The sequence below is a fragment of the Jatropha curcas genome, chromosome 10 (genome assembly GCF_041381405.1).
Source record: "Jatropha curcas cultivar XTBG-Jc1 chromosome 10, XTBG_Jcur_1.0, whole genome shotgun sequence".
Classification (NCBI taxonomy): Eukaryota; Viridiplantae; Streptophyta; class Magnoliopsida; order Malpighiales; family Euphorbiaceae; genus Jatropha; species Jatropha curcas.
In genome coordinates this window covers 16,495,921-16,568,009 of record NC_143160.1, presented here as the reverse complement: position 1 = coordinate 16,568,009, position 72,089 = coordinate 16,495,921, and the positions used below count along the sequence as shown (strand labels likewise).

The window sequence follows — 72,089 nt, the reverse complement described above, 5'->3', positions numbered from 1 at the left end:
CAGTAAAGGAAAAAGACCTGGTCACCAACTTTCATATAACCGAGTATGTTTTGCACCCAACCAGTTCTGCCTCATTTAAGACATTCAAGCATACTATATTCGAAGGAGACAATGATCCCCGTTCTCACCTGTCCGAATTTCTCCGAGTCTCTCAAATGAACATATACAATGAGGAAGATGTTTTGCGAGCATTCCCGCAAACATTACACAAGGACTATCGGAGATGGTATGATGGTCTAGATGAGGAGGTTCAGAAGAATTGGATCAAACTACAGACCGCTTTTCTCAAGCATTTCAAGACCGATGAGAGCGACGAATTTGGCTTGCGTGATTTGGAGGGTTTGAGACAAGGGAAGGATGAAAGCTTTTCCGACTACTATAGGAGATGGAGAACCAAGTTGTATAGAGTTCAAACAAGGCCAAAAGACAAAGAGTTGATCAGAATCTTCAGTAGGAGCCTGTTGCCCTTCTTTAAGGAAAGGATGTTAACCCAGCCTCTCACTGATTTTGCTCTAGTTCAAAGCGCTGGCTTGAACATTGAGGAGCTGTACAAGGAGGAAAAGAAGAAGAATAGAGGTTTTGGCAATTACCGGACTTCTTATGGTGACAGAAATGCCGGAAGTAGTAACCAGAACCAATCGGGGAGCAGTAATATAGTGGGGGCAATTAATGAAAGAGCCAGAAGAGAGTTTACTGATTTAGGAAGACCCTTGAGCACAGTGCTAAGATTATGTATCAAGAATGGAGTGTTGTCGAAGCTGCCAGTCGACCCGACTAAGCCCGTGCGGGGGAGATATATGGACCGAAACTGTGATTACCATCAGTGCAAGGGACATTCAACTGACGATTGTTTCAAATTAAGGCACGATATCCAACATTTGATTGACAGTGGGAAAATTACCGAGCCTTCGGAGAGGAACAAGCCCAGCACTAAGAACAACCCGCTTCCCCAATATCAGTATAACTATCCGTCCCATAAGACTCAGTCGGGAGGATCAGTCAACGCGATCGGAAGTGGATTACCAGAAGAAGTGGTATTAGCGGAAGCTGAATGGGAAGAGCGGATGTGCGCAATGTTGAATATATGGGATGACTGTAGTAGCGATGAGGAAGAGAAGATGCCAGTGAAGATTGAAATCGAGAAAAGCATCACGGTGAAGGTGGGTGATGTGCCAGAAGATGAGGATGAGCAGCTCCAGCTTGCTATTCAAAAGAGCTTAGCCGACCAAGAAAAACAATGGTACTACAGTAGTGAAGAAGACATGAATGAGGTAGGCGTCCAGAGCTTAACCTGCAGTGGGCGAGTATACAATCTCGAGAGCAGTGTGTAGGCCAAGGGAAAAGAGATTGCTGTGGATGGAGCAAAGAAGAAAGTGACAGAAAAGGGCGGAGATGAGCCAAAAGAGAAAAAGAAATAGGAGGAGGTAATGAAAGGGCAGAAGAAGACTGTCGAGGTTGGAGAAAGCAGTCAGAATAAGGTACCTAGTAGGGTGACCGCCAGTTCGGTATTGAGTTAGTTGCAAAGAACAAGAGCAGACATTTCGATATGGGACTTGCTGATAGCATCTAAGGAGCATAGAGAAGCTTTACTTGAAGCCATGACTTTTGTTAGAGTGTCGGCTCGGATTCAAAGTGTTGATATGATCAACATGCTACAGCAAAGAATAGGCGAGGTCACTTTCTTTGACTCGGATCTCCCGCCGGAAGGAAGAAACCACTGTAAGTCATTGTACATTCAGATTGCCGTCAATGGACGCGATACCCGGAACGTGATGGTGGATAACGGATCAGCACTGTGTGTATGCCCGTTGAAGATGCTGTCTAAGTTTAAAATTGAAGAGTCTGAACTTGAGCCATCAAATATGGTGGTCAAAGCTTATGCAACACTATGCGGAATGCAAAAGGAACTTTTAAAGTGAAGATATCCACAGGGGCCGTGGAAAGCTGGGTAGACGTGGTTGTGCTTGACATCTTAGCCAACTATGCTCTTTTGTTGGGAAGACCCTGGCTCCATCCTTTGGGTGCAGTTCCGTCCACCTTGCACAGAAAAGTAAAAATTCCATGGGGTACGGATGTGGTGACTGTCAATGCGCAAGAAGATCTAAATGTGGCCACAGTGGAAGGCTTAGAATTGGCAGTACCATTATCGGGTTTTCAGGTGGCAGTAATTGATGCGCCCACCACCAAGAGTAAGAGTGCAGTGAACAGAATGAGTCCTTTCTCAAGGAAGATGATAAAGAAGATGAATTGGCAGTATGGCAAAGGTTTGGGTCGGGAGCTGCAAGGAATGTTTGAACCTCTCTCATCAGCATTGGGACAGCAAGATAAGTGCGGATTGGGTTATTCTGAGAACAGGAAGAAGGAGAGGTATGAGATTCGGTCTCCAGTCAGAGGGTCAAATACGAATCATATCTTTTTTGTTCCACAAGCCGAAGGAGAATTTCAGAGTAGGGGGAAGACCTACCCCGGCTTGGAGATATTCATGACCGACTATGAGGAGAAGCTGATCAAGTCACCCGAACCTTCCTTGGAACAGCTGGTGGATGGAACCGAGTTTATGGTGTGTATGACACAAACAAGCACTGAATTTGAGTGGTCAGAGAAGATATCCGAGTTTGAAGACTTTCTGGGGATTGGGGATGAAGCCTCCAAGATAGTGCAAGAGCAGAAGGCCAAGGCGCGGATCCTCCAGTCGGTTCTAGCTGCTGAAGATGCCGAAGGGGCAGAGATGAAGGTATTGAAGATGAAGCCGGTGGAAGAGAAAGTGGAAGCTACCCCAAAGGAAGAAGAGGGTGCAGATGCCGATGAAGTAATCCAGGCAATAAAAAACACTTGTAATGAATGTATTGAACAAGCAATTAATCCTGTATTTTGCTTTTCTAATGCTTGTTTTGAGAACAATATGGATGGTTTTCCTCTTTTATTTCAATCAATGGAAATGAACTTTGACTACTTGTTTTCTTGTTTTCCTGATTGTCATGTTCATGGCATTGATTACACCACACGCATATTTGACATAAATGCATTGCATCATTTTGCATTTAACTTAAGCACCACCGAAGATCCTAAAATAATCGAAATCGGATCAGACTTTAGACCTAAGCTTAGACAGGATCTTCAAGAATGCATTAGAAGAAATTCAGAGGTATTTGCCTGGAGCTACGCGGACATGCCAGGGATCGACAGATCAATAGCAGAGCACTTCATTCCTACTGATCCGAGTGTTAAACCAGTGAAACAGAAAAGGAGAAGGGTTAAACCAGAGTGGCAGGATAAGATCAAAGCTGAAGTCCAGAAGCAATTGGATGCAGGATTCTTGGAAGTAGTTCACTATCCGGAATGGTTGGCAAACATAGTCCTGGTGCTGAAGAAAGATGGGAGGATAAGGGCCTGTGTTGACTACAGGAACCTGAACAAAGCCTCGCCTAAGGATGACTTTCCACTTCCGCACATAGATGTTTTGATCGACAGTGCTGCCGGAATGGGATGTTATTCTATCATGGACGGATTCTCCGGATACAACCAAATACTGATGGCCTTAGTAGACAAGCACAAGACGGCTTTCACCACGAACTTTGGAACCTTTTGCTATAGGGTAATGCCATTTGGACTGAAGAACGCCGGGGCAACACACCAGACAATGGTTACAACATTATTTCATGATATGATCCATAAAGGGTTGGAAGTATATGTAGATGACATGGTGATCATGACAAAAACACAGGAAGAACACGCAGAGATGCTGGAGAAGTTCTTTGCACAGGTCAAGCAGTATAACTTGAGACTCAATCCCAAGAAGTGCGTATTCGGAGTAACGAAAGGGAAGTTGTTAGGTTTCGTCGTAGGACCTGACGGGATTGAGGTTGAGCCAGACAAAATAAAAGCCATTTAGGACATGGAACCGCCAAGAACAGAACGTCAGGTGAGAAGCTTTTTGGGTAAAATTCAGTACATCAGCAGGTTTATTTCTAGGTTATCCATCACCTGTGCTCCAATTTTCAAGCTACTAAAGAAGAATCAGCCAGTTAAGTGGAATGAGGATTGCCAGAAAGCCTTTGACCACATAAAGAAATATCTGATGAATCCACCGGTGCTTAGTTCACCTAAACCAGGAGAACCCTTGATCTTGTATTTGTCCGTAGAAGATACAGGAGTGGGGGCAATGTTGGTACAGTCGGACGCCGCTGGAGTAGAGAAGGCTATTTATTACATCAGTAAGAAACTACTGCCTATCGAAGAGAAGTACAATCTGATAGAGAAAACGTGCATGGCAGTTGTATGGTCAATAAAAAAGTTAAGGCCGTACTTTGATTCTTTTAAGGTCACTTTTGTCTCCAAAATTGATCCTCTGAAGTATTTGCACAGAACGCCTACTCTAGAGGGACGGTTGTCTAAATGGTTAATTTAGATGTCCAGCGTGGATGCAGAGTTTGTAACGAAGAAAATGGTCAAAGGTCGGGCTGTAGCAGAATTCCTGGCAGAAAATCCAATTACAAGTGATGAACCTTGGGAATTGGAGTTTCCAGATGAGCACTTACAATGTATCGAGACAGGGGCTTGGAAATTGTACTTTGATGGATCAGCCAACAGAAATGGAGCCGGAGCTGGTATTGTAATTGAAGCACCTAATGGCGAGGTTACCACGATGTGCAAGAGACTGTTGTTCCCGGTCACTAACAACATGGCTGAGTTCGAAGCATGTATCATGGGAATGGAAGCTCTTCTTGCATCTGGTGCTAAGGAAGTTGAGGTGATAGGAGATTCTTTATTGGTTATTGAACATGCCAACGAGAGATGGAAGGTAGAGGAAGAAAGACTGAAGCCCTATGTCGAGTACTTGTTGAAGAAAGCAGCACTATTCGACAAGATCACTTTCACTCACATAGGAAGAACCTATAACAGAATTCCAGATGCCTTGGCAAACTTAGCATCGGCTTGGCAGGATTTGAGTAAAGTTCCAAAAAAGTCATTTATCATTACCGCAGCCAATATCCCGTGCTATAAAGAACATTTTGTGAACCAGGTAGAGTCAGAGGAAGAACCATGGTTTACGGATATTCTGAGGTATATGAAAGACGGTACTTTTTCTGGTGATGCGACGAAAGAAGATCGTGCAGTTCTCAGAAAAATGGCTTTGAATTATGTTTTAGCCGATGGTGATCTCTATAGAAGAACTTGGGATGGGATGTTGCTGAGATGCGTGAGTAAGAAAGAGGGAGAAGACATAATGAGGAAGGTGCATAAAGGAGTTTGCGGTACTCATCTAAGCGGCATGAGCCTAGCAAGAAAAATCATGAGGCAAGGTTATTTCTGGATGCAGATGGATGGTGACTGTGTTCAGTATGTGCGTCATTGCAAAGCTTGCCAATATCATGACAATAAAAGCCATTTACCTACTGTCGAACTCCATCCAACAACTCCTTCTTGGCCTTTTTCTGCATGGGGTATAGACGTCATTGGCAAAATCTCGCCAGCAGCATCGAACGGTCATCAGTATATATTGGTTGCAGTTGACTACTTCTCTAGATGGATTGAGGCTCAATCTTACAAAACCTTAACCGCCAAACATGTTGCTAGATTCATTGAACAAAACATTTTCTGTCGCTATGGTGTTCCCCATCATATAGTTACAGATAATGGTTCTCATTTTCAAGCAGATGTTGGCCAATTGCTTTATAGATATAAGGTTGAGCATCACCATTCTTCTCCTTATCGCCCTCAGGCTAATGGCGCAGTAGAAGCTACGAATAAGGAGATTAAAAGAATCCTGTCGAAAATGTGTGAAAGGTACAGAAGTTGGGCTGAGAAACTTCCTTTCGCGCTCTGGGGGCATCGCACTACTTTCAAATCAGTAAATGGAGCCTCTCCTTTCGAACTTGTATATGGGATGGAGGCAGTGTTACCGATAGAGCTCGAAAAGAAGTCTCTCAGGGTGTTAGTAGAAGCTGGTATGACCGAAGAAGAATGGGTCAAAAAGAGGTATGAAGACCTAGCACTCTTAGACGGAAAAAGACTGAATGCTCGATTCCAGGATCAGATGAGAAAAAGGAGGATTGCTCGTTTCTACAACAAACGGGTACATCCAAGGGCTTTAAAGAATGGAGATTTGGTGTTGATCAGGTTATTGGACCATGAAGCCCAACATCATCCTGGTGGGAAATTCAAGCCCAACTGGCATGGACCATTTAGAATTCAGAAGTTACTAGCTAAAGGTGCCGCTGAGCTAATCACTATGGAAAGGAAGCCTGTCAACCGAATTGTCAATCAAGACCAAATGAAAAGATTCTATGTCTGAAATGATGATTTCAATTAAAAAAAATAAAAAAAATATAAAAAAAATGCTAAGTTGAAAACCCGAAAGGGCGGCTTAGGCAAGAATTAAGCTCGCTAGGTTGAAAACCCGAAAGGGCGGCCTAGGCAAAAGTTAGAGCATAAATAAAAATAAAATAAAATTTTTGGGATCAACGCATGGTGCTTAGTTTAAATTCAGAATCCATGCCATGCGTTCGTGACAAATGTGTGATTGGTCGCTCAATGCCATCAACTTGACTCGAAGGAGAATAGGAAATCAAATAGTTAGAGCGAATGACCATTGTATTAAAATAAACTTTCTTTACTTCTGTATAATGTTGAAAAGAAGTAAGATTAATAAAGGATTTGTGTTTTAAAATTTTTGTTTTTGTTCTGGAATTACGGTCAAAGAGTACAAGACCTTTCCTCTCTACTTAATTGAATGAAGGTCGACCCGCCTTGTTTGAAATGTCCTGGCTATTGGTCCTGCCTACACAATGAACTTTTTTAAGACATTGATCAGAGGAACGAACACCACTTTCTCAGTGATTTCCCTGAAAAGATCAATATCAAACCATGAATAAACCTTAATACTCATGTAGGTTCATGCATACATAAAGGAGTTACATTTGTTATTTTTTGTCTGATTTGTGCAGGTATTAAAGTAATCACTCCATTATTTGTTGTCTTCAAGCATAAGCCTTTGTTTTTGCATAATAATCTCTTTCTTATGAGCTTTTATTTATTAACCCAAGGGCAGGAGGCCCAAATAACTAACACAACAAATAATTTCGATAGAAAGGGTTTGTTGTTTGTTGTTGATTTATGTGTGCAGAAAGCAGGAATTAATAAAGACAGAATCATCGAGATCATTGACTAAAAGGAAGGCAGATACATTAATAAAAAGCTCATGGCTTGAGTACAAAGTAGCAAATAACAATTTATTCTAGTGGGGCCTATCAGTAGAGGCCAACCTTCATAAAGCATGACATCATTATGGGGTAAAGAACCAGTTGGCATACGCTGGTGTCACGGTGTCTTGCATCATTCCTTCATCTAAATACATGGTGTTTCGATTTCGCCAACGGTCAGCCAAATTGGTCAATAGATGCGACGTTATCAGACCACTCTCGAAGTTATGGATTCTGGGAACACGCTGTATCATCCCATACTGACGGTTGATCCTGTCGGGAAAATAGGCCATGGAACGGTCTAGGTTGGCGTACAATACATAGTTGAGGTTCATGCTTCCAATAGTGGCCAGCCTAATTCTCCACCAGGGACAAATCCATCTAACTGTCGGGTTATCCCCAAAATCGAAATGCCCTCGAGTTCGGGATCGAAAGTTGGCAGGACCATAGGTTGGAATCAAACGAGCAGGGATCGGAAGAAGTAGACTTAGCTTTTCTAGAGCCTAGGCCTGCAGCAACATTGGACAACCACGATGATGAACATTGAAGTTGGTAATGTGAAGGGCAATATCCCTTACCCAGCACAGCATTTCTCCCATGATCATCATGAAGACGGTACGATGATACAATTGCATGTCACGAACAACTGTCAGAAGTCGGAAATCTCCAATTCCGGGTTGACGGTTCTTCATGACGTACACATTCAGCAACAAGAAGCAACAAGCTTGAATCCAAGAAAGATCCAGATCCATGGACAGAACCTTGTTAAGAAAAGGCTCCAAAGGAAGACCCTGATCCGTGTTTATGCCATCAGGGAGATAAACCGGACACAAGGCTGCAATCTCAGCTAGATCATATCTAGGGCCTGGGGGCAAGGCCGGAATTTCATTTTGTTCGAGATGATGGTCCATCACAGCACATAGTTCCTCATAGGTCGGAGTTATTTCAGCGTTTTCAAACCGGAAAACCATGGTGTTGGGATTGAAGTGTGCAACGAGCCAAGATAAGAAGCCATGGTTAGGTTTTAGGTCTTTGAAATATTTCAACCAGGCGAGTTGGTCCATAGGGGGAATCTGCCATAAGTCATCAGAGATGGATTCGACGAAGGATGAAACTTGGTTTCTGAAAGCCATGAAAAGGATTACCTAAGGAATGGATTTGTTTTGAATACTGGGTGTGAAGAAAATGCAAAAGGAAGCCTCCATTTACAGGGGTGTAAAGGATCTGGCGAACGAACCACCGTCATTACTCGACATAATGTCATACTGTCCATAGTCGATGAGGAGCATTTACGCATGGATTGTGCTGGTTGCTGGATATTTAAGCTTGCATTAATAAAAGGGACAGTTTGTGCAATAAACAGGTTGAGTCTTTATGACCGCATTAATAGCCTTGTCAGGTAAGTACTACGATGCATTTCTGTTTGGAAAATGACTTATATCGCATTTCATTTTAAGTTCATTGTTTTATTCATTATTTATTTCAATTTCTTCCATTTTTTTTATTTATTCCTAATAAATCGATCTGTCGACTGCTAACAAGGTGTACCATGTTTATGAATAAATGTCACATTGCCATTTTGTGTTTTTTGTTGTTGTGTTTGTATTTTGTTTTTGCAGGGATAAGATCTCACAATTGTAAAATATAAACATGCGTGATAATAATAATAATAATACTATAAGAAATGTAAATGATATCATAAAATTAATATAAATGTACAATCATCCTAAAAATAATAACAATATAATAAAATATTACTAAATATTCTAAATGTTCAAAAAATGTCCAAAAAATGGCTGAGATGCGGAGCAGGACTACCGCTGCCTACGGCTCGGACCAGCAGCCGCCTGAGGGGGTGGAGACAGTGGTGCATCATCGGAAGAAGAGCCATCCTCATCCTCCTCAGAAGAGTCGAGCGGGATGCCCTCAACCTCTAGCCTCGTCCGAAGCCGCTCTACCTCCACCTGGAGTCGGCTCACAGTGCTAGACTGACGAGATTGATGCCTCCGCAGCCTACCGATCTCCAGGTCCTGCAAAACAAAGACGTGTAAGGAAAGATAGAAATAATAATATGGAAGAAGGATAAGACACAAGAAGGTTGTACTTACCCGCTCATGTACATCAGAGTAAAGCCGACCGATGTAGGATCGGGCAAACCCGAATCACTGGCAAATCTCCTGGTACCTCCGGGCCGGCACCTGCAAATAAGAAAATCCATTAAAAGGCTATTCAGGTAAAGTGTTCTTAACTTTGTAAATTCGGTTTGTAACTTACATGTGTAGTATGCTCAAGGTCCAGCTGCACCGGAGGAGGAGCCTGCCGAAGATCAGCAGGAATAACGATGCCAGATCCCAAGCCAAGACCAGGATCCAGCACCACCTCCATGCCCGGTGGGAACGGGACGTCACCCAATACCACACCGGCCGGTCCAGCTGGAGCAGCCGCAGCACCCGCCTCAGCCGCTGCCTCTGCCCTGTAGTGAGCCGTAGTCTTATGCGTCTTCCGCTCCTGCATTAAATTACAGAGAAAGCAATGGTATCAGTGATATGAAACAGTGAAAATAATAGTGAAAGTAAATAAGACCGAAGATCAAAAAAATCACCTGAGTGTACTCGAGAATCTCGGGAAGCCGCGCTTGCATCCGAGAGGCGAAGTAAGCAGGGAAATCACCGACGGACAAAAAATCGTTCGCCGAGAAGCCCCTATACTCCACCTCCAGATCCTCCCGGGTCAAGCCCTCCAGGAGACACATGTGCCGAGGAGGGGCATGAGGCACCCTCCACTGTGCCGGGGCTACCGAAGTGTCGAAAACTCTCTCTCCGAGGAAGTACCGATCAGCCCAGTACCCTCGCATCAGCAGCCTCGACATGGTGTGCAACTCAGCCACCTCCCGGCCCTGGTAGGTCCTCCAGGCCTCGCAATCCCACGGAATCAGGAACAACTGCAAAAGAATAAGAAATCAGTGATTATTGTGCATTAAAATAAAAGGGGACAAAGCTAAGCTAAGTGTTCAGAGGTTCTGTTTGTACTTACATCGGACAGCTCCCAGTCATTAAGGAAGCTCTGCCAGTACTCAGGATCCTCGCCACTGGCATAAGTGTGATGGCAATGGGCCAAGTAACGAGGAATCCTCCTAGACTCGGCAGGAGAGTCACCGCTCGGACCACCCGGATAGATACAGTACTCGTATGACCATACCTGCAACAGAAACAGAAATGATGTTAGTTGGTAGAACAGTTATAAATGGCAAAGGAGAAGCCGAAGAGTGAGAGAATGTTACCTCCAGAGGCCGGATGAACAGCCAGTTTGACTCACCACTACCACGAGTCCAGATATCCAGACCGTGGTAGAGATGAGCCAAACCTAGTGTGGCCCAGTCGAAGGACCCGACCTGGCTCAAATCCCTCAGACATGCCAGCACTGTCGAGTCTCCCTTATTCTGGGAGGTGCATAGCAGCTGGGATGAGATGATGTAAAACAAGAAGGACCGAGCAGCCTGGTCCCTCTCCTCCCGAGTATATGCAGGAGCAGCAAGTCGGGCCTCCACCGGTAACTCCCTCCAAGCCTCCAAACGGGTCCTGATCCTCTCGGCCCAGAACCGGAAGACCATCTCATAAGACACGCATCCCTGCACGGTGTACCGGGTTTGTGTGGTGACACCAAGCAGAGAGCGGACTAGCTGAGCTCCGAGAGTAGCCGTCTGGTACCGAGCATCCAGTGGGGGAACTGGACCAGTGAAGCGCAGACCGGTGATGGCAGTATAGTCTACGGGCGTGAGGGTCATCTCGCCGAACCCAAAGATGAAGGTGTGCGTACAATCGTTCCACTGCTCCATCAATGCATATCGCATAACGGGCGGGAAACAGGGCTGTGTGCTGCGCAATCCTGCAGCATAGTCCCCGAAGCTTGCAGCGACGACCCGAGCTTGCATAGGCGGGTCCAGCAAATCCCAGAAGGCGGAAGCATCAGTGGCCGATCCACCCGAGCTGGCCTTGCCCAGATTAACCTGTAAGAAAAAATTTTCCAATTTCAATAAATATAGTACTAACAATTATTCATTTTCTTCTATGGCAGGAAAAATAAAAACCCAAATTTCGGTTTGGACCGTAGCTGCATCACGCAACTGCACAGCCGCGTCACGCGTCCACACAGCTGCGTCACGCAACTTGACCCTAAGTGCACACCTTAAAGCACAGTTGCGTCGCGCACCTCAGCACCCGCGCCACGCCACTCCACAGCTGCGTCACGCAACTGTTCAAAGTTTGGCGTCCTAAGAACAGATGCGCCACGCAACTCAAAAGCTGCGCCACGCATCTCGACAGTTGCATCACGCAACTGTTCAAGACTTTGTCTCGCTGACGAACAGTCGCGTCACGCAACTGTTCTTCCAAAGAACAGCTGCGTGACACAATTGTCGAAGGTACGCAGCACTTTGATTTAAGCCTAACTTCACTATATTTGTGTTATTCTCATGCAATTTTCAGGGCAAAATCAAGTCGCCTAGAGATACCAACAAGTAAATATCAACAAATCAAGTTCAAACACACGAAAAGGGGTCAATCCTAAAGTTCAGGGCAAGCTAGGGTTTTCTGGCGCCCCGAACTGTTCGCACAAGAACAGCTGCGTCACGCAACTGTTCACGCAGGAACAGCCGCGCCACGCAACTCCTACCTGTGTGACGCGACTGTTGACGCAGGCACAAACTATAAAAAAATAGTCATACGCTACAATTATGGATCAAAAGCGGTAAAATTGAAAATTTTGTACTTACCTCGGACTGAAAGCCGCGCATCCGGCTCGTCTCATATCTCACTGGGAACTCCGTACCCGGTGACGGAAGAAGCTGCAGCGGTCGCGTCCCGGGGGTCAGCGGGTTCCGGCTCACCGACACCGGCTCACCATCAAACGTCAGAATATCCGGTGGGGCCCTGAGGGTCTCCATCTCCGGAGTATAGGCGGAAGCAGGGATTTCAGAGAGTTGAGACATCTTTTTCAGTTAAAAGTTCAGAGAATTCTCAATTGCTTAGGGTTTGTGATAAGTAAAAATGAATCGATTAAGAATGAAAGTTACTTATAGTAAGTATCTCGGCCCAAGCCCATTTCTCCAAGCAACGGGCCCAAACCCACTCTTCCAAGCCCAAAAAGAGCGACGGGCCCATTATCTTCTTTCAAAGCCCAATAGGTCCGTGCGGCCCATTTTAAAAGCCCACAATGGTCCACTTCGGCAATTTGACGTCAATGTGCGGCTCATACACTTCAGCAATTTTTGTCTACTTACCACACAGGGGGCAGAAATGCCAAATTGCCCAGATTATCCTCAGGTAAGTTTTCTTTCAACCACTATATCATAAAGGATATACTTGAAAATGCAGATAACAAATTTTTGTTAAATCTTTTATGCTGAAATAACAAATTTTTGTTAAATCTTTTATGCTGAAATTTTTGTTAAAATTTTTTGCCTTAATGTGAATCCTTTTTCAAGCATGGGAACATGTGATGTTCCAATATTTTTCTAACAGAAGGCAAGGTCTGTTTGTACACTGATATTGCTCTTTTTCTTGTGAACAATTTTTCAGGCCAACCGGTGATGGTTTTTCGAAGCCGATAGGTCTTACTGATTAGTGATGGTGCATTGCGAAGCTAATTAGAACAATTTCAAAATGGTGATGATATATTGCGAAGTTGTTTGAAATTTCTCCCCTAGTCAATGATGATGAATTGCGAAGTTGACCAGGGTAGAACCGACATCTTTCGGGCCGATCAAACCGAGTCTCGAGGATGCCTTTTCTAAACTGACTGGAGCCGACAGAGCCGATCAAACCGAGCTGAGTAGGTGGCTAGATCAAAACCCTTCAAGCCGATCAAACTGAGCTTTGAAGACATTTTCATCAAATCAACATCTTTCGGGCCGATCAAACCAAGCCTCGAGGATGTCTCTTCAAATTCAACGGGAGCTGACCAAGCCGATCAAATCGAGCTGAGGAGGTGACCAGATATTCAAATCCTTCAGGCCGATCAAACTGAGCCTCGGAGGTGTTTTCAAAGCCAATCAAACCGAGCTTTGAATTTATTCGCATATTTTATGGAAGCCAACAAAATCGATCAAACCGAGCTAAGAAGGTGTCCAGATGATTAATTCAGCATCTTTCCAAGCCGATCAAACCGAGTTTCGGGAGTGATTGCTTGATAGAAGGCGCGTCAATGGACCACTTTAACATTAATTGTTTATACAATTAATGATAAAGTGGGGGGGCAAACTATTGACGCGTAATTTTATGCCCCCGCCTAACCCGGTGATGATAATGAGGATAAGGGATAAGGCATCACGATCAACCAGAAGTGTTTAAACCAAAGAATTGAATCAAACCAGCCCAAAGGAGTCTGACCCGCGTTAGGGTTGCGCACGCAGCTATTACCTACGTGACGGCACTCTTAGTTGCGTCACGCAACTCTAACGAGGCTGACACCTCTGGCGCGCGCCCGTGCAACGATCTGCATTGTTTGTATGGATACGCGGCAACTGTACGAAAAGTAAGTTGCGTCACGCAGCTTACGGTTGCGTTACGCGGGTATAACCTGCGTAATGCGACTATGTTCTATTGCTCAACCCATATAAATACAACATTTTACACTAAAAACGGGACCTTTTCACTTTTCTCTCATTTTTCTCTAAAAATCCTAAGGTTTTAATCTAAGTTTTCATAAAACGGCTAGGGTTTCCTTCCGCAAGAACTCAAGTGAGTAAACTTGAGGAAGATCAAACCACTAACAACTCAGTTTTTTGAAATAAATAAAAAAGCATAAAAAATATAAGAAGAGAAAAAAAAAAGAGAAAGAGAGAAACACTTGGTTCTGTGAAAAAAACTCGATAATCACATTTCTGGAATTGTGAAACAACGTCTCTAAACTAATCTCAGTGCATGCAATACTCAAATCTGAGGGCTAGGTAACTATTCTAACCTTTCTTTTTCATTTCTAGTCTTTTGTTTCTTAAAAATCTCATTTTCATAAGTATTTAGTTGATTTGTGATTGTTAAAACGTAATTTCGCCCACTGTTGGACTTTTCTGAGTTATGTTTAATCACTTTTGACATAAAGAACACGTAAAAAGAGGAGTTTGAAAGGTAGTTGCGGACCAGAGCAGCCGCGTCACGCAGCCACTACCTGCGTGATGCGACTGTTCATGTCCAAAAGCCCTTAACCTGGACTGGACCACCCGCGTGACGCAGCTGTTCGTGTATTTAGTTTCCATCTTGTTTGTATATTTGTATTTAACATTTTGTTTTGAATAAATAATCAACATATCTGAGAATTTTAATAAGTCACGAACAGTTCCGTCACGTAGCTAGGAGTTCCGTCACGCGATTGTTCTTCATAGAACAGCTGCATGACGCAACTATTCCAATTTCCAGGGCAATAACAAAAGTTCCGTCACGCGACTGTTCTTCATAGAACACCCGCGTGACGCAACTATTTTAAGTTCCAGAATAAGTAATGAGAGTTGCGCCACGCGACTGTTCTTCATAGAACAGCTGCGTGACGCGACTGTCTTCACATTCCAGAATAGTTTCCTTATTTTGTCTTAATTTCATGTTACTAATTAGATTTTTAATCTTAATTCGGAAAATGGCCAATAATGGGCAAATTAAGTCTTAATCAAACTAAATCAATTAATTTATTGTGATTGTGAGATTTTGAGATTTAATATTTATTGCTTCTTTTTTATCATATTATTAAACTCGGTTTGTGGCCCGCCTTTAACCATAAGGCAAGAGCGGGTCTTTTAATTTTATTTGATATATATTATGGATGAATGGTGGATGTGATGATTAATTTATAAATGAATGCAATGGATGAATATAGTTGGGACGATTAATTAATTTTCCACATAGGAACTCGGTTCGGTTTGTTCGGGTTGGGTTTAGTTAAATAATTCGGCTTTTCCAAAATAAAATTCAATTAAAAATCGTAGGTTAAAAGAGGCCGATTTTTCGGGCGTCGGTTTCCAACGGACCGACGTACCCAATTCCCTTACCTAGAACCTCATTGGTTCGCCTGACCAGTTTTTCTAAATAATAGGCCTTGAATAAAATTGGGTTAAATGAAGTCACTTTTATAAAATAAAATTGGAAACGGTCCCATTGCCGAAATAATGGGTGGCGACTAAAAAAGTTTATAAGACCGATTCATCGGCATCGTGATCCCAAAAGGTTTTAACACCATTTTCAATAAAAACAAACAAAAAGATGTTTTCCGAGGTCCTTTTCCGGGGTTTCTCAAAGGGTAGGCGAAAACAAGTACTGGAAGCTAAAAAAGCCATCTATAATCACTATTTTTCTCTCTTCTTCATTATTATTCTCTCATCTATTAGATTACAAATACTAAATAATTAATAAATTCTTGAGTTCATCAATTTTTATTAAATTTCAAACTTTCAAATTTAAATTCCATTTTCCATAATTAATTTCTATAGAAATTTCAAAGCGTTTCATATATTATATGTGATTATTTGCTGAGAAATAAGGGAATAATGAAATTTTTTTTATAAACATAAAAATTTTTAACTCTTAAGTAAGTTTAATCAATTTTTCCGAATGGAAAACAATAATTGTAATATTATAAAAAAATTTTAAGAAAAAAAAGAAAAAACAATGAACAAGTAGGCGGCTGCGACATGGCCAGATGTATGATTTTTAAAACATTAATTCGCTATCACACTCATATTTAACTTTAGTAAAAAGAATAATGATGTTGGCTTAATGTCCAAGTCAAGTATGTCTTCGATAATCTCGTTAGTTAAGTGAAGTCTTATATTACACGCGCAGCATGAGGATTGAGGAGGCATCTAACTGACACCAACAAGTCAACCATATTATAAATTTATAACATTATTATATAGAAATACATGTGGGCCACATTTTGTGTCATGCGTGCCACTAATTAAAAGGCGCTTTGGGATACTATGATAATGATACAATTTTAAAATCAAATTATAATTTAATTTAGTCAAATTTAATTTCTTTTTTTATTTTATCAAATTTAATTTCTAATCTTTCCATTATTAACAAGTTAAATTATTTAATTCTTTCAGTATAAAAATAATTAATATGTTATCAGTTAAATATGATAAAAAGATGAAGACGTTCTTCATTGATATATATTCAATAATTGAAGAGAAAATTATTTTAATAACATTTTAAATAATTAAAACAATTGACTTTTAATTTCTTTAATTTTTCTACTTAATTTTCTCTAAAAATTTTAATTTATAAAACTATTGAATAAAAAAAAAAGTTTCTGATGTTTCAATTTTATGACATAATTAACATATGTTTTTATTTTGGATTAATTAAAAAATGACTTTTTGTTTGCAAAATAATTTTTTATATATATTTTGATAATGTAATATATATTTAAAGTAAATATTTGTCTATTTCAAACAAATTAACGTTATTTAAGAGCTTGTTTGGTTCCGCAATTCATATCAGCTGATAGCTAATAGTGTTGTTGATAGGTGGTGGCTTATAGCTGTTAGCTGATGAATAATAGTGATCGTAAAATTTGATAGCGGTTGTACTTAAAATATAAATGACATAAGGACATAATTGTTTTTATATATTATAAAAAAATTTTAAGGCAAATATTTTATTTATATTTTAATATATTATATAAATAAAGACATTAATTCAATTTTTATAATAATATTTAATAAAAATAATATTTTTAAATATAAATAAAATGATAATAAAAATATTAATTTTAAAAATTAATTGTATTAGTAATTATTTTTATGAGGTTAATTAAATCTAAATATAATATAAATATAAATCAATTATCAACTGATGTAAGTTCATATTGTCTTGGTAATTATTTAGTAAAATGAATGCTAGAAACTAAATTTGCGGGCAAAAATAAATATAGGGCTCAGAGGTAAAATTAGACTTTAAAATTAGAGGACTAAAGAAATTTTCAAAAGTTTGAAAAGCTAAATAATGAAAAAAAAAAAAAAAAAAGAAATTACACCATTTAATAGGTTAAAATTTTTTAAAAAAAAATTTTGAAGCTTAGGGGCTAGGCTTGGTAGGGCTTAAAATTTTGGCATAAGAACTTAGTGAAACTAAGTTTAGTGGCGATTTACATTTTTAATCTAATATGTTAATACTTCTATTTGTAAAATAAAATTTAATTAACATATTTATTGAACATTTCAAATTATCAAATTACACTTACTAAATAATTAATTTGTAATTTAATTATTCATTATGAATTTACATGTTTGAAGTGTTGAATACTCGTAATAATATAAGTTAAACTATTCAACATGAAAAATGAGCACCTATGTTTTTTTGTTTATAAAATTTAAGTATCATATTACTTATTTGACCTAATATTTGACCTAATAACTAATAAATGTAATTTTTCTTTTAAAAACTAATAAATTTAATTTTGAAAAATTATTTTAATAAATTAATCATATATATGTATTCATGCATTGTGCAAAATATCATATACTACTCTATTTTAAAATATCAATCTATTCCCATAGAATAAATAAACAATTTGTGTTATTCTTTCAAGGAAAAAAAAACAATTTGTGTTGTAGTTCTCATAATAGAGACAATCATCAATATAAAAAAGTTATTAAAGATGAAATCTCACTTTTTTTCTCTTAGTTCAAATTATTTTATTTTTAAAATTATTGTAATTGAATTATAATTTATTTTGAAAGTCTTCTTACTTGCAATTTTATGATGAATCTAATTTAGGTGAACCTTTAGGAAATAATAGTTACTTATAAGCTATCAATTGTTTGGAATTTAATATATATTTGAAAAAATCCAAGTTAGAAGTGAGAAATTAATAGCCTTTTAATTGTTAAATATTAATCATTAATTGATCAAAATATATACATAATTAAAAATATAAATATCCACATATGGGCTTTTAGGATATGAAGAAAAAAACTTTGTTTTGGCCATCTATTGTAATAGTTGTTTACATATTAATACTAGTCGTTAATTTGTTTTTTGCACGCGGGTATTTATATATTGTTTGAATAAATAATAATTACTATTCAATGATATTGCTGCTATTTTGTAATGTTTTTTATTTGCACTTTTATATTAAATTCAAGAATAAAAGTGATTGGAATAAATTATTTCATGTATTTCAATTCAAAAATAATTTCATTTTTATTTTAATGAGTGTATATTATTAAAACTAAATTCAAAGTAAAATTAAACATAAACATACAAATATTTTTATTGAATAGAAAATATAAATATTTTTATTAATTATTATTAGTTATTTTACTATCTATTCTTTATATTAAATTATCTCTTCTTAATTTTTTAAATTTCATGTATTAATTATTAAATAAATATTATTTTAAAAAATAGAAAAATAATTTTTTTTATAAAATTCATATTTAATGATATATAATATCAATTTTAATATTTAATATATAATTAATATAATTAGATTTCAATAGTGTTATTATTACGTATAACAAAAGAAGAATAGAAGACCAAGCAAAAGAATCTATATATTTAAATATAAATTCCTTCAAGAATTTCTAGTTAATAATATTTAAAGGTATATGATTGTTCTCTTCATATTTAATGACAACAATAGGAAATGGGCAATAAGTATATTTGGCTAAAAAAAAAGGTAAATTTGAGCTTACCTTTATTTATTGTTTAAAATCTAATAATAATAATAATATAATACGTCTATCAAATATTTAAAATAAAGAAAAATAAGCAAAGAAATAAAAAAAAAAACAAAGTTGCAATGCAGAATTAAAAAAAAAAATTGTATTAATATAAAATTTGGCTTAATTATAAATTTAGTGTTTGAACTTTCAAAAAATTTTTATTTCAATGTCTCAACAGAAAACTTTTGTAATCAAGTGTCGAAACCGTTAAATTTTTTTCAATCACTTGTCTTCATTCTACGTGGCTTGCCGGAAATATGAATAGAATGCACGGGACCCACTAATTGTTAAAAATAATGTTGTGTAGGACGCCAAATAGCTTGACACGTCGGATTTGACATATCAAGCAGTGAAGTGTATCAAACCGATATTGCTTAATTAATACAAACCGAACGAAAAATCATCTACAATCCTCTTCGTTCTTCTTCCTTCAAGGCAATCTCTGATCGCTCTTCATTCTCCATGAATCCCAGCCCGCTCTCAGTTATTAGCGCCAGCATCATCGACCAAGCAACAGGCGACCACCACCTTTGGTCACTTTTTGTGACTCTACCCTTATATTTTTATAACCATTCTACATTTTTGATCCTCTATTGGACGAAAGGACAAGCGAGAGGAGGACAGTTCACGACTTTGACCACCAATGCTTCCGCAATAAGTTTTAGTGCACTAGGTGAGTCAAAGATGACCTTACCCTTCCTCTTATACCAATCTTTGCAATCAATTTTGGATCCTATTGCAAAAAACTATCAAACCATAAGATTAGGGTTCTTAAAACCTTATATGCTAAAATCCAACTAAATTACTAAGTCATTATGAAATTAAATACCATATAATTGTTCTAGTGAGATTTTGGTCATTTCAATATATACCTTGTGAACTTTGGTGGAGAACTTGAAAGTTGCTTCTGATGGCAGCAACTATGAAAGGGTTTTGCTACGATTTGAATTGAAACAAGCCCTAGCTAGATGATTCTGTGACATCCCGACCCGGCAAAGCGATCCTAGGATGACAGGCTAGCTAGGGTAGTGGAATGCGGGACATAGGAATGAATCGAATCATATATCGAAAAGGGGGAAACTAATCATTAGAGGCGCCTTTTGGTGGAATGGCTAGAGAGTTGGAAGAACTCCAGGGTTAAGCGTGCTCACTTAACAGAAATCTCAAGATGGGTGACCTCCTGGGAAGTTTCCCATTTCACCTGCAGGACAAAATCGTGTGGGTAGGGCGTGCGGGGACTACACTGAGGTGTAGGGCGTCCGTGGACTACACCAAAGCGGACAATTCCTCTGGTGATTAGAGTCGGAGCGTGACATTTGGCATCAGAGCTGGACCCCCTCCAGTAGATGTATGGTTCGAGGACAAACCACGCGGAAGCTGGTGGGCCTGTGACATCCTGACCTGGCAAAGCGATCTTAGGATGGCAGACTAGCTAGGGTAGTGGAATGCGGGACATAGGAATGAATCGAATTATATATCGAAAAGGGGGAAACTAATCATTAGAGGCGCTTTTTGGTGGAATGGCTGGAGAGTTGGAAGAACTCCAGGGTTAAGTGTACTCGCTTAACAGAAATCTTAGGATGGGTGACCTCCTGGAAAGTTTCCCATTTCATCTGCGGGACAAAACCGTGCGGGTAGGGCGTGCGGGGACTACACTGAGGTGTAGGAAGTCCATGGACTACACCAAAGCGAACAATTCCTCTGGTGATTAGAGTCGGGGCATGACAGATTCGTTCCACTTATACGTAGATTCCTAATTTTTTGATGAACTAATAAATGATCCAATCTTAGAATTTTTTTTAAGTGGTTATGTTGGCAATCTACCTGGATTCCAGTCTTTGCAATCATTCCAATCTACCTGGGTTCCAATCTGTCCAAGAAGTGCATCATTTGCACTTCACTACTTGACATGTCAGATTCAATGTGTCAAGCTGTTTGGCATCCTACACAACGTTAGTTTTAATAATTAGTGGGTTTCACACGTCCTATTCATGTTTCTGATAAGCCACGTAGGATGGAGACACCCGATTGAAAAAAATTTATTGATTCTGACACTTGATTGCAAATGTTTTCCGTTGAGACACTGGAATAGAAATTTTTTTTGAAAGTTCAGACACTAAATTTATAATTAAGCTTGTAAAATTCCTTTATTATGATATGTAGTTACTCAATATTATCTCGCTTATTTTTTTCTTTTTTTAATTATATATGTGCTCATAAATGAGGTTGAATGAATAATTTAGTTCTAAATCTTATTACTTTAATTTTATGAAACCTTCAATTTTTATTTCACTTGTTAAATAAATGTAAAAAATATTATTTCAAAAATTATACTAATTATATGCCAAGTCAATATTTTGCATACAAAAGATAAAACCCTAAAAATTATTATTATTAGTGTGGAAATGTATGCAGTGTTACTAAAATTTGCAAATTGAAGTGTATAATAAAAAAAATATTTATGAATAAAGGCCGCATTGGTCCTAAATTTATTTAGCAGGATAAAAAGGGTCAGATTATGCCAATTTTAACTTTTGAACTTGTATAAAATAATTAAAAAATTAAATTTAATATTTTAGGTCAATTTAATCTCTAAACTCATTTAAAATGATTAAAAAAAATTATATTTGATATTTTGAGTCAATTTAACCTCTAATTCTTCATTGTATCTAAAACTATAATTGAGATCGAGTTGACTAATTTATTAAAAAATAATTAATTATAAAATATAGGAAAATGATATATAAAGTATATTGTATCTCTCTTTACCTTGATCGATAGTTTTGAGTTTATAAATATTTATTAATTCGAACATTTTAAAATTAACTTCTATCATTAGGTTATCGCTTATAAAATCTTGCATTTTTCATATTGAATAAATTAAAGCTATAATGCATATTTATAAATTTATTATTACAAGGAATGTTTTTATGGATTTTAAATTTATATTCATAAGTGTTGGAAAAATTTTGATCTGGGTGTTTTTAGTGTAGGATAAAAAGGGATAACAAGTCAATTATGTTAAATTAAATCAATTATTAATTTGCGAAAATCAAAACAAGTTTAAGGTTTAAATTAACCAAAAAAGTGAAATTGAATCTTTTTAATCATTTCATGCAAGTTCAATGGCTAAATTAGCCCAAAAGATTAAATCTGATTTTTTTTTTCATCCTAAATGAATCCAGGATCAAATTAATATTTATTTCAAGTATTTACAAGTTATATATCATGCCACATAGTAAAAATTATAAAATTTAAAAGTAAATCTATACATTCCGCCGTATAAATGATATTACTGTTATTAATATAAATATTATAAATAATAGAAGTAAATGATATAAGATCTAGCTATAAACAATAGAAAAATTAGATTAATAAAAGAAATAAAGGAAAAGATTTTAAGTCAGTTAAAGCTACACAGTTTAATTTCCTCAGTTAAAAAAAATTAAAATACAGTGTTATTAGTTAAATTACAAATTTATGAATAAAATATTTTCTGTAAGTTGTATCATTACATTAACTAATTCAGTCTTTTTACTAAAATTTTATTTTAACTTTATTAATTTCAATTTAATTATTTTTGATACTAAAAATTCAATTAAATAAGAAAATTCATTTTGATTACATCTGATTAGCCAAATTAACGAATCAAATCATAAAATTTCCATGTCATCTCTTGCTCCGTTTATCCAATGTCACTAATCCAGCTGTTTTCTACTTAAACCGAGTAACCAACTAACCTTTCTCCTTCCTCCTTCATGTATAGCCTCTGTACCTCTTCTAGCTAAAAAGTTAAAGAGAGACTCAGATCTGAGCTTGATGGTTGCTGCCATCGAACAATCTGAAGCTACTCTGCTTCCCTAATTTCACTGCTCTAACTTATACGGTACTCCTCCATCTCTCTCATTCTCTCCTTCTCTCTTTATATAGTTGTGGCGAATTTTACTTTCCATTCTTACGTTTTCCTGGGAAAATCAGATGGAGTTCGCAAGACTATAACTATTCGTGTTGGTTGAGTTTTAATCTGCTTTCCTTTTGTAATTTGTCCTTAGCCTTGAATTGCATTCTCTCTCACTTGGAAATGTTGTTTTGTATGTGTGTATCCAATCCACGCCTGTGCATTCTTTGTAGTGTGACGAACAATAGGAAATCATTATATAATTTTTCAGGAACTGACTTCTGGTCTTCTTTATTTCAATTTTTTATTATATTTGTTTTACGTTTTTTGAGCTACTAAATTGGCTATTTTTTAGATATTGCTTATGAGGGGGATGATGTAATGGCAATTAATCTTTTTGGCTGGAATTTTGGCTGAAATATGTTGCTAGTGATGCTAGTAGTTTGTATTTATTGGATTTCTATCAGTGGAAATGGAAGAAAGAAGAAAAAAGAAGGGAAATCTTTTTAGAATTCTATTTCTGTACTTGTTTAGTTCTGCGGTGCTAATTTTCTTCTCGAAATGCAGAATTTAATTTTTTATTTGATATAGATGGTACTTAGAGGAAAAGAATTAAAAGAAAAATCTTCATCTTATTTTTTTCCCCTTTCCCTTAAATTTTCTTAGTAGCTAAAACAGAATAATTATGGAGTTCGTTATGATAATTGGGGTAAATATGTAAAAAGTCACCCAGAAAAGGTAAATGCAGGTTTCGTTTCTGTTTTTCAGGCCAAGGGAAACTATTGAAAGGGAAAATATAATGTAATCAATCTGCAGTGGGGGCGACCAGAAAAAGAAAAGCAAGGAAATCATCAACCCTATTATGCAGATGGGACTTATGAAGTGGATAATGAAATAATTTTCAGAACAAAGTGTTAACATTGTGAAAGCTGACACTTATATAAACACAACTTGCCGAGTTTCCAAGTGAACTAATTAATCAATGGCAAAAAAGATGCAGCAAGATTTTTCGGTCCATGATACATCCCTGTCGCCAACGGCTGCGAGATCGAGAGAGTGGGAGGGCCCATCAAGATGGACCGAGTACTTGGGTCCTGATATGACTTCTCCAATGACATTTAGGACTTCTAGGAACAGGGGTTCTGATGGACAGGTTCAGAGTTCAGGTGGTTCTCATAAGGGTTTGAACTTGCAGTGGGTATTACAGCTTACTGAAGTAGCTGAAGGCCTCATGGCCAAAATGTATAGATTAAATCAAATCCTGGATTATCCAGATCCAGTTGGTCATGCATTTTCAGAAGCATTTTGGAAGGCTGGGGTGTTCCCAAACTATCCAAGGATTTGCTTATTGCTCTCGAAAAAGTTTCCTGAACATTTTAGCAAATTGCAACTTGAACGAGTAAGAATTGCTCTATTCTATTAAGGATGCATATATTAATTTTCTTTATGTCTCTTTCAACAAATAGTTCTATAAGTTGGGATGCAACAATGTAGGTTGATAAGATTGCTTTGGATGCTTTGAATGATAGTGCAGAAGTTCATTTACAGTGCTTGGAGCCATGGGTTCAGGTATGGAGCTTGTTTGCTTGCATGCTTTAATTCATCTGTTGCATGTCAGTATTTAAGCCTGCAGATGAGTATTAGTACAAATCATTCTTGTGGTTGGTTTAGGAACAGGCCTTGTTTAGGACCAGGTGTGGTTTAGGACCAGGCCTATGTAGTTTATTAATTTTTGCTTCTCTCATTTCTTTTAGCTAAATATGCTTCTTAATACATTAAAGCATTTTTCTTCTGTCCTGAGCTAATTTCTGAGCATGTTTTGTAGACTGCATGTATTCAATCTAGTTTACAAAAATTATCATCTTTGGCTTTTTAAGCAGTTACAATGGCACAAAAGGTGCAAAAATAGTTGATATTTGAGTAAATTTAGACCACTTAATTCTTAATAAATTCATCATTTTGCTAACTAATGAAGATATTTATAGCAATACTTTTACCTTTTGATAATCAAAAGCCATTTTAAGTAAGTTGTCAAATTTTTATGTATTAGTTTTCCCCTATATTTTCATATTAGGCAATTGTTTCCTAGGAGAGACACCTTACAGAATGGAACTCATTGAAGTGATCAAGAAGTCAGGGTTGCAAGCAAAACTGCCAAGATGAGCTGAGAGATTGTGCTTGACTTGAGCCTAAATATTCTAGCTTGGTCTTTCAATTATTCTCTGAGCATCTTATCTTAGCTTGCCTTATCGACACATTTCTGGGACCCAATCACCCAAGCTGAGCTAGATATCAGCTTAATATAACAAGGATTATGCATTTCTAGGTTTTACTTTGTCATCTACAGTAAATTAATTATGCTCAACTGTAGCAAGTCTTCTTAACTCCTTTTGTTGAGTTTCAAGTATATTCAAGAGTTAAGTGGATCTATTAAGTTAACTGTTTTCACACTAGAAATGTCCCTGACTGCTGGTGGCTAGAGGAGATAGAGTAATGCTACCTGGAGGTGCCCAAAAAAGTAAATAAAATCTTTTATCCATTTAACTGTAGAGACATCCGTTTTTTGAGCTTCTAATGGACAAACAGGTGCATAAAAATTTGTCAATAGTTATAGGTAGTAATTATGTGGCTTTTTGAAAAACTAATAAGTAACCTGTTATTTCAAATGATGTTACTAGCTATCCTGCTGCATGTTAGGAATGTATTGCCGGAAGTTAATGCAAACTGATTTCCTCAATCAACTTAAACTGGTTGAATTGTTTTATGAAGATCATAAGTAGGAAGAAAGGAAGATAGCAAGTAAGAGAGGAAGAGAGAGAAAAGTGGAAGATCTTTAGCAGAAATTGACCTTGATTCTTATTACTAAATTCAAATACAACAAAAACAACAACAACAACCACAACAACCAAGCGTTAATTCAATACAGATCCTGCTTCTCATAGTTTAACTTATAACGATTTCAGTAACAAACAATTGATTATTGACTAAACTGCAACTAATTGTGGTAGGATGGGAAACTTCCGCCAATGGTTTCAACTAATAATCCTTTATGATTAGACTAAATACTGGTGTCTGATAGAGCTGAAAGAATATAGAAAAAACGAAAAGAAAGGGAAAATAGACGAAAGTTTTTTTAAAATAAACTGGATCACTAGATTTAACAGAACTTCAATTAGAAATGGGATTAAGTCATATAGTTGTGGCATTTTCCCACACATCATAAGCTATCAGGTCACAAACAATTATTTGCATGCACTTCCATCTCGACTACTCTAATGATGATGTGGAAATTAATTGATTTCTGATCATTAAAGAGACTTTATCAATATTATTGTCTAGTTGGTAATTTTTTTTTTTTTTATGTGGACCAGCTGCTCATTGACTTGATGGCATTTCGAGAACAAGCTCTGCGCCTTATATTGGATCTAAGTAGTACGGTCATTACCTTGTTGGTAAGTATCAAGATATTTTGTCATTTGACTTGGTCTGATGTGCCAAACATTTGGCCTAAAAAGCCAAATGATCTATAGAACATTAGCCTGCTGATTAGTCTGGGCAATATAGTTCTTGGGTTTCTATCTAAACCCATGAAGATGCTAAATCTGCACCTCCCCCCATACCCATCAGCCCTTTTATTTTGTTCTATTTCTATTTTTTTGCCAAATGTAGATGGATAGAAACATAATGATTGCTCCTGCGCATGATATCTCTGATAACTTGGCACGGTATTTTGCAGCCCCATCAGAACTCACTTATACTGCATGCATTTATGGATCTGTTCTGTTCATTTGTCCGTGTCAACCTTTTCTCTGAGAAGGCAAGTGATCTTTCTGTCTTTCCTTCTCCTTAATTTTTCCGTTCTGTTTATGTATTTGTTGGGTGTATATATATATATATATATATATATATATATTAAGAGCTTTACACATTTGACACTGGAACTTGGATTTCTCACGTAGATACCAAGAAAAATGATGCTACAAATGTATAATCTTCTGCATGCCATGTCAAGAAATGACAGAGACTGTGATTTCTATCATCGGTATGATATACTTTTGATTCATTGACTAATCTTTTTGTGCGTTCACCTAGATGGGACAATTACAACTTAAGTGCCCATACTCCTTTTGTCATATCCTTATCATACTTGAGTTGCAACCTTTCCATGTTTTTTTGTGCCTCATTAGTTGTCAAAAGTAATGAATTTCAAGGACCTGCACTTTGTGCCCAGTCTTTTACATTTACAATTTGCAATTTGCAAATAATGATGTTATTACAGCATGAAACTTGAGTTTTTGTTCAACTAAATTCTGTTTTTGCTAAAACTGCTGATGGAATATATCCACTTTGTTGCTTATGCTATTTGTGAAAGGAAATATATAGGCAAATCTTAATTATGGAAATGAGTATAACAAGCTAGATGTTGCTTTTTTTGAGTTTAAATGCAGTCACCTGAATAACTTTCTTTGTGATAATATGGTATTACAATTTCAGCGTCTTTATTATATCAATTCTTATTAGAATATCATCGTCTTTATTGTATGAATCTTACTTCTACTGTATTGGAATTTAAGTATACTATATATAAAGGACATTGGGGAAGTAAATGGGTCTAAGCTGCTGTATTGATTGTTTTTGGGATTGGATTCCAATCCATGCTAAATATTTGCATGGTTAATTAATTAAGAAAGCTTTTCTCGGTGGTAAATTGCCGGGAAGCTCTTGTACTTTTAACTATATCATTGTAGTCTAGGTTGAACAAAACAGCCTCATGCACTCACTTCACATCTCAAGCATTTGGCTGGTGTAATTGGCTTTGGATTTGCTAAAGATAACATATCGAAAGATAATAGCACAACTAGAGCTACTTAACAAATTGGTAGTTGTGGCCAGCATTCAAGTTTGGATTCTTCTGTTTCAGAAGCACCTTGATGTCGAAATTCATGAATAAGCATGGTAACTTGGTAGTAACAATGCTATTCTGTAGGCATCAAGTGGTCCCAAATTGAATTTGACATTGTACTTGATACAGAGGAATGAAACTGTATCTAGATATGTAGAGTAGATATGTTGAAGGAAGGAAATTTATCTAACTTATATGCAGTCCAATTTGTTTCTTTCCTTGCTCTTTCCTTTATATAGACATAGCCTAAATCTCATTTGTGCTCTTTAGTTTGGATAAAAAAAGGAGAGAGTGATGCAAATTGCCAGCGTTCATAGTTGCTGTAATTTTTTTGTAATTTGTAGTTATTGTTTCTTGTATGGCTGCTTAAGTTTAATTAGCGGAACATTATCGTGTGATTGCTACATTATCTAATATACAATTAATATTTGGTACTTTTATATGTGCGTATATCAGGTTGGTTCAATTCATAGACTCATATGATCCGCCATTGAAAGGGTTACAAGAAGACCTGAATTTTGTTAGTCCACGCATTGGAGAGGTCATTTTTATCCCTTTCTTTATCAGGACAATATATTTATGTTGCTGATCAAATTTCTAACTATTTTTTTGGTATCACATGATAACTTGAATGTGGCATTTGTATATTATTTTTCTCCAAAAATCTTCATAGTGGTTGGTTATTTTAAAAAGCTAGTAGTTGTCTACAAAGTTTAAAGATAAGGTCTCCTCTACTTGTGCTTGTTTGTTCTAATGTCTTTTTTCTTTTGGATTTTTTTTTTAGCTATTTCTAACTTTGCATAGGTTGAAAGAGAGATTGATGGAGGTTAAAAAGACTGAGCAATTAGAGGTTTTGAAGATTTGCTTGATTATTCCTTCAAGCATATTAGGCTCTATATAGGATCAAGATTGATACAAATATGGCAATAGATCCTAGCTATAACTATATAGGATCTTAGCTATAACTATGTAGGAAATTCTACAATAATTACAGTCATAATTAAAATATATTTTAACACTCCCCCTCAAGCTAGAGCAAACATGTCATATGCTCCTAGCTTGTTACAAATATAATCAATCCGAGGACATCTAAGGGATTTGGTAAGAATATTTACCAACTTATCATTTGAATTGATGAAGGATGTAATGATACAACCCGACTGGATCTTTTGCCTAATAAAATGACAATCTATCTCTATATATTTCGTTCTTTCATGAAACATTGGATTTGGCAATATGCAATGCTACCTAATTATCACATATTAGTTTCATTTGTTTCACTTCGCCACACTTGATCTCCTGAAGAAGTTGTTTTAGCCAAATAAGTTCACATGTAGCTAATGCCATGACTCGATATTCCGCTTCTGCGCTTGATCTAGCCACAACATCCTGCTTTCTACTCTTAGAGGATATCAGATTTCCTCCAATCATAACATAATAGCCTGAAGCATACCATCTATCAGATGGAGAACCTGCCCAATTAGCAATAGAGTAGCCAACTACTTGTGTATGGCCTTTGTCTTAATATAACAAACCTTGCCTGGGAGTACTTTTGATATACCTTAGAATGCGAACAACAGCATCCCAATGGCTATCACATGAAGACTGGAGAAACTGGCTAATTATACTAACTGCAAAAGAAATATCTGGTCTTGTGATTGTCAGATAATTAAGCTTACCAACAAGCCTTCTGTATCTGCTAGGATCTTTAAATGGCTGTCCCTATCTTGGAACAAGTTTCACATTGGGATCCATAGGAGTATCCACAGGTTTGCAGTCTACCATGCTGGTTTCTTCTAGTTTGTTGAGTGCATATTTCCTCTGTGAAATTGTAACACTTTTCTTGAATTGAGCTACCTGTATCCCCATAAAGTATTTTAGTTTTCCTAGGTCTTTGGTTTGAAAGTGACTAAACAAATGCTCCTTAAGTTGGGAGATCCCTTTGTGATCATTGCCTGTTATGACAATGTCATCAACATAAACCACCAAATAAGTACATTTACCATACTCTCCATGTCGGTAAAAAACTGAATGATCAGCCTCACTTCGACTCATGCCAAATTGCTGAACAATAGTACTAAATCTTTCAAACCGCGCACGTGGAGATTGTTTCAAGCCATATAGAGATCGTCGTAGTCGATGTACCAAACTAGATTCCCCCTAAGCAACAAATCTAGGAGGTTGCTCCATATATACTTCCTCAGCTAACTCCCCATGCAAGAAAGCATTTTTAATATCAAGCTAATGAAGAAGCCAATGGTAAATATAGCTGCCAAAGAGAGAAATAGTCGAGCAGAAGCAATCTTTGCCACTGGCAAACAAGTGTCACTGTAGTCAAGGCCATAAATTGGTGTGTACCCCTTGGCAACAAGTCTTGCTTTCAAACGGTCAGTTTTGCCATTAGGACCAACTTTGACAGTGTAAACCCAACGGCAGCCAACGGTACTTTTGCCAGGAGGCAATTGAATAAGTTCCCAGGTACCATTATTGTGAAGAGTAGTCATTTCTTTAGTCATAGTTGCAGACCAACTAGGATTTACAAGTGCTTCACTGATATTCTTAGGTATAGAAATAGTAGACAAGGTAGAAACAAAGGCATAATAGGAGGAAGATAAACAATGATAACTCAAGAAATTATAAATAGGATAAGGGTTTCAAGTGGAACGAATACCTTTCCGAAGAGCAAGGAGAGGATTAGCTGCCTTTGTTATTGGCATGATCAGAGTAGGAGGTGAGACTGGTATAGGAGAGGAGTCACTAGGTTGTGTACCTGTATCCAAAGTAAGGTTATTATTAGGACGACGATAATAGACCTGAAGAGCTGGAGTTGGAAGAATAGGAATTGGTAGGATTGCAGAAACCAGAGTGCCGATGAGTTGGTCGGTTAGGAAAGTAAGGAGTCGTCTCAAAAAAGGTGACATCTGCATAAACTAAGAACTTAGAAGAAACAGGGTCGTAACATTTATATCTCTTTTGTAGACGAGAATATTCTAAGAAGACACTTGATTGACTTGGGCTGAAGTTTATCTTTCCTAGGAGTATGGTCATGGACAAAACAAGTACAACTAGAGATTCAGAGAGGGAAGACTAAAAGGTTCCTTTGAAGGAAACAAAATAGAATGAGGACTTTGATTTTGTAAAATAGAAGAAGGCATCCTATTAATAAGGAAACAAGCAGTGAGAACTGCATCCCCCCAAAAATGAAGTGGAACATGATGATGAAGTAAAGTACGAGCTATTTCAATGAGGTGATGATTCTTTTGCTCGACAACTCAATTTTGTTGGGGTGTATAGGCACAAGAAGATTGATGAAGAATACCCTGAGAAGACATAAATTCATTAAATGATTGAGAAAATATTCTTGAGCATTATCACTGCACAATGTTTTAATGGAGACACCAAATTGATTTTGAATCTCAATACAAAATTTGAAAGATGGAGAACAACTTGGAACGATTTTTCATTACAAATAACCATGTACAACGGGAGTAGTCATCAATAAAAGTAACGAAATAATTAAACCCCAAAGTTTGACTGACACAACTAGGACCCCAAACATCCGAATGAACAATGTCAAACATAGAAGAGGCTTTAGTATTGACACACTTAGGAAAAGAAACACGAGCTATTTCACAAGTTGACAGGACTCACATTCTAAAACATTTAAGGAAGATAAACTATGAACTAAATATTAAAATTTGGTCAGACTAGGTGTCTAAATCGATTGTGAAGAAGTTCAACGGAAGCAGTAGAAGCAAAAACAATAGTGGATCTGGGAGTGGAGAGGTAGTATAGCCCTTGTGACTCGTATCCTACTCCAATCATCTTCCCCATATGTTGATACTGCACAATTACATAGTCAGCTATAAAGAACACTATGTATTTAAAGTGTTTGGTCAGTTTATGATGGAAATTAAATTATAAGGACATTTAGGAGCAAACAGGACTGAGGTCAAAGTCATTGAAGTGGGATGAACTTCCCCAATACCTTTAACGTCAGTTTGTGAACCATTAGTTAGGGAAACTGTAGATGAGGTTGGAGAAGGGACGACAATAGAAAAAAGTGTTTCATTACCAGAGATATGATCAGAAGCACCATAATCAAGAACCCAAGGATCATAAGTTGTGGTCTGAGTCAAACAAGCAACCGAAGTGCTAGACTGAAATACAGAGGATGACTGCTGTAGTGCTTGTTGTTGGCTGCCCGAAAGTGCACATGTTCATCATAATCGGACCCTATCAAAGTTACTGAATTACCTGATGTACCAGGCAGGAGAAGAATTCCAGCTCCATTACTTTGAAACAAATAAGCAACAGGTCGTTCGGTGCTAGTAGATTGATGATGAGGTGGTTTACCATGCAATATCCAACAAATTTCCCGAGTATGACCAGGCTTGTCACAATGAGTACAGTGTTTAGATTTGTTATCTTTCCACTTTCGAGTACCAGTCTATACCGCAAACACAAAGGCTTCAATATTAGGTGGTGGAGCTGGACTCATAGAGATGTGAAGAAGAAGAGCAGAGATCTCTTCCAATGTGGGAATGGCAGAACCTGTCAGTATTTAATCTTGAACTGAACTAAGATCAGGTCAAAGACCTATGAGTGCCAGGACCATGAAGAATTTATTCCTCTGTTGTTCTCGTGTAGTAATACTTTTTGAGAACGGAGCATCAACCACTTTTCCCTCACAGACATCCACTGAAAAAGGAAAACTATCTACATGGTTAATTGGCCGACTTCCCCTTCTTTTATAGTAGGTAGTAATAGAATTAAATTCATCTAGTAATGTCCCAACCTGTCTAAGATAACTAGCCATATCCTATTGATTTTGCTGCAGATTGATATTATAAGAGACAACTTTGTATATTCGTTGTATGTCATTAGTATATAATGTCTTGGCTTTGGTCCAGACCTTACAACAGGTTTTGCAAGAATGAAATAAGGAAAGTAGTTTGGGATCAAGAGAGTGCCACAACAAACTAAACAATTGGGCATCAAGTTTAGACCATGCTGCCTTATATTTTTCTTCAATGGAAGTGATATTTTTAGTCAAATGATCATCATATCCTTGTCCCATAAACCATATTTCAACAGAAGAAGACCAAGAAATATAATTGCTACTTAGGAATTTCACAGTAGTAATAATAGGGGAATTAGAGAAGAGAGGTTTAATAAGTGTAGGTTCGGTCATGTTTTTGAGTTTTGGCTAGAAAAATGGAAATTTTGTACCTTAGGAGGAGACTATGAGTACCTTGGTCTTGAAAAGAGAGGGAAACAATAAGGGGGTGGCTAGAAAAGGGATTGTCGGACTCAGGCAAACCGGTCGGTGGTGGCCGTTGAAAAAGAGGTTGCTGGAAGTGAGCTCACGCGCCGGTGCATGGGTCGGAGTAGGAAAGCTTTCGGCGGCGCATGGTGGTTACTGGCGGAGTTTCCGGAGATGAAATTCTGCGTCCTGAGTCTGGCAGCTGTGGAATCGATCTACAGTAGTGGTAAGATCCAACTCCCACCGGATGTGGGCGAGTTCACTCGGCAGTACTGTTTAGGTCAGAAATGCAGTGCAGAAAATTGCAAAATCGCAGTGCAGAAAATTGCAGAAATAGGAATTTGTGTTTGGGGAAGAAAAAGGGAAATAATCAGACCTTTTTAGGCTCTGATACCATGAGAAATTAGAGAGAGGTTTTGAAGCTTTGCTTGATTATTCCTTAAAGCATATTAGGCTTTATATAGGATGAAGATTGATATAAATATGGTAATAGATCCTAGCTATAACTATATAGGAAATTCGACAATAATTACAATCATAATTATAATATATTCTAACACCAAAAAGTTTTTTTCTACCCTTGAAAATCATTTTTTTTTTTTTTTTGTCTTTAGTTATGCCATTTAGCTTCTCTCTTTCCCTGTCCCTGTATTAGGCGCTTGATGAATAATCTAAAATGGATCCTGCAAGCATATTCACAAGCTTGGTCATAAATCCAGATTTTACCTTAAAATTTGTATATTTTTGTGCTGCTAAGCAACAATATTTTACAAGTAAGTACTTGAATAATGACTATGAAAGCCTTGTACCTTCTAGTCACTCTAGTGACTTTCTGATGCTGAGAAATCCTGCAAGCATATTTACAAGTTTGGGCATAAGTCCAGATCTTTATCTTAAATTCTGTATTCTTTTTGTTAAATGGTTCCTAAACAACAATTTTATGGGAATAAGTACTTGCATAATGACTATGAAAATTTCCTTTTTCTTCTAGTCACTGAAGTGAGTTTCTACCGTTGAGGTGGAGCTGACTTGAAGCCATCTAATTCATGTGTACATGTCATGTTGATCCTGTCATTATGAGATCCTTCAAAAATGTGAATTCTAGTTAATTTGTAGCAGGTAATACAAAAACTAGTATTAATAAATTGACAAAATGGTTTTGTATTGTGGAAAAACAAGAACTGTTAACAAGCTCATGATTAGTGGTGGTCCCACTTGCCAATTTAGACTGAATCCACAGATTGTCAATTACATACATGGACAAAAGAATTTTACTTAGCTCTGACTCAACACCAAACATTGTCTTAAGTGATAAAAATGCATAAATTGTTATCATTTTTATCATACAAATACTTGATTGCATTATATTAATGTCTATAGTAGCACTTAACGTTGTAGGACATATGTGCACTAAATAGTTTTACATTAGCTCTGACTCAACAAAAAGCATCGACATAAGTGATCGAAATTAATAAATTGTTATGATTATTATTATTCAAAGGTTTGGTTGCATTATATTATTGTTTAAGGACCAATGAACCACATTGTAAAAATATATAAAAAATCTAGAATTATTTCTTTCACCAATAAATTCACCATTTTTCTAATGTTTAATGTGGTATGGTTAAGCAATTACCTCACATTACATGCTTTCTTTGCATATTTATTGTAAATACTGGTAGTTTGTATTGTCTATAGTAACACTTAATGTTTTTCATTTTCATTTTTGGCTTGGTAATAAATCTCTTCTTTCTTGAAAGTTTCTAGTTTCCATTTTCTTCTATAGGTTTTAGAGGCTGTGGGTCCAATTATTTTCCTATCTACAGATACAAGGAAGCTCAGAAATGAGGGATTTCTAAGCCCGTATCATCCTCGATATCCAGATATACTTACAAATTCTGCTCACCCAATGGTAAATTTTGTTCTTTTAAAAGACATTGAGATTTGTTGATGATGAATTGTCCTTAGGTTTGCCAAATTATTGCGATTACTTTTAGAAGCACTAACCTTTGACACCTTAGTTAATTACAAGTCTAAGTTCTAATTATTTTTGTGTTACTTTTTACACTTTAGAGGGCCCAAGATCTTGCAAATGTTACTTCTTACAGGGAATGGGTGCTACTTGGATATCTTGTTTGTCCTGATGAATTACTTCGTGTCACTAGCATCGACATTGCTCTGGTACGTTTCGCATGATTAATGGCCTTAATGCTTATTGAACACATGATATGAGGAAGTGAGCATATTTTCGAAGTTAATTAATCAAAGAATTTAAGTCCTGTGTGAATGGAACTTTTTGCAGCAGTGCACTCAAGAACATAAATTGTTGCATTTTAATGGGCATATATTATTTAGGAAGAATATATGAACGTATCATGCACTTGTTCTTTTTACTTCTTTCTCTCAGTGCTTGTTGTTTTGTACTTCTTTTTCTCAATGCTTCCTTCTTTATTCATCATTGCTTTCCAATTAAAACATTCTTATTCTGATGGTAATTTATGGTTGTGAAACTGCATTGTATTGTTTGCTTGTTATCTTACATTACTTTTTATCTTTTCAAAATGGTGGTTAGGTTGTGCTAAAGGAAAATCTGATTCTTACACTGTTCAGGGATGAGGTGAGTGGTGTTGGTTATTGTCAAAACAGCATTCTCCATTAATGTTATCTGGTTTTCATTCAAATCTTGAATGTGCAGCACGTATTATTGCATGAAGATTATCAATTATATGTTTTGCCACGGATATTAGAGTCAAAGAAGATGGCTAAATCTGGACGTACTAAACAAAAGGAAGCAGATCTGGAGTACAGTGTGGCAAAGCAGGTGGAGAAAATGATCTGGTACAACTAATATTGTTTATTGGATAGCTTTGATGCAATGAGTTAACTTGTTTAGACAATTTTTCTTGAGAAAGTTGAGCTACATCTAGAATAAGAAATCTTTTTTCTTTCTGGTTTCTCGAAATTATTGTATTAACCTACAAAATTTCAAGTTGTGCTCATAGTTTTAAATGCATGAATTTTTTCACTGGATATGGATTCTGAACTGCTAGCACCAATTTTTGTTGGCTCAAAGTTGGTCCTAGTCAAAGCCAATTTGTCATGTATAGTTTGAAGAGTTGATTGTGCATGCATAGATTTACCAGATGCAAACTATGAAGTCACTTTCTACTTTTTAGCTTATATTCTGCTCTAGAAGCATTGGATTGCCAGTATATCTTTGATCAAGAAATAAACTGTTTTCATTTATGTCTTTTGATGGCATATTTTAAGTTTCAGATTCAAATCGAGTTGAACAGGCTGTTGGTATGAAAGAGCTTTATTTCCATCAGTTCTGAACTGAATAGACATTTCCAATGCATTTGCAAAGGGTAGTATGTGAAAATAAAAAAGGGCAAAAAAATACAGAGACACCTGTTGCAGTTATGATTCCAGTTTTTTTTATCTTGTAAAACGCACTGACCTCTGTTGGTCGGATAACATAACACGATTAAGATGTGGAGCTAGCCTCTTTTCATGTTAAAATTTCTTGAAAATTGCTACTGAAATTTGTTAGATGACCTTCTATCCCCTGCCACCCCACACCCCACTGAAAAAAGAAGAGAGAGAAAAGAGGAATAAATAAAGTACCTTACTGTAATTCTTTTGGAGACAAAAGAAGTGGAAGAAAAATCACCATGCTTTGTGTTTCAGTATAATTCTAACTTAGATTGGTGATGGCTGCAGTGAAGTGCATGAGCAAGCACTTGTGTCATGTGATGCCATTCACCGTGAGAGGAGAATATTATTAAAGCAAGAAATTGGAAGGATGGTGCTCTTTTTTACGGATCAGCCAAGTTTATTGGCCCCAAACATCCAGGTAAGACTGTCCATAGACTCATTACAGACTGTCTAACAAGATACTAAGGTGATTGTATCTTCTTTTATATCTTAATTTTGTGTGCGCCTTCAAAGGAGCTTTCAGAACATTTTGTAGATTGCCTGTGCATTGGGATGCGTCTCATGATTATGTAGCTAATCATTGGCTTTATTTACAATCCTTTTTGAAGTCTCTGAGGCTGGAAATGCTTGTTTCCTATGAAACACATTTCATGTGAAAATACTTGGACTTGTCACAGGCAACATTTATGAAACAGTTTGGAGAAGCCATGGAAGTCCTAAAATTGTTCTCTATTTGTCGGAAGAGAGTGGACTACCTTTAAGGAAATTATTTGTCCTTGCACTATTTTTAGATAAAATTGCTTTCCTACTTTCTCTGGGGTTCCGCCAATAGTAATTTCAGATGGGTATCTTTTTCAGACATTCAATGTGTTTGGGCTTTGACCTCTGAAAAAGTAACTTTAACTGGATTTTAAGCTTGCCTTTTCTTGCTGTTTTCACTGGCTGGGAGAGAGTTAATTCCATTTTTGAAATCCATTTTTCGTATTAAAGAAGATTCGACCCTGACTCTTGTAATTTTAAGTCTTTGTTATCACAAATACGTGTATATTTCCAATTCTTTACATGCGTGTACCATCGTGCACCCTTGTGTTATAGCTTTACTTGTAGAGAAGCTGATATATCAAAACTTTGTAGAGGAGTTTAGCCGAATCTAGAGAATTGGGAAGACTAATGGAATAAAAAAAAAAAGAGATGCAGCTTTTTAATCCCTCTCCTTTTCATTTTTTTAGTAATTAATTTATTAGTTACCCAGATCCAGTGTAGAACAATGCTATATTCTTCACTAATTTTATGTCATTCCCTACAGATGGTATTTTCTGCATTGGCTTTGGCCCAATCTGAGGTCATCTGGTATTTCCAACATGTAGGGATTGGATCATCAAAATCTAAAGCACCTCGAGTGGTACCAGTAGACATAGTATGTCAGCTTCTCCCATTTATTGTTTAAATGCATTACCATTTCATTTCTATTATTAGTATGGTTACCAGCATCCCTAAAAAAGCTGATTGGAGGAAAAGTATCCGTATGGCCAAGCCAGTTTTGCACTGAGACTTAGTTGAGTTGTAATGTGACTGCCAAGAAACTTTGAAATGTTTAAAGTGCATCTGCTGCTATTTTTGGTTGCAGGATCCAAGTGATCCAACTATTGGTTTCTTGCTGGATGGAATGGATCGTCTATGTTGTTTAGTACGCAAGTATATTGCAGGTTAGGATGCGCTTGATATAAACAAACTTTAGTTTTTCTTTTTCATGTGTTGTACATTGTATAATTATATGTAAATGGAATACAAATATATATAGTAGTCAAATGAGCAAATAAACTATTGCATTCTCCCACAAATTTTTTTTTCTTTTACTTATTCTTTTTGTGTAGGAGGGTATGGGTAAGCAGTTGGGAATTTATGGATTACTGCAATTGAGATATTACAGTACATTACTGTGCTTCATAGATTTCAATCCTCATTTATTCTTGATGAATTATCTTTTTCTCTATTGTTGATTGTTTTCTTGAATCCCAAGTCCTATGCTGTTTATGGGATTAATGACCGTGTGGATGTGGAAGCTATTTTTGGTGCATATTTTGCTGAAGTCTTTGGTGTGCTAGATGGCATTATCTACGAAATGAAAGTTGGTATTTTCTTATGATGAAGAATGATACAACCAACCTTAAATCTCAGAAAGCCAATTTGAGAATTCCCGTGTTCATAAAATGATTTTCTAGAAGTTTGGAAGTCTATGCAAATGGGTATCAAGCCATTGGTTGGGAAAGTTAAGCAACAAGAGTAAAAGGCTGCTCTCCCATGTTTCTTAGGAGGTCTAATATTCATAATCCAGTAATTGCAAACAGTAACCCTTGCATTACCAGTACAATGATGAAAATTCTTTGTTCATAGTTTATTATCTGTCCCTCTATACTTGAGGTTTTGCTATAAAAATTTGTGCATCATGTTCTGCAGTATTACATTGCAAGTCATATGTGGCAGCTAACTTGCCATTCATATTTCTTACGTAAGAATGCAGGATATATACATAATTTATGTTCCAATTTATCTCAGCAGAAAATGAAAAACAGGTCTACTGGAGTTACAAAGCACACATCTTATGGAATTTGGTTTTGATTCCTTTCATAATCATTGCCGTGATCTTATCATCTTGAATATTGGCCATACACTTGACTATGCAGCTGCCATATATTTTGCACGCTCCTCTTCATTCACATAGCTCTCATATGGATGAAGTAATTAAAATATTTATATGTAATGCAGCTATTCGGGGATATGCATTATCATACCTTTCTTCATGCGCTGGTAGAATCCGATTTTTGTTGGGAACTCCAGGAATGGTGGCCCTTGACCTTGATGCGAGCTTGAAAGGGCTTTTACAGCAGATTGTTCATCATCTTGAAAACATTCCAAAGCCACAGGGTGAAAATATTTCGGCCATCACATGTGATTTATCTGTAAGAATCTTTGCGAACCATTCTTTTCATTTTTACTTTTTATGCTTAGATTTTTGGATATGAACCATTACCTATTTGTTTTTGAAGTACCACTAACTACAGTTAAGAATTAGACTGCAAATGAAACAGGTTCTTAGTGGAGACTGAAATGATGTAATCAGTACATGTTGTTTGAATGAAAAAAAATAAAAAAAAGAAGAGAAACAAAGACAATTATGATCTTAATTTATCTATCAACTCTGCAATGGATGAAGCCCTGGAAAAAGTCATTTATGTTTTGCATGTCTTTAGAAGTCTTCACTTGTTTCTTTTGTCTTAGCATGCCTTTAGAAAATTTCTTGCAGGAAATTTAGATAGACGAAATCTAGGGTTTTCAGGGGCTATGAACAATTATTGGGGCACTGTATGAGAAATATTCAATTATAGAGAGAAAAGAAGTTTGAGATAAAAATTAGGAGAAGGAATTCTTAAGCACAAGGGCCTCTTAAATCAACAAAATTCTTAATTCTCTTATACAATTCTTTAAAAAAAAAAACTAGTCACATCATTATTCTTAGAGATTCTATTAAACAGAAGTCAGCAGTTTTTAAAAGAAAATTCTAATGTTGCAAGTAACCCATTTCACCAAATATAATTATGTAATTAATCTCATCAAAGGAAATTTGAATATTAATGGTGTTTAATTTAATGGAAATGCATGTACTTATCAACACTCTAGCAATTTGAATGTTTCATTGTTTGAGTTGGTCAAGTTTGACTTGATAGATATCTTTGTCGTTCATGTAATTAGTGCCTGCTTTACTTGATACAAAAATTAGAGAGCCTATGGATCCTTTTTGGAAAACTCTCTCTTTCCAAGTCAACTTGTGACCAATCCTTAAGAAGCCACTGACTCAGCAATCTCAGTTAATAGGTGGTCAACGTGAGGATGTCTTTCTCAAGTATTTTAGCAGTTAGCTGCTTAGTTGTAGCTTGGAGGAAGTGGGTCCTAGTAGATTACTAGTCTAGTTCAGCTGTGAGATAGGAGCCTCCTTTTAAGGCTACATTGGGCTACAGCATGTTGGGAAGAAATGAAAGAATTTTCTGCCTGAATGGCCCATACCAAAATGGAGTTCCATGAACAGTCCCCCTGCTCTTAAAAATTCATCAAAAGTCTTCAAATTTCTGAGATTTAGGTGTTAGCTTGTTATGTTTAGTTAGAACCTACGCATTTCCATTTATGGCAAATGTTTTCTTGACACACCTGTGATTCTCAGCATGCGGGATTGATAGTGGTGGAAGAAACCACTGGTTTTATTTAGATTTATTTTGTGACTTCTTCTATGTGATATGGCTTCATAAGATGAAATAAAGGCCTAACTTCATGATAATCACATTGGAGTTTAAGCTCGGGCTTTTACACTTCTTTTTTCTCATACCAAGGTGATAATAGAAAATTTCTTATTGAACTTATCATTAGCCTAGAACACTCATCTTTCTTGTGCCATTGGTTTTATTTTCATTTGAGTGTTGGCATTTTCATGAGGATGTTCATTGCATCATAATTTCTTGTTGTTAAGCAGGTATTCCGTAAGGATTGGTTGTCAATATTGATGATTGTCACATCCGCTAGGTCATCTATAAACATAAGACATTTGGAGAAGGCTACTGTCTCCACTGGAAAGGAAGGATTACTGTCAGAAGGAAATGCTGCATACAATTGGTCTAGGTATTCTTGAACTTTTATTTGACACGAGTTTTGTTATTATCTATCCTTATTCTTGAAATATCATAAAAGAACATAGTTTTTGGAAAAAGATTTATAAAATAATTGGACTATGTGGTGGCTATTAGAAGTGTATGCAAGCCCCAAAAGCTGTTGCTTTATTTGTTCCTAGTGAGACCCATTCACCTTGGCAAATTTGAAGTGTACAAGATGCATTCCTAGGCTTGAGACTCGGCACAAAAAAGTGCATGGCCTCATTATGATTGCATGATTGGTTACATTTAGCAGTAAGCACAAAATAAAATTGTAATTGTTTTCATTTTGATGTGCTTTCACATATTCTTTAAACATATTCTTCGACAAATGCTCTAGGACATTTGAATAACCTATGTAGGATGGTGGCATCTAGTTTGTGCAACAGCACAAAATTCTAGAATTTAAGTGGTTAAATAAAATAATCTGATGGATTTTTTTCTCTCTTCTTCTGTCCGAAGAAATGATTCATCGAAATAATGAGCCACCATTGATATCGACACATCTGAGATCGCCAAATGTTCGGGAGTTCCTCTATTCAATCCTTTTCCTTCTTGTTGCTGGATATCTCGTTCGTGCACATCTTCTCTTTGTTTCTCGAGCCTACAGTGAGTTACAGATAGAGTTCGAAAATGTCAAATCTTTGATGATTCCATCATACATGATTGAGTTGCGAAAACTTCTGGGTAGGTTATCCTACATCTGAACTGAATTCTTTCTGGTATCCAATGTAGAGTTAGGATATAGGTGTAGGTTAAGTAAATCAATGGATAGTTTTAGTCCTCTTGAAAATACCAGTATAAGCGAAGACCCAATTCTAAATGATACAGATAAAAACACCCATTGGTGGAGTAATGGTGACATCTCTAGTTACAGTAATGTTGATCATTTAGTGGGCACATTGTGAGCTTGTACACATGCTTCTAGAGCTACTCGATTAGTTACAGCACCAAGTGCATTTCCCCAAGGGTGCTCTAAAGTTCCTCCACCGAAATGTAGTACAGAATCATCTCCAAAGATCTCGGTTAGAGCAGGCATATGCCAAACGTGAATACCTCCTGAAGCCTTATCTACTGCAACTTATCTAATTAATAGAATGCCTTCTCAAGTATTAAATCTTAACTCCCCATATTTTCGTCTGTATCATCAATATCGTAATTATCATGCTTTACACACATTTGGTTGTGTTTGTTTTGTTTATCTACCTTCTCATGAACGTCATAAACTTTTAGCTCAATCTGTTAAATGTGCGTTTATGAATTATAATTCTTCTCAAAAGGGTTTTGTTTTCTATGATTCAACTTCTAACAAATTTCATGTTTCTCGAAATGTTATTTTCTTTGAGCATCAATATTTCTTTCCTAATCTTGTTGAGTCTTCTTCTACTTCTCCCATTCTTCCAATTTTTGAGGATTTTCCAATTGTGCCTAATCGGTTTAAGCCTGGATTTGTGTATGAAACACGTCAACCAACGGTGCCTCTTCCCGAGACTGATCCATCATTTATGTCTGATTCTCCTGAATCTACTCTGTGTCGATCTACCAAAGTATCTCAACCTCCAAGACGATATGGTTTTTCTGATAATCCTGCTGGATATTCTGCCACTTTATCTGATATTTCTATTCCATCTTGTTACTCACAAGCCTCCAAGAATGACTGTTGGCAAAAAGCCATGCAGGACGAACTTCAAGCTCTTCACAACAATCATACATTGGAAATTCTTCCTTGCCCTCCAAATGTTAAGCCCATTGGATGTAAATGGGTTTATTCAGTCAAGCTTCGTTCTGATGGAACTTTGGATAGATATAAAGCCCGATTGGCAATAAGCAAAAGTACTGAGTGGACTATGAGGAGACCTTTGCTCCAGTTGCAAAAATGACTACCGTCCGTACTATTATTGCAGTTGCTGCTTCTTAGGGTTGGCCTCTTCATCAAATGGATGTCAAAAATGCTTTTCTTCATGGTGATCTTAAAGAAGATATTTATATGACACTTCCACTGGGTTTGACTTCCTCATCTTCCACACATGTGTGTAAGTTAAAAAGGTCTTTGTATGGACTAAAACAAGCTCCATGTGCCTGGTTTGACAAGTTTCGATCTACCTTACTTCAGCTCTCATTTGTGCAAAGTAAATATGACTCCTCTTTGTTCCTTCACAAGAGTTCTGCTGGTTTTGTTCTACTTCTTGTTTATGTAGATGACATTATTATCATTGGCACTAATACATCAACGATCCTCAATCTCCAACAATCTCTTCAAACTTCTTTTAATATTAAGGATCCTGGTCCACTTACATATTTCTTAGGGCTGGAAGTTCACTATGATTGTTCTGGGATATTTTTGCATCAACACAAATATACTACAGATTTGATTACTTCAGCAGGCCTTCAAGATTCATCCCCAGTTGATACTCCTTTGGAATTAAACATCAAGTATCATAGTCAAGACGGTGATCTTCTTCTTGATTTATCTCTTAATAGGCAATTAGTTGGCAGTTTCAAGTATCTGACTATTACAAGGCCCAATATTTCTTTTGCAGTTCAGCAAGTTAGTCAATTCATGAGTACTCCACGTCACTTACATCTGGTGGCAGTTTTTCGCATCATTCGCTATCTTCTTGGCACATCTTCTCGAGGTATATTCTTTCCTACCGGCTCGCCCGTACGCATTGTTGCTTACAGTGATGCTGATTGGGCCTGTTGTCCAGACACTCGATGCTCTATAACTGGTTGGTGTATGTTTCTTGGCGATTCCTTGATATCTTGGAAAAGTAAGAAACAAGACCGTGTTTCAAAATCTTCTGTTGAGTCTGAATATCGGGCTATGTCCGCTGCTTGCTCAGAGATTGTTTGGTTACGTGGGTTACTTGCTGAAATTGGATTTTCTCAGCCTCATTCTACTCCTCTGCATGCTGACAACACTAGTGCCATACAAATTGCTACAAATCCAGTTTTTCATGAACGTACCAAACACATCGAAGTCGACTGTCATTCTATTCAAGACGCCGTAGATACAGGTGTCATTTCTCTTCCACATGTCGCTAGTGCTCTTCAAATTGGTGATGTGTTCACAAAATCTATGACAAGACAGTGCCATCAATTTCTCGTTGGCAAATTGATGCTTCTTGATCGGCCAACATCAATTTGAGAGGGAATGTTAGTATACTATTATAATTGATTGACTATACTGTTGTAAGGTAGCTGTAAATAACCATCAATTATTAAGGTTGTAATTGTTACCATAATTAAGAGTCAATGGGCATCAATTAGGGATGTAATTTAGGAATTTATTCCCAAATTTGTGAGATACTTTAGTCTATTTAAACCCAATCAGCTTGAGGGAATGGAAGCAGATTTCTATTGAAATTTTATTGAAATTCAGCAAATTTGTCAAGACCCGATCTTGATACCAGTATAAGCGATACAGATAAAAACACCCATTGTTGGAGTAATAAAGACAGCTCTAGTTACAGTAATGTTGATTATTTAGTTGGCATTCGGAATTTCAGTATTGGTGAAAATTTTTTAGTTAGGGATAGTAATAGGAATAGTTATTCCATATATTTTGGTATTGAAAATCAAGTTTTTGAGATTGAAACTGATGTCAACATATATAAACTCATGTTGAGCTTCATTTATATAAATTAAAGAAGAAAATTTATTTCCCAATTTTCAAACGGATAAACTTAGGAATTGAAATATACGCTTGATTTGTCAAAGGATTGTGGTAGAAAATGATCATTTATAATGAAATAATTTTTTATTTTTCAAAAAAGTGTTTGATGTTAATGCAACAACAACATCAACCTTAGTCCTGTAGAAGAATGTGGAAAATTATTGTTGTATGATTTTCATCAATAGGGTCACATATATATACATATACAGGATACTATAAACCTATTAGGAATCTAACTCCTAATAGAACTCTATTTACAACTAGTCCTTAACACTCCCCCTCAAGTTGGAGCATAGATGTTAATCATGCCCAACTTGTTGCAATGATAGTTAAGCCGAGGTCCATTTAGAGCTTTTGTAAAGATATCTCCTAACTCTTCACTTGTTTTAACATGCCCTGTAGAGATAATACCCTGTTGTATCTTTTCACGAATGAAATGACAATCAATCTCGATATGTTTTGTTCGTTCATGGAATACTGGATTTGATGCAATGTGAAGAGCAGCTTGATTATCACACCATAACTTTGCAAGCAAGGATGACTTGAAGCCAATTTCCTCTAACAATTGACGAATCCAAATTGTCTCACAAGTAGATTGCGCCAAAGCTCGATATTCTGATTCAGCACTCGATCGTGAGACTACATTTTGTTTCTTGCTCCTCCACGATGTCAAGTTTCCACCCACAAAGACACAATATCCTGAAGTTGATCTTCTATCAACCTTCGAACCTGCCCAATCCGCATCCGAAAAACACTCAATGTCCAAATGCCTATGATTACTGTAAAGGAGGCCACAGCCTGGATTAACTTTCAAGCAGCACAAAATTTGTCATAAAGCTTCCCAATGACTATCAGTAGGAGAAGACATAAATTGGCTTAAGACGCTCACAGAGTAAGCAATATCTGGACGTGTTACCGTAAGATAATTCAGTTTGCCCACCAATCTTCTATACATCTCGGGATCATCAAATATCTTACCACCAATTGAAAGTTGCAAATTAGGAGTCATTGGAGTACTGCATGGCTTGGCACCCAACTTTCCAGTTTCCTTTAGTAAGTCAAGGACATACTTCCTTTGAGATAAGAGGATGCCTTTCTTACACCTAGATACTTCTATACCCAAAAAATACTTCAAAAATCTTAAGTCTTTTGTCTGGAACTGAGTCTGGAGGAATGACTTGAGTGATGTAATGCCTGCAGAATCACTCCCTGTAATAACAATGTCATCAACATAAACCACAAGTAGAATCAAACCAATGTTAGTACTCCTGAAAAATACAGAATGATCAGAAGTACTCTTCTGCATGCCAAATTGGTGAACCACATTGCAAAATCTACCAAACCAAGCTCGAGGACTTTGTTTTAGGCCATAAAGAGATTTTCGAAGTTTACACACTTTACCCAGCTCCCCCTGAGCAACAAAGCCCGGTGGTTGCTCCATGTAAACTTCCTCCTGAAGATCCCCATGAAGAAAGGCGTTCTTAACATCCAGCTGATGTAAAGGCCAGTCAAAAGTAGCTGCTAAAGAAATAAACAAACGAACATAAGACAATTTGGCCACAGGAGAAAAAGTGTCAGAGTAATCAAGGCCATAAATCTGAGAACAGCCCTTAGCAACTAATCGAGCCTTGAGACGGGCAACAGATCCATCGGGATTCATTTTAACTGTAAAAACCCATTTACAACCAATAGCCTTCTTACCTGCCGGGAGAGGTACAAGATCCCAAGTACCATTAGTATCTAAGGCAACCATCTCCTCTTTCATTGCTGCACACCAACCAGGATGGGACAAAGGTTGGACAATAGTTTTAGGGATAGAGACAGAGTCTAGGTTAATTACAAAACAACGAGATGAAGGAGAAAGATGATCATAACTAACAAAAGAAGAAATAGGATAGGTACACGTGCGTTTACCTTTTTGAAGAGCAATGGGAATGTCAAGGTCTGACGGAGCAGTGGATGGCACAGGCTCAGGTTGAGTGGAGGGAGCCGTATCTTCTGTTGAAGTGGTAGATAGGGGAAGTGAGTCAAGAGTTCCTAGTCTCCTGGAATAAACCTGTTCAAAACGAGGGCGGACAGATGTTGGTGCAGGAGGGGGAATAGAAGGAGCATACGCTGCAGCAGGAGCAGTGCAAGTTCAGGAACAGGAACAAGATCAGGAGCAGGAACAAGAGCAGGAGCAGGAGAGCTAGGAAATTGTTGGATAGCGTAGACTAAAAACTCACCATCCTCCCCCTCATTCTTATATATAGGAGAAGGAAAAAATGGAGTATTCTCAAAAAATGTGACATCGACAGAAATAAGATAACGGTCAAGATCGGGAGAGAAACAACGATATCCCTTTTGATGCCGAGAATACCCAAGGAAAATACAACGAAGGGATTTTGGATCTAATTTGGAAACCTGTGGACGAACATCACGAACAAAACAAGTACAACCAAAAATACGAGGTTCAGTAGGGAATAAAAGTTTAGAAGGAAACAAGACATTATAAGGAATTGCACCATTAAGCACAGAAGAAGGCATGCGATTAATCAAAAAACATGCAGTAGAGATGGCATCCGCCCAAAAATGTTTAGGGACCTTCATTTGAAATAGGAGTGCCCTAGCAACCTGAAGAAGATGTCAATTTTTTCTTTCTGCAACCCCATTTTGAGAAGGAGTATCAACACAAGATGTTTGATGAAGAATACCATTCTGTGACATGTAAGATTGGAAGGAACTAGATAGACATTCTTTAGCATTGTCACTTTGCAATGCGCGAACAGAGGTATTAAATTGATTTTTAATCTCAACACAAAAGGAGCAGAAAATAGAGAATAACTCATAACGATTTTTCATTAAAAATAACCAAGTAACACGAGAATAATCATCCACAAAAGTTACAAAATATCGAAAACCAGTTTTAGAAATAACAGGACATAGACCCCAAACATCAGAATGAACTAACTCAAAAGGGGATGAAGCCCTTTATCGACTTGAGGAACTAAAGGTAAACGATGTTGTTTGGCAAATTGACAAGATTCACATTCTAAAATCGATAAAGACTGAAACTGCGGACACAACTTCTTTAAAGTAGTCAATGAAGGATGACCCAAACGTCAATGAACCTCAAGAGGAGAGAGAGCACCAACACAAGCCAGAGATGACGAAACTTGTTCATCCAGAAGATAAAGGCCACCAGACTCACGTCCTCTACCAATAATCCGCTTCGTCAAAAGATCCTGAAACACACAATAGGTAGGATAAAATTTAACACAACAATTCAGTAGACGAGTAATTTTGCTAACAAATAATAGATTGAACGAAAAATAAGGCAAACAAAAAACAGAAGACAACGGAAGAGATGGGATGGGATTGGCAGTGCCAATACACTTAACAGAAGATGTGGACCCATTAGCTAGAGTAACATGACGATTAAATTGTTCAGGTTCTTTAACTAAGGACAAGAGACTAAGGTTACCTGTCATATGATCTGTGCAACCAGAATCAATGACTCACTCTGATGAGGTAGACATAAGACATGTAGTAGGAGTACCTGAATTGGTAGCAATAGCAATTGAGGAATCAGTAGACTTAGAAGAGCGGTATTTAGAGAGCTTAGCATACTCCGCAGCAGAAATTGTTACAGTGTTCTCAGAAGAAGTAACTACAGAATCTTGAGTGGCCGTATTTGCCCTTGGGGGCTTATTTAGCAGTTTCTTACAATACCGTTTAGTGTGACCAGGTTCATGGCAATAACGGCAGATAAGAATGCTTGCCTCCTGATTAATTGGTCCATTACTACGGCTATGTCCTCCTCTTCCTCTGTTTCCTGGCTGTCTAACTATTTGATTACGACTCACAAGGGCATTATTATCATAAGGGGAAGGGGCATGAGAACCTTCAGTACGTAGTAATCTGGCAAAAGTCTCCTGAAGAGAGGTTATGTCACTGCCTGAAAGAACCTGTGATTTGGCAGTTTCAAAAGTCGGAGCAAGACCTGCAAGAAAACTCATTACAGTCATTTGTTCTCGCTGAGTCTTTTGAACCTTAATATCGGGGCTAAATGGCAATAAAACATTAAGTTCCTCGTAAATCTTCTTAAATTCCATGAAATAAGCTGTGAGTGGTTTATCTTGCTGGTCAGCCCGATAAAATCCTTTGCAGACCTCATACATACGGGATAGATTACCTTTTCCCGAGTACAAAAATTCAAGATAATCCATCAGTTCCTTAACAAACTCACAATGATTAATTAAACCAATTACCTCACTGTCAATCGAATTCCGAAGCTGTAAAAATAATCGAGCATCCTCTCTATGCCAGATTTGCCTAGCAGCTCCTTCAGGTGGATCATTGGTCAAGTGGTCATCCTTATCCAAACTGCGAAAATATATACGAACTGTTTTACTCCATGCCAGAAAATTGTAGCCAATAAGTTTGTGTTCCGTTATTTTATTCAGTAATGGCACCACATCAGTGATGACAGGTGTCGATTCGGAAGTCCCCGGTGGAGTAGTCGTCATGATTTGTGATGAAACGCTCAAAAACAAATAGCACAGCAAAGGAAAACTACGATTCTTGGTAACTTGATAGCAGAATAGCAAATAGGCAGCAGCACAATAGAAATTCACAAATTCAGACTGTACCCGGCAAGGCGACAGCAAAGGTGCAGCACAAAAAAACACCACAAAAGTCAAAGAGAGCTGACGTAACACATTGGGTTGCACTGTACTGGCAAAATCGAGGCTGGAAACTGAGAGCCGGTGACAGGAGATGGCCGGATGTGCCCTCACGCGCCGGCGCGTGAAGAAGAGCAGAAACTTTTGAGTGGCGCGTGAAGCTCACTCGCGAGGATTCCGGTGACCGGATTTGGAGAGAGAGCCGATCGGCGGCCTGTCCTTCTTCCTTGGGTGGCGGTGAGACAAAAGGACCAGTCTATGTGGGTGACTTAGACTGGCAGTCACCAAAAAAAAAACTTCTGCCTGTAGTTTCAACGCAAAACAGAGCAGAGAAAGTAAAGCAAAAAAAATAACGAGCCCAGGGGGCTCTGATACCATGTAGAAGAATGTGGAAAATTATTGTTGTATCTATTTTCATCAATTGGGTCACATATATATATACATATACAGGATACTATAAATCTATTAGGAATCTAACTCCTAGCAGAACTCTATTTACAATTAGTCTTTAACATTTAACAAGTCCCAAACTAGTTGGGGTCAGCTATATGAATCCTTTGTTTCAAATATCCACTTTGATCAGTTAAAAACAATTCAAACATGTATTGAATTGTTGCTTTAAACTTTTTGTTTACAAATATTCTATCTATTTAATTAATAAAAAAGTTAAAAAATGGACTTTTTTTTTTTAAATGGATAATAATCATGGTTTGCAACTACATAGAATGAGCTAATAATATGTATATATATGACGGTACTATGAAAAATGAGTCTAGGAAATTTTAGAAAAAAAATTACAGAAATATACATATAATGAAGGTAAAATCATCAACATATTCCTAAACTCACTTTTCCTGAAATAAGGGACTTTGAAGTCATTTTAATATATAATACATTATTTTATTCAAGGAAAAAGAGGAAAGAGGAAAAATTGCTGTTCCCGTGAACAGTAGTTTTTCCTATCGTTTTAGTATATTTATAATTTTGCATTTTATGAAATTGATTCCTAAACTGCAGAAGACTTTTATAGCATTCAAACATAATGGAGACAGTATTTCCACACAAGTCTTGCTTGAATCTAATGGCTGAGAAAATTAAGATGAATGCCCCATCATTTGCTTTGAATAAAAGCTGCTGTAAAATCATTATTTCTGCACTGAATGCCATGTAATTTGAACAATTATTAATGCATTCTCGAGCAATATTTCCAAAAATTGAAAATGGAAGAGACTGTATCATGTGATGGGACCATTCTGCAGCATTTTGTGATACAAAGTCATTCATGCTCTTATGTGTGAGAGTTTTGTTGTGCCCGTAAGAGTCCCACTGTTAGTCTAGATTGTACATGTCTTTTATAATGGTCTTTGCAACTGTTAGTCCAGATTTTTTATTTAACTGCCATATAGGATATGGGAGCTACCGTGTTATGTTACAAACTGTCATGTGGTTTTTCTTTGTCCATGTACTTGGCCTGTTTTTGTCTTGTTATCTAGTGGTTTTATTGACCTGGCTTGGAAAGACTATTATTGGGAGGAAATTGTCAAAATAGCATTGGGGCATTGGCCTAAGCGTGAAGTCATAATTTTGATTTAAACCTCATCTTGGAAAAGTAGTTGCCAAAGGTTACAGTAGAAGCCCTACTGTCTAGGTTCTGTATTCCTGAAACAACTTTTTAGTTTAGCATCTCTGTATATTGTATGATGTGGTTATTTCTCAAGGTAAATCTAAGATTTGGTTGTTTGAAGATTGTTGAAATGCACTGTAATAATGCATATCAATTTCTTTCAATGCAGATGTGTCGATGAACTGGAGTCTCAATTATCAAAGCATGGGAGCCTGAGAAAACTGTATTTCTATCACCAGCATCTCACAGCAGTGAGTTCTTACCTTCTGAATTTATTTTAAAGTTTTAGGTCTTCAAGGCTGTTATCCTCAACATCATCGTTGGGGTGGTATAACCTCCTATTATTTGGTCTATACTCTGGATGAAGATAGAATTTGAAACTTATGGGTGTTTCAGTTGCTTGTTATATCCACTGCCACTTCAGATGCTTCCTTACATTTTATGCATAGGATACTTTCTTACTGTTGCATCTGAACATACCACCCATGTGTAACTTTGAGATCATATTATTTTTTTAGGTCTTCAGGAACACTATGTTTGGACCAGAAGGACGTCCCCAGCATTGCTGTGCATGGCTTGGCGTTGCCAGTAGTTTTCCAGAGTGTGCTTCTCCAATTGTTCCAGAAGAGGTGATCTGTTATTTATTTATTCATTTATTTTGGGTGGGAAGAGGAGATTATGAAGTAGATGGTGATGATTCATTGGTAAGAAGAAATGAAATTCATGTGAAGTGTGAACATGACCCAACAAAAATTACATGACAATGGCTATATAGGGTCAAACACAGAATGGATAAAGTAAAAGTTCAGAAGTCTTCCGTAAGAATAAAGGTTGTCTTAGATTTGAGAATTAGGGTTCTACATCACCAACATTATCAAACTAGATACAGCTTTTTTTCTTACTGCTGGATGTTGATAAAAGAAGGTGATGCTTTTATTGTTGTCTTGTTACATTTCACCTGCCATTGCTAATCTGTTAAACACACGAGGAATTGTAACTTCTAAGAATCACTATCTGGTGGCCATGCAAGTAGTAATGATGATTCAAGGTTTATGTATTCTAGATCTCCTTTAGTTGCATTTTCTCTTCACCTTGGACTTTTCATTATAATTTCAAACTTCTCGTCCCCAAGATAGTGTCAATAAGAACATTTATCACACTTCTAGCTCTATCCATCTTTAGCCTGTGGCATTTATTTTCTCTCTCCTTTCATTTCTAAATCCCTTAATTTTGATCATTTAGCATACTGACAATCAAATGATTTAGAAAGAATGGCCTTATGCAATAACATGTTACTAGTTAGTTGCTATATGCTATTGCAATGAAGACAAATCCTCTACATATTTAGGGAATATGTATCATTTATTTTTGTCTTTGTTGAGTGTTATCCCACATTGATTGGAAATGAAAAATATAAATGGCCTTTAAGTGATGGAGGCCAACATTCCAGTTGGCTAGGGGCTAGCCATTTTGGCAATGGTTGGACCTTGCAATTCAATGTGGAAAAAAAATATTATTGTTTACATTTTCATCAATAGGGTCACATATATATACATATACAAGATACTATAAACCTATTAGGAATCTAACTCCAAATAGAACTCTATTTATAACTAGTGCTTAACACTTCCCCTCAAGTCGGAGCATAGATGTTAATCATGCCCAACTTGTTACAAAGAGAGTCAACCCGAGGTCCTTTTAGAGCTTTTGTAAAGACATCTCCTAACTGTTCACTTGTTTTAACATGCCCTGTAGAGATAACACCCTGTTGTATCTTTTCATGAATGAAATGACAATCAATCTCAATATGTTTTGTTCGTTTATGGAATACCGAATTTGATGCAATGTGAAGAGCAGCTTGATTATCACACCATAACTTTGCAGGCAAGGACGACTTGAAGCCAATTTTCTCTAACAACTGACGAATCCAAATTAATTCACAAGCAGATTGTGTCATAGCTCGATATTCTGATTTAGCACTCGATCGTGAGACTACATTTTGTTTCTTGCTTCTCCACGATATCAAGTTTCCACCCACAAAGACACAATACCACGAAGTTGATCTCCTATCAACCTTCAAACCTGCCCAATCCGCATCTGAAAAACACTCAATATCCAAATGCCCATAACTACCATAAAGGAGGCCACGACCTGGATTACCTTCCAAGTAGCACAAAATCTTTCCTAAAGCTTCCCAATGTATAATAGTAGGAGAAGACATAAACTGGCTTAAGACGCTCACAGGGTAAGCAATATATGGACGTGTTACCGTAAGATAATTCAATTTGCCCACCAATCTTCTATATATCTCAGGATCATCAAATAGCTCACCATCAGTTGAAAGTTGCAAATTAGGAGTCATTGAAGCACTGCATGGCTTGGCACCCAACTTTCCAGTTTCCTTCAGTAAGTCAAAGACATACTTCCTTTGAGATAAGAATATGCCCTTCTTACACCTAGACACTTCAATACCCAAACAATACTTCGACGATCCTAAGTCTTTTGTCTGGAACTGAGTCTGGAGAAATGACTCGTGTGATGTAATGTCGGTTGAATCACTCCTTGTAATAACAACGTCATCAACATAAACCACAAGTAGAATCAAATTGGTCTTAGTGCTTCTGAAAAATACAGAATGATTAGAAGTACTCTTCTACATGCCAAATTGGTATACCACATCGCAAAATCTACCAAATCAAACTCGAGGACTATGTTTTTAAGGCCAAAAAGAGATTTGCAAAGTTTACACACTTTACCCGACCCCCCTTAAGCAACAAAGCCCGAAGGTTGCTCTATGTAAACTTCCTCCTGAAGATCTCCATGAAGAAAGGGATTCTTAACATACAACTGATGTAAAGGCCAATCAAAAGTAGCTGCTAAAGAAATAAACAAACGAACAGAAGACAATTTGGCTACAGGAGAGGATACGGATCAGTCATCACTCATCCATGGAGTGATAGGGAACAAGAAGCACAATATAGAAAATCCATTGGTACTTCCTAGTGGGCCAATTACAAGGAGGCGTGTGTTAAAGCTGGAAGCACACCCATGCTATGTAACACCCCCTACCCGTGCTAGGGCTTGACTTTGGAGTGAAAACAACACTGAATCTGCAACATGTAGCATGCCGTGCCCGTGCTAGGGCCTGACCTTGGCATAATAAGGTAGTCCATTTGTATTAGTTTTGAGTTGTAATGTTTTTAATGGGTTGGGCCACAAATAATTCGGCCACCCGTTTCTTTTTATCCTTAGTTGGTTTGGATTAGTTATTCCTTATCCTTAATTGGTTCGGATTAATTATTCCTTATACTTAGTTGGTTCGGATTAATTATTCCTTATCCTTAATTGGTTCGGATTAATTATTCCTTATCCTTAGTTTATTTGGATTAGTTATTCTAAATCTTTTAGGTTTCAGGTTTTTAGATTTAGTATAAATAGCTTTGTTATGTTGTTAAACATATATTCAAGGAATTGATAAAATCTTCAGATTTGTTCATGCTTTTGGCGTTTTCTTTGATTAGAGTGATTGTGAGATTGCTTTCCTCTAATTGCATCAAGAATCAAGGTAAACTTATCAATTTACTTGTGGCGTTTATCTTGTTCTTATTTACTTTATTATTGGTGTTCTTGCTTCCTTAAGCTTTGGGTGCCATAGAGGGGGAGTTTAGTTTGATTTTTAAAGCTATTCCTATCTTGTCATAGAGTTCTTGGAATTAATTTCTATAGGTTTCCCCGTTAGGAGAAAAAGTGTCTGAGTAATCAAGGCCATAAATCTGAGAATAGCCATTAGCAACTAAATGAGCCTTGAGACGAGCAACAGGCCCATTAGGATTCACTTTAACAGTGAAAATCAACTTACAATCAATAGCTTTCTTACCTGTCGAGAGAGGCATAAGATCACAAGTACCATTGGTATCTAAGGCAGCCATCTCCTTTGTCATTGCTACACACCAACCAAGATGGGATAGCTTGAACAATAGTTTTAGGGGTAGAAACAGAGTCTAGGTTACTTACAAAACAACGAGAAGAAGAAGAAGAAAGATGATCATAACTGAAAAAAGAGGAAATAGGATAGGTACACTTGCATTTACCTTTTCGAAGAGCAATGGGAAGGTTAAGGTCTGTCGAAGGAGTGGATGGCGCAAGCTCAGGTTGAGTAGATGGAACCGGATCTATCATCGAAGCGGCAGGTGGGGGAAGTGAGTCAGGAGTCCTTGGTCTCCTGGAATAAAACTGTTAAAAACGAGGGCGAGCAGATGCTGGTGCAGGAGTAGGAATAAGAGCAGTAGACGTTGTAGTAGGAGTAGGTGCAAGATCAGGAATAGGAGTAGGAGCAAGAGAGCTAGGAAGTTGCTGGATAGTGTAGACTAAAGCTCATCATCCTCCCCCTCACTCTTATATATATAGAAGAAGGAAAAAATGGAGTATCCAATGTGACATATACAGAAACAAGATAACGATCAAGATCAGGAGAGAAACAACGATACCCCTTTTGATGCCGAGAATACCCAAGGAAAACGCAACGAAGGGACTTTGGATCTAATTTGGAAACCTGTGGACGAACATCACGAACAAAACAAATACAACCACTAATACGTGGTTCAATGGGGAATAGAAGCTTAGAAGGAAACAAGACACTATAAGGAATTTCACCATTAAGTACAAAAGAAGGCATGCGATTGATCAAAAAACATGCAGTAGAAACAACATCAGCCCAAAAGTGTTTAGGGACCTTCATTTGGAATAGAAGTGCCCTAGCAACCTCACGAAGATGTCGAGTTTTTCTGTCTACAACCCCATTTTGAGGAGTAACAACACAAGATGTTTGATGGAGAATATCGTTCTGTGACATATAAGATTGGAAGGAACTAGATAAATATTCTTCAGCATTATCACTTTGCAGTATGCGAACAGAGGTATTAAATTGAGTTTGAATCTTAGCACAAAAGGGACAAAAAATAGAGAATATCTTAGAATGAGTTTTCATTAAAAATAACTAAGTAACATGAGAATAACCATCCACAAAAGTAACAAAATACCTAAATCCAGTTTTAGAAATAACAAGACATGGACCCCAAACATTAGAGCTAACTCAAATGGGAATGAAACCCGTTTATTGACTCGAGGAACTAAAGGTAAATGATGATGTTTGGCAAATCGACAAGATTCACATTCTAAAACTGATAAAGACTGAAACTGCAGACACAACTTCTTTAAAGTAGACAATGAAGGATGGCCAACGACAATGAACCTTAGGAGGAGATAGAGCACCAATACAAGCCAGAAATAACGAAACTTGTTCATGCAGAAGATAAAGGCCACTAGACTCACGTCCTTTACCAATAATCTGCTTCGTCAAAAGATCTTGAAATACACAAAAAGTAGGATAAAATTTAACACAACAATTCAGTATACGAGTAATTTTGCTAACAGGCAATAGATTAAACGAAAAATAAGGCAAACAAAAAACAGAAGACAATGGAACAGATACGATGGGATTAGCGGTGCCAATATACTTGACAGAAGATGTGGACCCATTAGCTAGAGCAACATGACGATTAAATTGTTCAGGTTCTTTTAACGAGGATAAGAGACTTGGGTTAGTTGTTATGTGATCTGTGCAACCAGAATCAATGACCCATTCTGATGAGGTAGACATAAGGCGTGTATTAGGAGTACCTGAATTGACAGCAGCAGCAATTGAGGAATCAGCAGACTTAGAAGAACGGTGTCTAGAGAGCTCAGCATACTCCGCAGCAGAAATTGTTACAATGTTGTTAGAAGAAGCAACTGCAGAATCTTGAGTGGCCATATTTGCCCTTGACGGCTTATTTATCAGTTTCTTGCAATACCGTTTAGTGTGACCAGATTTATGGCAAGAATGGCAAATAACAATGCTCGCCTCCCGATTAATTGCTCCATGACTGTGGTTATTTCCTCCTCTTCCTCTGTTTCCTGGCTACCTAGCTACCTAATTACGACTCACAGGGGCACTATTTTTAGAAGGGGAAGGGGTATGAGATCCTTTAGTACGCAGTAATCTAGTGAAAGTCTCCTGAAGAGAGGTAATGTCATTGCGTGAAAGAACCTGTGATTTGGCAGTTTCAAACACTAGAGTAAGACCTGCAAGAAAACTCATTATAGCCATTTGTTCTCGCTGATTCTGTTGAACCTTAACATCGGGATTAAAAGGCAAGAAAACATTAAGTTCCTCGTAAATCTTCTTAAATTCCATGAAATAAGTTGTAAGAGGCTTATCTTGCTGGTCGGCCCGATAAAATCCTTTGCAAACTTCATACATACGAGATAAATTACCTTTTTCCACGTACAAAAATTCAAGATAAGCCATCAGCTCCTTAACAAACTCACAATGATTAATTAAACCAATTACCTCACTGTCAATCGAATTTTGAAGCTGTAAAAATAACCGAGCATCCTCTCTAAGCCAAATTTGCCTAGCATCTCTTTCAGGTGGATCATTGGTCAAGTGGTCATCCTCATCCAAATTACGAAAATATATACGAACTGTTTTACTCCATGCCAGAAAATTGGAGCCATTAAGTTTGTGTTCCGTTATTTTATTTAGTAATGACACCACATCAGTGATGACAGGTTTCGATTCGGAAGTCTCCAGTGGAGTGGTCATGATCTGTGACAAAGCACTCAAAATAAGTGTAGCACAACAAAGGAAAACTACTGTTCTTGGTAACTCGATAACAGAATAAAAAATAGGCAGCAGTAGAATACAAATTCACAAACTCAGATTGTACCTGGCAAAGCGGCAGCAAAGGTGCAGCACGAAAAACACCACAGAAGTCAAAGAGGGCCGACGCAACACACTTGGTTGCACTGTATTGGCAGAATCGACGCTGAAAATTGAGAGCCAGTGACAGGAGATGGCCGAACGAGCCCTCACGCGCTAGCGCGTGAAGAATGGCGAAAATCTGCGAGTGGCGCGTGAAGCCCACTCACGAGGGTTCTGGTGACTGGATTTGGAGGGAGAGCCGATCGGCGACCTGCCCTTCTTCCTTGGATGGCGGTGAAACAAAAGGACAACCCTAGGTGGGTGACCTACATTGACAATCACCGAAACACAGAAATTCTGCCTGTAGCTTCAACACAAAAGAGCAGAAAAAAAAACATAACGAGCCGAAAGCTCTGATACCATGTAATTCAATGTGAAAAAAAATATTATTGTTTACATTTTCATCAATAGGGTCACATATAAATACATATACAAGATACTGCAAACCTATTAAGAATCTAACTCCTAATAGAACTCTATTTACAGTTATTCCTTAACAGACCTCATCATAAAGACAATATAATTTACACAGTAGCAAATGGTTATCCGTTAAGCGGGGGAAATCCTATTTAAATTAAATTTAAATTAAAAGGCGAAAATTATGCCCTTAATCTTGCAAGAACGGACTGGTGCACAATTTGTGGAATTTTGGTAGTGGTTATGATTCAATATGATTCCACAAGATCTAGTTTCGTTCAAGGAAGGAATTCTAGCCAATTGAAGGTTTCAAGCCCCATTATCTTGTGCCATCTTCTTTCTATTAATTCAAATTTATAAATTATAACATGGTATTAAAGCAGGTCTGATCTGGTTGTCCGATTCTCCTCTGGCTGTCCAGTCCTAGTGGCCCGACCTGGTATCCAACCATGTTTCAGGGGGATTGTTGGACTTTATTTCAAGTTCAACTGCCAAGTGGATGCACTTTTCACTTAATGGGGAGTGTTGAGTGTTATGTCACCTTGGTTTGGAATGAAAAATATAAAGGGTACATAAGCAATGGAGGTCAACTGTCCAAAACCAAAAGTTTAATTTACACACTCAAGCCCCATTGTCTTGTTCCACCTCTGCCTATCAATTGAAAATTATAACAGTCTTCCATTTGAATTTTTCATAGGCAAAATAAATAGTAAACCATCACCCAGTAATGAAAATAATGGAGTAAATACATGTGATTTCTCAACTTTGTACTCAATTTCAATTTGGTAAAAAATCTTCACTTTGGATAAAATTGTGATCAATTTTCAGTTCAGTCTGAATGTACTTAATTTCATTAGAGCAGTTCAAATGCTTGCCAAAAAACTCATGTCACTTTTCCTTATTCTAGTTAGTATCTAAGTACAAAGTCCAATTTTTTACTCTCTTTCTTAAATATCTATTTTCACTTCTCCATGTTCTCTCTCCAATGTGGCCTCCATGCCTGCTTTCCAGTGGGTCTTTCAGCAGATCCCAAGTTATTTTCCTTCAGATGAGACTGGATAGAAGTTTAATTATCTGATTGATGCCAGTTAACTATCTGTGAACAAACTGATAGTATGTGCAGAGCGATGAACCATGACTATAATTAGCCTAAGACACGAACTACATTTTTCTTTTTTTCATATTGAAAGTCACATGGTGCAATTTTGTGGTTCATAATCTAATGAAACAAGTTTGCTAACAAAGAATTATTTCTTCCATCAGTATTCAGGTCAAAAGTTCCATTTATTATGACCTGATGGAACTTGATATGTTTTCCTATAAATAGTGTTACTGGAATTCTGATTTCCTTGTAAAGTAAAACATTGATTTGATAAATTTATGAAATTAACTTTTGGCAGAATGATTATTGTTTTTGTTCTTGTTGCTGATTATTGAATTATGAAGTCTGCCACCCTCATCAAGCATATATCTGAATGGAACATGAATTTCTCCTAGCAGGTCACCAAAATTGGGCGAGATGCAGTCCTGTATGTTGAATCTCTTATTGAATCTGTTATGGGAGGATTGGAGGGCTTGATCAATATTCTCGATTCTGATGGAGGTTTTGGTGCCTTAGAGACTCAGGTTGTTACCTTTGATTGATGGTCTAAACATAAAGGGATTTTTTTAATTGGTACTGTGCTGAGTTTATTTATTTGAAAATTTCAGCTTCTTCCAGAGCAGGCGGCTTTTTATTTGAATAACACATCTAGGGTGTCACTTCCTTCAACAAAATCTCCCAAAGGAGCAGTTGGTTTTTCTCTGCCTGGGCATGAGAGCTATCCAGAAAATAATAGTTCTATAAAAATGTAAGGCACCCTATGTTTTCGTCCTTGTTGAATGTGCAAGGCTACATTTAGGCCTTGACATTTGTGTTGATTTCAGGTTAGAAGCTGCAATGCAAAGGTTGACCAACTTATGTTCAGTTTTGAATGACATGGAGCCAATATGTGTTCTAAACCATGTGTTTGTTCTGAGGGAGGTGAGACATGCCATTTCTTTTTCTTTCTTCCCTTCCTTCCCCATGCTGATTACATAATAACAAAATCTGATATGTGTGTGAAATAACATGAATTTAAAGAATAGGTAAAGAATGATAAGCTACTGCTGCCTCATATGATTAGAACCTCATAATGGGTGATATACTGAATCAAGGAAAAAAACACCAGAGAATAAATGGAAATAAAATATTTTGGCGAACTCCTCACTTTTTCTTGTTTTAGTTGAATGCTGACTTCTATGACCTATTATTGAACAAGGATGTGCTCTACGTCACTTTAACCTGCAAGATATGTAGCATGAAGTTCTCAGAATATTCTGCTTTATGTGTAGTATATGAGAGAGTGCTTCCTCGGGAACTTCAGGAGAAGATTACTTGCAGTGTTAAAAACTGACAATGATCTTCAGCGGCCTTCTGTGCTTGAGTCATTGATTCGCAGGCACATGAGCATAGTCCATCTAGCAGAGCAGCACATAAGCATGGACCTAACCCACGGTATACGAGAAGTTCTTCTCACAGAGGCCTTTTCAGGACCAGTTTCTTCTCTGCACTTGTTTGGAAAACCATCTGAGCAGCCTACTGGATCAGCCACTGAAGTTGTATGCAATTGGTACATAGAAAACATTGTCAAAGATATGTCAGGTGCAGGAATCTTGTTTACACCAATGCACAAATGCTTCAAAAGCACAAGGCCTGTTGGTGGATATTTTGCAGAGTCAGTTACTGATCTTGGAGAATTGCAGGCCCTAGTGCGTATTTTTGGTGCCTATGGAATTGACAGGCTAGACAGAATGATGAAAGAACACACTGCTGCACTTTTAAATTGCATTGACACATCATTACGTTCAAACCGTGAAGTTTTAGAGGCAGTTGCCGTCAGCATGCATTCTGGTGATCGAATAGAAAGGGATGTATCCCTAAAGCAGATTGTGGACTTGGATACTGTAATTGGATTTTGTATTGAGGCAGGGCAAGCACTTGCTTTTGATCAGCTTCTTGCTGAAGCTGCTGGAATTGTGCTCGAAGAAGGTGCACCCTTGATATATTCGCTACTTGCTGGGATAGTTAAGCATATACCTGAAGAAATGCCAGAAAAGAGAGAAATTAAGAGGATAAGAGGCGTAGCAAATAGTGTTGGTCTGGTTGTGGATCATGATTCTGAGTGGGTAAGATCAATTCTGGAAGAGGTGGGTGGTGCAAATGATGGTTCTTGGACCTTGTTGCCTTATTTATTTGCAACATTCATGACATCAAGCATCTGGAACACCACTGGGTTCAATGTTGACACAGGAGGATTCAACAACAATATTCATTGCTTGGCAAGGTTAGTTTTTATTTTGCAACCATACATTGAAATTGTGTTGCCTAGACTGCTGAATAAAATATTTCCAATTCTGGAACATAGTAGACTGTATATGAATACATGCTAATGATCTTATTGAAATGCTCTTAACTAGCTTTTCTATCCAACGTGTTGTTGAGTGGTCCATTGAATATCTAATTCTGTATTGGGGGAGCACCATGGGGGCCCTGGGGTGGGAGGGGATGTGGGGAGGGGAGAGAGAGAGAGAGATGAATGGACTGATTGTTTCCAGTTCTGAATTCAGAAACTGGATCAAGCTCCCTATTGTTTTTAATACGGTTTGTGCTATGGGGTCTCATGGGGGATATCTTTATCTACAAACATCAGCTACATTCTCTCGGTTTGAATATGATGAAATTCTCATGCCTATTGACTTCTCCTTGCTTCACCAATTGAAACTTGTCGAAACAAGATATATATCAGAGTGTTGATAGGGCTCATTTATGCTTTGTACATTCAGAGAGTGGTTTTAAATGTCCATTACTAATTTTTGTGCCTTTCATATCAAATCTTGCTGGCAGGTGCATGAGTGCTGTAATTGCAGGAAGTGAGCTTGTTAGATTGGAACGTGAACATCAGCAGAGGCAATCTCTCTCTAATGGCCATGTTGGTGAGGCTTTAGATCCTGATTTACATAGCCGTTTGTCTGCAGAAGCAAGTATCAAATCCGCAATGCAGCTTTTTGTTAAATTTGCTGCTGGAATTGTGCTAGATTCTTGGAATGAAGCTAATAGGTAATATCAATGCATATATACAGATGCAGAGCATGTGCATAACATACACAGAAACAAGCATGCATTTTCTTATCTCTACTATTTGCATTTTGGAGCCACTTGGTCTAAAAACTTATATTTTCCAGTTCTCTACTCGAATGATAATTCTTTTGGATTTGCATACCAAGAAAAAGTATTCTAATTTTTCTAGTACATTCAAACCATTAGCAAATATATTATTGTTGAACTACTATTGCTGTTTCTGAAACTCTCAGTTAAATTTGATACCAATTTTCAATTTCTAATACTGTTAGGAGATCTAAAATGGATTATAATGAAATAAAAGTGAAATTTTTTGTTCCTTTGACATGTTAAATGAAAAACTGATTCTTGAATTAGCATGCCTCTGAAAGCAAATGCTCACCACTCGATAAACCTTGAGAGTTTTAATTTTATTGAATGCTTTCTAGTCCTTCAATGACTGGCAATGGCATGCTTGTGGCTTCTTTTCTTGTTCAGTTCTCTTTTTCCGTTTGCTGTTTTCCTGCACTTGTTCTCTGCTGTAGTTAGTAGTTCTTTTATGAATTTAAGGTAAAGTTTACATGTTCCAATGTTTTGTACAGATCTCATCTTGTAGCAAAGCTTATTTTCTTGGATCAATTTTGTGAGATCTCTCCGTACCTTCCACGAAGTTCCCTTGAAGCCCATATTCCATATGCAATTCTCCGTTCGATTTACAGCCAGTACTATTCAAATTCTCCTTCCATGCCATTAGCACTACTAAGTTCGTCACCTCGCCATTCACCTGCTGTGTCATTGTCACATGCATCTCCTGTGGTGAAGCAGCCTCGAGGAGATTCGACACCTCAGTATGGCACAAATGATTCTGGATACTTTAAGGGAACATCATCCCTCAGCCAGGAACACTCATATGATACTGATAATGGAAACCTTCACAGCACTGAAAGTCGACACCGGAATGTTCGTCGGTCTGGGCCTTTGGATTATAGTTCAAGCCGTAAAGTTAAATTGAATGAAGGTTCAACCTCAGGCAGCACGGGTCCCAGTCCATTGCCAAGATTTGCAGTATCAAGATCTGGCCCACTATTGTATAAATAGAAATGTGGTAAAGAGATGGGAGGGTCATAAATTATCCACTCGTCAAACTTCAGTTATATTAGAACACCATCACATAGCTAAATAGATGCAAATTTTGGCATGATGTAAATGTAATACTTGGAAATTTTGCCTTTTTATTGTTTCCAATCATATAATTCGATGTGATCTTTATGTGGGTTAATCCGCTCATGTGGTTGTGATGACATTGATAAAAAGGATTTGTGCTTTATGTAGGGGATAACACGAGTCAAAGGAGAATCACATCACAATGGCGTTCTTGTGTGCTGATATGGCAATTCCTCCAAAGATGAGACTTCATAATATTTGAGCATCTCTATTTATCTTAACTAAGAAAATTTTGTGAGAAATTTGTATTTTTAAATGGTGAAAAGTTTAGAAAAAACCTTAGATTTTTAAGGAGATCTATCTTTAATGATTCTAACGCTCATATAGAAATTGCTTTTTCGAATACCTCTTGCGGGGTATCATATTTCTAAACACTTGGGACGTTTCAATTTGAAATTTAACTCTTCCTCCTCCACGCGATCATATGCTCTCTTCCCCTTCTTGCTGCTAAATATCCGTCTCCAACTAACCAACGGCAAGGCTCGACATTGCCATCTAGCTTTAGTTTCCGATCATATTTCCTCGCTGCCGAGTTTCTTTGTCTTGACAATCACGGAAGAGAGACAGAAGTGGAGGGTCCATTTCTGGCGATTTTCACCAACAAGGTGAGCTTCAACACTTTCTTACTCTTTGACATTTTTAATCTAATTATCCACAATTCCATCAATTAAAATTTGCATCTTTTTGCACATGTTCATGCCTGGCATAGGTGTGATAGGTTCGCATGAGTTTAATTACTGGAAATGATATGAACATTTGATTGTTTCTGTGACTATGTAACTAGATAGGCAATAAAGAGAATAACTTATTTATGCTTTTAATTTCATATGGAAATGTGCAGCAGAAACTCTGTTGGCAGCTATTTATTATTTAGAAATTTATTGTTGCATGAAATGAATGATTTTGGTTTTCAACGAGGGCCACATGTGATTTCTGTAAACTATTTTGTCTGCCTATTATTAGATATAAAATAGTAGCATATGGTGTTCTAAGTTCTTTCAGTTGTAGCCTGTGAAATTTTGTACGAACAGAGGAATGTAGCAATGTGAATTGCAGGGATTAATCTATATATATATATATGTGTGTGTGTGTGTGAATTGCAGGAATTTAATTTAATGGTTTACCAAATCTAATATTGAAATTTTAAACACTCTCAAAATTCAAAAAGACAGATGGATGGCCTCTTATATATATAAAATTGGAAGTAATCAATTAGGTTTACAATGATATATATATATATAGCTTTAGTTTAGCTTTTCTATTATCAGTAGATTATTATTTATGGAAAAGCTTGGCCAAGCTAAAGGAGGGTAAGATTTATCCTTATTTACTTTCGTCCTTTCTTAACTCACCTCTTTCCAAACGAGGATAAATATCTTAAATACCTCTCATTCTCTTTATTTACCCTTCCTTCACCTCCAACCAAATAGAGTGTAAAAATATATCTTTTAGCCTTCTTAAACTTAAAATCACTTTCCCTTCTAAATGATTTGTTTATAAATTGCCTAAAATAATATTTTATAAAATAAAAAATCAACATAAATAAATATAAAAATGGACAAAAATGTATTACCAAAAAAATATGATATATGAATAAATAAAGTAATAGTTTTCATAATTTTTTCAAATTTATTTATATATGCATTTTTATGCTTCAAGTTATTACTGAAAGGAGATATATGTTCTAACCAATTTTTCTGTTATTATTTCGTATTTATACAGCACATGCTTTCTCTATTTCAATTGGCCACATATAAATACTATATTAACATTTTTTCCTTTCAAATTTATGGTAACTAATTCACTCATTAATTAGAATAAAAATTTTCAATTTCACATGATACATTTGAATTATAGTCTCTAAGCATTGTATGCACTTTAAATTTTTAATCATTTATCCAATATATATATTTAACATCTGAAAAATAAATAAACTACATAATCGCGCAAAGCGCAGGAAACTGTCTGGTACATATACAAAATAGAATCATGGGCTTTTCCTATATACTGATGTGGCGCTTCATCAAAGGAGAGAGAATTGACAATATTTGAGCATGTTATTTTATCTTGACCGGGAGGGATTTCAGATTTTAGAGATGGAATGAAGAAAAAAAATCTTGTGTAGTTTTTATACATTGAATATTTAGAAGCATAATTATTTGACAGTAACTGAGTTATATGTTTTGTTAAAAGTAAATCAATTTTGTAAAAGGTAAAAAAAAAAGAGGCAAATTTTTTAAACGGCAATCTACCCTATTCATTTGTAAATTTTTATCTTTAAATATTTTACAATTTCAATATTATAATTTAATTTGAATATGATTGCATCTACTAAAACTTCAATCTAAATTCTCTTTCCATTTTAATATAAACGTTTAAAATTTAAATGGATAACAAATTATTTTATTTTCTCCTAAACATTTTATATTTTGGAAATTTGCAGCATTTGGAAGGCATTCATATGGTAGCTATGACTCTTTCCATTTTATTAGAAATTAAATCGAAGTCAACAAATATTAATAATTTTTAAGGAAAATCAATGCTCAAAATTTGAAAATCACCTTCTTTAAATGGAGAGTGGAATTCAAAACGAAATTAAATCCTTTATTTTAGTAATTTAAAATCTTTTAATAAAAATGTTAATTGTCTTTGATAATTAATTTTCCAATTTTCTACATTCCTTAAATATTTCAAATTTAATTTTCCAAATTCAATAGTCATTATTATAATTCTTCAGTTTTATACATTTCTTAAACATTTAAAATTTAATTTTCTAAATTTAATGATATCATTATAATCTAAAAATACTAACATGAAGTCGATATTCCTATTGCTATCAAAACCTTCTTCTTCCTAATTGAATTTTGCCAAATTTCTCTTCCTTTTCAATTGAATAAATTGAAGTTAAAATGCTAAAAATCTCTATTTCATCAGGCGATGCGTTAATTACAATTTTTCTTTCAGATTGTCACTTTACCATAGACCATAACCCATAAGAGAATTTCTTCCGATGATATGGTAAAATTTCTATCTCTTAACCGATCAGTTTTTAAGATTTATCCCATGCAGTTTGAAAATAAGAAGATAAGATAGTGAATAGTCTTCTTCTCTTTTTTTTTTATTATCTTTTGGTTTGTTTGGTTATGATTTTTTATTTTTGAGTAAATTATCTGGGTATAAGTTTTTTTCCCCTTCTCACGATAAGTTGAATATTTCCATGTCAATAATATTTGAGATCTTTAAATTCATTTTATGGTTTGTATGTACTGCAGTTGCATGATTGAAGTTAAGCTGAATTTATCATAAAAATGTTGCCTACGTTTTTTTTTTTTTTTTTATGATTTTGATTTAAAATGAAAAAAAAATTGAGTTGGCACAAATAGTTTTAGCTTTTGAAAATTATATATATTTTTTAACAAATTAAAATTTTCGATATTTTTATAGTATATATAAAGAAAAAGTTTAGGATTCTTTCCTTATTCACTATTCTTTTTTTTCCTCAAAATTATTAAATTTATTTCTAATTTAGTGTTTTACTTCTTCAGTTTATTGCTGGTTAAAAGAAGAATATTGTAGTCTTTTATTGTTTTGTTTGTTGTTTACTTAGTTTTGTTTTTTCAAATTTCATTTTCACTTTGTACTTTGCTAATTTTAGTTTCTTTTATTTATTTTGCAGTGATTAAAGTGTGTGCAATTCAATATGATTTATATATGTTTTATGTAATAATTAATTAAGTTTTAATATGTTTCTTTAATTATATACTCTCAATAACGTTAGATCTCTAAAAAAATAGAAATCAAGTATTTAAATCATTTTAAGTCATGTACAAGTCTATTTTATTTCTAATAATAATTCCAGTCGCTTCTTTCTAAAAGAAATTGATTTATTATAATTTACTCAATATACTATATTTACACTTGAAATAAAAATTGAAGTATTATACTTGAATTTGAATATTTCTTAAATAGTTTTATTAGAAAAAAAATATGATTTTATATGGTCCTAATTGAAAGTATAATGTCACACTCAAAACCCAAAATCACAACAAATTATGCAAACAAGTTGGCTAACTAATGCAATCAAGATTGTCACCGCAAATTCATTCTAAGATAGTTAATTTTGCAAATTTTCTTCCAAGTATATTTTTATTTGGACTTAAAACTAAAAATGCCTTAAATTTATTAGTTCTTATAGTTTTACCCTAAAAGGAATTTTTTACCATAAACACCTTGATAAGGCCCAAAAGCAAATCATAGCCTTTTAAACTTATCAATATGTTGCAATAATACCTTAAACTCAATTGAACTTGGATTATGCTAACTCAAATTTAGTTAAATGCAAAATAAACAATAAAAAAAAAAGGTGTTGGTTGAGGTGATAAGTGACCTCAACCCCTATAAGGATGAAAACACAAACTGAATGTCCAGGAAATCAATTTCTCTACAGCCTAAACATCTTGAATGCAAAATAAACAGTTTAAATTAAAGAGGAAACAACCAAGACTTCAAGTTAACCCAAACTCAATTGTCCGGTCCTAAATTAACCCAAATGTAATTGTGAGGCTCTTTTGTATATTATTAATCAGAAGCCTTAGGATACAATTGCAATAGGTCTATAAGTTCCGAGATGCCCGATTTTCTTTTTAGTACCCTGATTTTCTTTTAAGATGTAGTTGCAAAAAAATTGATAAGCTCAAAATGTCTTAAATACAAAACTCATATTTGAATAAAACTGCAATAACTCAATCAATTACATGGTATGACATATAGGACACATTGAGATGAGTAGTTGGACGGTAAATCTATCTTCAACATCTACATTTATTATTATTTAATCACAAGCAATTATCAAATATATATATATATATATATATATATATATATATATATATATATATATATATATATAAAAGAAAAGACTAAGCACAAAAATAATCTGGAATGACAATTACAACCTTGTGCTTTCACAGCACATTGACCAATATGGAATTCCTTCTATGGAGCAAATAAAATACCATATAATTTATTTCTAGCACTTGAATTATACACAAAATAGCTTTAAAAATAAAAGTTTGATAGTAAAATCTTCTTGTTTTATTCAAAGTAGATGAAATCAACCAATCCCAACATTATCAAGCACAATTACAAATAATATGAGAAATATAAAACAAACTTCAAGCATGCATAATAACTGGCAAACATTATAAAATAAACTTTCTTTGGTTGTGTTCAACAATAAATTTTAGAAATTAAGGTAACATTTTATGAAAAGCTAACCCCTATAATGTGTAGTTGTTAGCACTTTATGAAAAACAATTAACCATAGTTGTTAAAGGCACTAGGCGCACTAAGGCACAACAGGGTTTTGGAGCTAAGCGCAAGGCGTAAGGTGAAGGCCCATGAGCGAGGCTAGGCGCAAAAATAAAAAAAAATGAAAAAATAGAAAATAATTCAAAAATTGAACGAAAATCAATAAAATAATGTAAACTATATGAAATCTTAAAAATCTCAAAATGCAATAGCTAAGTATAATTAAAAGCAAATAAATGCACAACATGTTCTTAGTTCTTACTTCCTATTAGTACTACCATGCTACTTCATATTAAATAGTTAACATTAATATTACTCAAAACTCATCAATCATCAATCATCTTGATTTGAAACTAGATATTCTTTATTGTCCTCTTGATCCAAATCTTCATATTCATCATCACTCTCACTCTATATCATCAAATTCATCTTCTTGCAATTCTTCCTCAAAACTAACATCTTCCTCCTCATCCACAAGTGTTAGAGGAGTGTTAGGTCTAAATCTAAAAGAAGTAGCTTTTCCTTTTTCTTTAGATAAATGACTAGGTGTGGATGTAGTATTCTTCCCTCTCACTGATCTAGTGAAATGGTCACTCTCTCCAACTCCAGCAGCTCTACTAACCGCACCTCATGTCAAAGTATAATCTTCAAATACAAGTTCATCTTCTTCCTCCCCATCTTCATTCATTCTACCCTTCAACCATTCATTACTATCATCTATGTCGATCAAAGAGATGGGGTCAATGCGATCACATGAATCATATCGGTGTTTCAATGCTCGATTATACTTCACAAACACCAAATCATTCAAGCATTTTTGAGCTTGGCAATTTCTTTTCTTTGAATGAATCTATAATGCATTGTAAGTAATTTTAATAAACACTACGATCAATGTATTTCTTAAGGAATTTCATAATCATGATTAAACTACTAATTTACATGCTCAAATATGCTCCAATGACATTCACAACCCAATGCACTATAAGTGAGACTCAACACTTGAATAGCAAACTTGGCCAAATTAGGTGTTGAAGATCCATAACATTTTCAACATTCAGCCGTTTATCAATTATTGATCTAAAAGTAATTGTTTAAAATGAATAGCTAGTAGTAGTGATTAATTACTAAAGAGTGAAAGTATAAAGAAATAATTGGTGATTTCACCTTCCTATGCCTAATAGTCATCTCCATTCCAAACAACCCTTTGGCATTTTGATATAAAGAAAGTTGTTCACTAATCTTCTTGTTCTTCATGGTTTGTAACCAACCTTCACATTGCAGTATATAACCCTTTCATAACCTCTTGATCAAGATTAATGTTTAAGTTTGAATAAAAAAATTCTGGATTTAAATAGTATCCGGCCGCATGCAAAGGTTAGTGCAGTTGGCATTTCCACCTCAAATCTATAATTTTGAACACTTCATCATATTTTTATTCATTTTCACCAAACAACTTTGCATTTGCCTCTATAGCTCTATCCATTGCTTTATATATATAGCCCATTGCATTCTTTTTCTCACCAATAACTAAGTGAAGCACAAGAACCAAAGGACCATATATCTTGAGAATGTAGACAATGGATGTCCAAAATGTAGGCATTACGATCGTTTGAGTTGCTTTTTTGCTTGCAACTTCTTTTGCCCATTTACTTGTTGTCAATTATTCTAAAGTCAACATCTTTCTTAAATTATTTTTTTCCTTATGTATGCATTGAAGAGTGAGACAAGCTGTTGCAAATCTTGTGACAACAGGCCTAATAAGCTCTCTTTGTCCAGTGAATTTTCTCAACATGTTTACCACGTCGAGCCTAACATAAATGTAAGAATTTAATGCAATAGCCCTTTTCAATGTAGTCTTCATATTGGACATTTTTGCTATGTCCTCCAACATCAAATTGATACAATGGGCTGCACATGGAGTCTAAAATAAATGTGGCCTCTTTGCTGAAAATAATTTTTCTAATAAATATAAAAATAAACTATTTAAGTCTCACATATATAATAAGTAAGTAGTAGTAATTACTTAATAAGTTAGTAGTTACTACTATTTATTAAATGAAATATGATATTATACCTGCAAGTACATTATTTGATGCAATATCGTTTACAACTTGCACCACATTCGACTCACCAACACGATCAACCATCTTATCAAGTAATTCAAATATCTTTTCTCCAGTCTTTGAATACTCAAAAGCATCAATTGACTCGAGAATAATTGTTCCCTTTAGACAATTCACTAGAAAATTGATCAAAGTCCTTTTTCTTTTATCCGTCCAACCATTTGCCATGAGTATACACCCATTCTTTGCCCATTGCTCTTCATATGCCTTCAACATTTATTGCACATCATCAACTTTTTTATTGATAAGTGGAACTCGCACCTCATATATGCTAGGTGGTTTCAACCCAACACCAAATTGACCAACAGATTCAATCATCTTAGAAAAGCTAGGGTAAGTAACAACATTAAAAGGTATTGATGCATCATACATCCACCTAGCAATGTCCCTAATAACTTTTTCACGTAACTCTTTATTATATAACTCATTAATAGTTGCTTGCTTCATCTTTGAATCCTTCTTACTAAGAATAAAAAAAAGTCCATGGGACCCTTTTGTCTTGGCCATTTCCCCATTTGATCCATCGTCATATTCACAGATTTAGAACTTCTTGAATTTTTTCTTCCTACAACAATATCATTCCCTTCATCTTCTTCTTCATCAAAAGTAGGTGAATCATCTAAAGAATTGTCTTTTTCTCATTTGCTTTCTTAATCATGTAATCGCATATTTATTCTTGCAAATGAGGTGGATAGTTAGGGCATTTTTTGGTATTACGAAATCCTTCAACAAGATGTTGCTTAGCCTTAAATATTCCACATTTGAATTCTTTGCCACAAAAATTGCATGTGATATTATTTTTGTTTTTTGGATTGGTTAAACGGACATACTCCCAACTGGGTCTTTTCTAACATCACTATCACTTACAGAGGCACTAGAAGACTCCATAAACAAAGACCTATAAATAATTAAAAGACAATTCAGCTTCATTAATTATATATAATATAATTTCACCAATCAAGCAATTATACATTTGGTTTATTGTAGC

General features: G+C 36.3%; 1 protein-coding gene and 1 pseudogene across 1 annotated transcript; one reads left to right on the top strand and one right to left on the bottom strand.

The window, feature by feature from the left end:
* The first annotated feature begins 22,637 nt into the window (after positions 1–22,637).
* Positions 22,638–63,723, top strand: GRL (transcription activator). Its single transcript, XM_089715773.1, has 24 exons — positions 22,638–22,804; positions 23,585–24,215; positions 24,311–24,385; positions 26,188–26,268; positions 26,553–26,633; positions 26,776–26,858; positions 28,176–28,260; positions 34,772–34,897; positions 35,059–35,166; positions 35,558–35,602; positions 35,681–35,823; positions 36,709–36,841; positions 37,730–37,840; positions 38,051–38,129; positions 39,190–39,383; positions 40,946–41,091; positions 51,254–51,335; positions 51,603–51,713; positions 59,807–59,932; positions 60,017–60,156; positions 60,233–60,329; positions 60,680–61,671; positions 62,232–62,444; positions 63,047–63,723. Exons 2-24 carry the CDS (start codon positions 23,799–23,801, stop codon positions 63,540–63,542), a joined length of 4,164 nt encoding a protein of 1,387 aa, XP_089571899.1. The 5' UTR covers positions 22,638–22,804; positions 23,585–23,798; the 3' UTR covers positions 63,543–63,723.
* Positions 63,724–69,384: 5,661 nt separating this feature from the next.
* On the bottom strand, positions 69,385–71,936 carry LOC149493192 (uncharacterized; annotated as a pseudogene).
* Between the last annotated feature and the right edge of the window lie 153 nt (positions 71,937–72,089).

Bases quoted from the DNA above. Each gene is read 5' to 3' on its own strand.
- GRL (XM_089715773.1), top strand. From the start codon at position 23,799: ATGGCAAAAAAGATGCAGCAAGATTTTTCGGTCCATGATACATCCCTG. The intron at 26,859-28,175 runs GTATGATATACT...TGCGTATATCAG, and splicing joins GACTGTGATTTCTATCATCG to GTTGGTTCAATTCATAGACT. The intron at 35,167-35,557 runs GTACGTTTCGCA...AATGGTGGTTAG, and splicing joins CTAGCATCGACATTGCTCTG to GTTGTGCTAAAGGAAAATCT.